Source organism: Papaver somniferum, chromosome 9 (assembly GCF_003573695.1).
Source record: "Papaver somniferum cultivar HN1 chromosome 9, ASM357369v1, whole genome shotgun sequence".
Classification (NCBI taxonomy): Eukaryota; Viridiplantae; Streptophyta; class Magnoliopsida; order Ranunculales; family Papaveraceae; genus Papaver; species Papaver somniferum.
In genome coordinates this window covers 124192096-124264184 of record NC_039366.1, presented here as the reverse complement: position 1 = coordinate 124264184, position 72089 = coordinate 124192096, and the positions used below count along the sequence as shown (strand labels likewise).

At 38.0% G+C, this 72089-nt stretch overlaps 3 protein-coding genes across 4 annotated transcripts; all 3 read left to right on the top strand.

Moving 5' to 3' along the window:
* The first annotated feature begins 45895 nt into the window (after positions 1-45895).
* Positions 45896-50509, top strand: LOC113307699 (sorting nexin 1-like). 2 transcript variants are annotated; one of them, XM_026556149.1, is made up of 11 exons: positions 45896-46061; positions 46149-46280; positions 47123-47258; positions 47739-47872; positions 48415-48489; positions 48959-49118; positions 49240-49373; positions 49455-49523; positions 49667-49746; positions 49910-49970; positions 50067-50509. In XM_026556149.1, exons 1-11 carry the CDS (start codon positions 46050-46052, stop codon positions 50280-50282), a joined length of 1209 nt encoding a protein of 402 aa, XP_026411934.1. In that variant the 5' UTR covers positions 45896-46049; the 3' UTR covers positions 50283-50509. The 2 variants fall into 2 exon arrangements, with proteins under 2 accessions (XP_026411934.1, XP_026411933.1); XM_026556148.1 differs by having other exon boundaries at positions 46146-46280.
* Positions 50510-50997: 488 nt separating this feature from the next.
* Positions 50998-52672, top strand: LOC113312533 (cholesterol oxidase-like). Its single transcript, XM_026561281.1, has 5 exons — positions 50998-51261; positions 51400-51810; positions 51888-52041; positions 52119-52360; positions 52481-52672. The coding sequence occupies exons 1-5, from the start codon at positions 50998-51000 to the stop codon at positions 52670-52672; spliced, it is 1263 nt and encodes a 420-aa protein (XP_026417066.1).
* Positions 52673-60133: 7461 nt separating this feature from the next.
* On the top strand, positions 60134-63878 carry LOC113308681 (snurportin-1-like). The gene is made up of 7 exons (XM_026557150.1): positions 60134-60507; positions 61848-62034; positions 62128-62378; positions 62468-62582; positions 62880-62972; positions 63147-63290; positions 63531-63878. The coding sequence occupies exons 1-7, from the start codon at positions 60149-60151 to the stop codon at positions 63645-63647; spliced, it is 1266 nt and encodes a 421-aa protein (XP_026412935.1). The 5' UTR covers positions 60134-60148; the 3' UTR covers positions 63648-63878.
* The last annotated feature ends 8211 nt before the right edge of the window (positions 63879-72089 follow it).

Below are 72089 nucleotides of genomic sequence, written 5' to 3'. Positions count from 1 at the left end.
AAATTAGAGAGTTGCGAGATTAACATTTGTAAGGTTGCGAGAATGTCGCAAGCCATATCCGAAAATAAAGGACAGATTAGCTGTCATCCACTATGTATTTCCCTATAAATAGTCGTTCAATGTAGAAAGAGAGAATCTTTTTGAGTAAGAAACAAGTAAATAGAAGAGAGAAAGTCTAGAGTAGAGGTCATTCTTGATTCCTTTATCTTTTCTTGTAAGAATATTCAAAGATTGATCAATAAAATTAAGAGTGTAAATCTAAAAATGAGTTGAGTAATAATGAAATCATATGAGGGGTGTAGTGTAGGATTTCCTGCAACTACATCTAGTTACACATCCATATAACCTGAACTACGTATATTTCAGCATATTATGAAGCCATACCTGTAATATCTTGACTCTTAACTACCACACTGTAAAACAAGTTTCATATCCTATAATATCTTGACTCTTAACTACCACACTGTAAGTTCAGTATACCACACTTTAAAACAAGCTCTTAGGATGAATAATTACCTTCAAAACTATAAGAGGATAAGTCATCACAGAAGCTCCTAATTTTTCTACAGCTCCAAGAAGAAAAGTCCACTGTATCACATAATAACAACATTAGGCTCTGAAGTCAAGTTGAACTAGCCCAACCACAAAGATGATTTATTATCCAATTGCCATAACACAAAAATATTTAGGAAGTTGTACACTTACCTTTATCTCCGTAGTAGAGTTAAAATCATTGAAATTCAATTGTTTCTCCAAATCAGAGTTGTTCTCACTTGCAAATGTGAAACCTAGCTTCAACAACATCTGCTCCTCTTTCACCCTATTAAGCAAAGACTTAATAAGTTTCATTCTGAAATGAGCATTATGTATCAGTTTCTATAACAGATATTAGCTGATGACAAATAAAAAATTCGATTAAATATATAATCTAAGTCTTGAAATCGTATTTCATCTTGTTGTTTAACTTTGAAGAACTAAAACAAATCTGGATCGAACTTAAAACAATCAATCAATAACAGATAACGTTAAACATGAACTCAAATTAGTTCTAAAATCAAAGTAAATAAAATTCATATCAAATAGATGGGTAGAAGAGATAACGATTAACTGATTTCGAATCTAAAACCAAAAATTCGATCGAGATAAGAGATTAATCTATAGATCGAACTTTGTTCAAGAACCCTAAAAAATTTCTTATAATTTTTCTTGTTTTTTTTAGTGATTTTCTCTGAAAAGTATGATTAAGGTGAGATTATAACTAAATTACTCTGAAAATCAAACTTTCAAGAACAAATACAGATAGATATTTGCTTGAATCACTTCGAAAATCAAAATATAAAATTGGTAACAATAAATGAAACTTATCTGCAGGTCGATTTGATTCTGTAGATGAATCTTCAGGTGCAGCTGATCTTCTTCATCTTCCATATGATCTCTCTTTATCAGATGCGATTGATCTTCGTAACAACTGAGACTACAGAGGAATCGATGGAGAAGATGAAAAACGGTGAGATAAAACCCTAAAACTTCTTCATCTTTGTTGTAGTAGAAGATCTAAAATGAGAAGATGAAAATGAATCTCATAAGAACCCTAGAATTTTTTTCTCTGCAACCGAGAGAGATAAGATGAGAGAGAAAGAAAATTTGAAAAATGAAAAAAATCTATTGATATTCCTCTTGTATTTATTGAAAAGGGTAGTTTTGTCAATATCAAAATACATTATATAAAATTATGGGACAGATCTGAAGAGAATTTGATATATCGGGCCTAGCAATATCATTTTCCTAAAGTATGGAGTTGACCATGAAAGATCCATTTTATGGGGCTTCTATATATTGAACCCATATAGTAGGGGGTTCTAGTATTTTTTACATATATAATTACATATGAGTTATACCATCACAACTTTCTTATGATTTTGATTTACCAATCATAAGGATATGATCCTAAGATCGGTTATACTCAATAGTCACTAACCATAAGAAAATTAGTCAATATATGAGACTGAAACATAACGGTTTATCTCATGAAATCAAGTACAATACATCATAAATATTCAGCAGAAAATCAAATATTCAAATTACCTCAATTTTGTAGGAAATGAAAATACGAAACCAATGTAAAAAGAATGAGGTCATTCCGAGTTGGGATGAAGAAGTTATGGGCAAAACAGTTTTACACTCCTTCGTAGGGATTAGGGACCTATCCCCAAACCGATACTTATGCTAGGGACCGTTCCTAGTAGAGATCCCCAACACGGATCCACACACAAAAAACTGTTTTAGGCATAACTTTTGTTTATAATGTCCGAATTGAGTGATTTTTTGCTGGTTTCAACCGTATAAACAAGGGATACACATATATGACCTTCCATAAGATTGAGTGAGCATGCACATTCAAACCCAACTAGGTTGTGTTAAGGTAAGATTTCTCTTGTTCGTCACAGGTAACTAAGACAAAATTATCATTCTTGACCTCTTGTTTAGTTTGCTTTCTATTATTCAGTCTCTTGTTTTTGTTCCTTGACTTGTGATAAAAAGTGTCATTATCACAACGTTCATCCGTACAAGAGGCATTAGACAACCAGAGGTCTTTCTTGAGTCTATCAACTAGATATCCAAAATTATTGTCATCAACAATTTCACATTTGAGTGTCATTCTTGTGACGGACTACTGGTTTTCCTTTGGTTATTTGTATGGCAGACTTCGGGGCCCACTTATAGTCGGGTTTCGCAACAGCTGCTTTCTCACTCATACCATAGAACGATCCCCCTTTTCCAAGTTGTAATATCAAATCTTGTCTTTGCATTTAAAAAGTCATCTATCTTTATATTATCAGGTCTTTTATGAGATGACCTCGTCGACCGACAGACAAAACATGAACTATCATTATCATAATTTTTTTTCCTAAACTTTGGACAATAGAATTTTGAGTTCTTTAGGGGAGCAAACTTAGCCAACTCGTTTGATACAAAATAAAGTGCATCTTGCATCTTACGAACTTTGCACCTCCTTTGGAAGTGTCTTTCATTACCATAATAATAAAATTGCATAGTAACATAACAAATGCGATTTTTAATGTTATTTTTTTGTGGATCCACTTACATTGGAGATCGATGATATTTGTTCCTCTCGTTTTTGTATAAAGGCATTGACTTATTGACATTAGCAGAGGTGCTTTTTTTTATTAGCCGCACTTGAAGAGTTTGGTTGAACACGATTCTTAGTCTTGACAAACTTTATTTCTTTACAAGAAATATGAGCATCTTTGTCATCGGTGGAAGCCTCTAGTTGAGATAATTTCTATCTTTAACGAATTTTATCCTCTTTTCTAATATTTGAAGCATTCATTCCCTTATCACCTAATCCTCGTGTATCACGATAACTTTTACTTGCTTCTAACATTGAGGTTAAATTGTTTGAGCTATTATTGAAAATTTTCAAGTCCAAATTTTATTCTTCCAACCTTTTAATATTTTCAAGATCACTAGCTAGATCAGCTGCCTCAACGCATTTTTTTTCCGAGAGATATCCACCTTCTTTTTCTTCAAAACTCACTTGTTGAGAGTCAACCCTTCTTCAGATTCAACAAGTTTCTTTTCCAACAAACGGAGAGTAGTATTACGATCTTTCTCTAATAGTTCTGCTTGATACTAGCACTTGCTTTGTCTTCAAGATTCTGTATTTGTTGAGAATCATTTTTCCTTAACTTTTTGAGATATTGACGAAGTTTTTCACATTCAACGATCTTTGATTGTAAATCAACTTTAAGTATCTTTTCCCTTTCAAGATACATACTTAGGTGATTTCCGCTCACAAACCTGTTTCAGCTTAGAGGTTAATACATCCACACGACTTGCATCATCCCTGAACTGGCATCTGTTCGAGTCACGGGACACGCCTACAGGACTTAGTTTTAACTCATCACGAGATCTTTTGGACTCATTCAAGATAATATCAAAAGAACATTTCGAACTTGATTCAGATGAGGAAGAACCATTACCACTGTTTATAACCTCTGATTCCGAGAGTGGTTTAACAACCTCTTATGATACAGATTGAATCTTTTCTTGGCTTTCACTCTGAATCTTACTTTGACATATGTCTTTATAGGTTGGATCGCACCAAACATAGATTTTTAGATCTTTTCGTGTTTGCTAGCTTTTACACCAATTGAAATGATGAGGGTACCAAGTACACCACAATCTTTTCGATATAAACCTATATGACAGATACCTTGCATGATCTAATATAGACAGATACTGTCAAGAACATATCAACCATAAGGTGTACACTTGGTATACTGAACCTAACTATATGGATCAAACCAAGTGTTTTGATTAACGTACAAGTGCAATTATTTTAGTATAACTAAAACAATAATTATAATGCGGAAAGTAAAATAAAAGTACACAACAATATTTTGTTAACGAGGAAACCGCAAATGCAAAAAAAAACCTGGGACCTATCCCAGTTTTGAATACTCTCAGAATTAAGCCGCTATACAAAGACCACTACCAACTTCGTATTGTCGAGACCAAATAATCTATCCCTAGTTACCTAGTTTTGTAATACCCTGTAATTTTTAGCTACTGTTTCGGGTCGGGTTATACCCGGATTAGTTAACCTTGTGGCTTAGGTTGTTGTTCCTTAGCCTTAGCCTATTTGGGTTGATTAAAACTAAGAAAGTTAGGTGGAAATAGAGTCACCTTATTAGTTTTAATAATTAAATAAAAATGAGAGAAAAATGAAAAGACAAATATATAAATGGAGAAAATATTATTAAGGATTTTTATACCAAAAAGTTTAGAACAAAAAGAATTTTAGAAGTTAGAAACCAAAATGCTAGGAGAAAGAAAAAGAGATGGAGATATAGGTTTTTGTTTAGAGAATAAAGCTAAGGAGAGGAAGGATATAAATTTGAGTTAGGGTTCTTGAGGAGATTCAATTAATAAAATCAGTAGAGCCTTAATGGATTTGAGGTAGAATGTGAAATCCTTTCTCTTTTGGTGTATTCTTTGGGTGTTTATTTTGTATTGATTGAAATGTAATTTGAAATAATAAGTGTGCTGGAAATGTTGTTACAAATGATTAACAAATTCATATGTTAAATTCATATTAGAAAGGCTAAATTATATTTGTTGTAATAAAAGAAATTAACTAAGAGAAATATATATTCCAACCCGTTACGCTTCGAGTTCGGATCTCCATATGGGTTTGACCCTGGTCCGGAAATCGGGGTGTTACAAGTTTCCTCAATATCCCTGCACTTACAACCAGTCTAGACAATGAATCCTAAGATATAGTCCACTATCTTAAGTTTCTTCACCACCCGCGAAGAATTCTTTCACTCAAATCCTTTGGATCGTATTCTGAAACAGTAAATGACTAAATTGTATTCGATAACCGTTCTTTCAATCTCAAGATGTAAATAAGAGTTTTTTATTGAGTCAAACAAAGGCTCTTCCATCTAATCTAATAAACTCATTTGTTTAGTTTGATCTACCAAGATCTAGATTATCAAGATAACCAGATTTAGGTCTATAAGCTATCGGATTCAGATACTGAAGAATACCACCAAATAATAGTTTGTCGATCTCATTCGACTAATAAATAAGATGTCTATCAAAATATAAACAAAGCTAAGTCGGATCCCAACCGATCAAGTATGTGCACGAAGTAAATCACAATACCAATAAGAAATCTTTTTGTCTTCAAATTTACAATGTCTTCAATCTACCTACACAAATAAACTTGATTCCACTTATGATCGACCATACACATGAAAAAGTATGTTAACAATGGATGATCACAAGTCTACGATATCTAAATACATATCTGAACCATCATTAGTCCCTTGATCTAGTTTGAGTGACCTTATGTCATAACAAAATGATCTCAAGAATAATCAAACTAGGTGCAATCAAGATGCAACAAATCAATAATCGAAAACTAAAATAACAATAAAAATTCTAGTTTCCCACCAGCGATACTATCTAAATGCTTCTCGATCCCACAAAAGTCTTTAAACTAACTGACTTATGAGATTTATCCTAATTAGGTTACTCTCCTCTCCAATATAGTATTACAAGTAATACTATTAGCCGTCTATAGTAGTGACTACAAAATGAAGTTCCCTTTCCTCGGGATAAGTTTGTAAGATGAACAAACTTCATTGTTTATAGACCAAGGTAGTTTGGACACCAATGAATTTCCATAACCGAAAATATTGTCAAGATATGCAATAAGCACCAATATTCGGTTTTGTCTAATTCCAACCAGTTTCCAACTGTAATACCGAGATCCCTCATGGATGACAACTCAATATTAGTTGGTATATGAGTAGAATTTACTAATATATCTTCCAGAGATATGTTTTACTTGCTGGAAAAATAAAACATATACATTCAAAAATCTTAATAGAAGATTCTCAAACATTTCGTTTTGGGGTCTCACCTTGAGTATTAAGGAATATCTTTGAAAAATAAGATATATGATCTTACACATGTTCAAATTATTCACTTTGTCAACATCTTGAACTTTCTTATTTAGCAAAACCCACATTCCGAAAATCACACAAACCCTAAAGAATAGGTGAAATCGGAAATGGGATATTGTTATGGGGATCAGTCCTGCTAGAGATCCCCGATAAGGTCAATCCGTCTATAGATCCTTAATAGGTAGGGATCAGTCCTTCTATAGATCTCCAATAGGGATCAGTCCTTCTATACATCCCCAATAGGAATTGGACCACCAATGCTAGTGATTCTTTTCAACTACGGAACAAGTTCTGCAAGTCTACTTCTTTAAATTCATGTAATGAAATATAATTTTCTAGGTATAAAATCAATCCTAAGTTCAATACACAATCTAGTAACAAGTAATAAATATAGTGTCTATGTCACAATTACGAAGTTCAAAAACATAAGCGTTGCACTTCGTAATTCGATATACCATAGTTGTGATATAACTTGTGTATTCTTCCTTGAATCTTTGTTCACAATAAAATGATCAAGTATATAATACTAGAGTTTTATATATATAACTCCGCATGTTATGTGTTCAATCTAAACGAGTTGAAAGTAACGTAAATACAAAGGGAAACAAGTCAAGTCTTGTTGTTTGAATGGTAAAATATTTCTACCTCAAACAATGATTGAATTGATGATTGAAACACTGCCTTTCTCTTCACGTGAACAATATTTTTTTTTTTTTGGGGGGTGGGGGGGGGGGGGGGGGGGGGGGGGGGTTACCTGCAAAAAACTCTCCGATGCTTAAGTTAGCTAGAGTTTTCACAGGTTTTTTGTCTAGAGAAGATTGCTTACATTTTTGGGTTGTGAAACCATGTATTTATATGATGCAAATTAGGGTCTTACCCTAATTTCGAGGTGAGATGAATCCTCTTAATTTGCCTTGCATGCCTCATGGCATAAATTGCACTAATTGGCCCTGCATGCCTCCTAGCATAAATTGCACTAATTGGCCCTACATGCCTCATAGAATATTCTAGAACATTCCTTGCATGACCTGACTAGCAACCCTTCTAGATGTTTCCAGAAACTTCCTCTAAGGTTATGGAATTAACCAAGCAAAATGGTGTAAATGGTTGGCCAAACAAATGAGTACAAATTCCAAGCCCAAGAAGAATAGTTTGCCTAAGCCCACAGTGGGGCGTAAAAATCCGCAAGCCAAATGAACGTGCGCTGAAATAACCAGCGAGTCAATGGCTCGACTCAACTGGCAACTCGGCTTCACTGAGCCGGCTCAGTTCGACTAGCTGGGGGTAAATATCCGTCAGTGCAGCGTAGTGGGGCGTAAACATCCAGGGACCACCGAAGCGTTTTTACTTCGCAATGCACAGGATCACCAATGCCGGACGGAGATGGCCGGATGCCGGGAAAAGTCGCTGGGTTGAGCCGCCAAAGTTGGTCGTCGGGTGGAGCCGCCGGGGTTGGCCGCCGGGTGGAGCCGCCTGCCAGCTGCTGCTACCGACGCCGGAGAAGATTGTCGTCGCCGGCAACTGCTTCTGCTACCGTCGCTGGATAAGACCGTCGTCGACGGAAACTGCTGCTACTACCGTCGCCGGAGAAGACGATGCTGACGTGTGCTAACGGCGTTATTGAAGTTGACGGAATATTCCTTTCTTGACAGAATACACTAACGACGTTATAACAGTAACAAAATATTCTGACGCTGTCATAACTGTAACGGAATATTCTAAGAATATTCCGACTGAGTCACCGTTAGCTGACGCCATGCTGACGTCACTGTGTGCTGATTTGAAACTTTCTTACCCTAGTTTGGGGGTTCTTGCACATGGGTTTGTACAGAGAGTGCTTGCAAGGCCCAAATTTTGCCATACTTAGCTAATATGAGGATTATATTAGGCCTAAGTGAGCCCATTTTTGGTGTGAAATATTAGGGTACAAATATCGCCCCCTCTTAATCCATAATATGTTACGGGTTAAGAAGTCCGGGTTCCCCAATTCTACTGGCGACTGAATTCGTATCGTTCCGGAGTGTTGCACAACTCGCCCCCAAGCGCAGTGTTTGGAGTGTTATGCAACTCCCCCTGGTATTGTAATGCTTGCGCTGAGGTGTTATATATCTCTCCCCCAAGTGACTGAGGTGATATATAACTCTCCCCCAGTATGTAGCGGTGTCATGTTGCTTAATGCTCGCGCAAGGGTGCACCTCCCTGCTGCATTTTGCTCGCGCATGAAATTAGTTTTTCTGTTATCTTGAATTCGCGTAGGTGGCCAATCCTACTATTCAAGATGTGCGCAAAGTTGAGATGTGTACACTTTCCCATGTCTGGACAGGAGAAAATGTTCGCCACAGTTGGAGATGTTGTTGATAGTAAGTTCGAACTGTACTGCTTAGCCGTTTTGGACTGACTGCGGATTCAAACATCCGCAGTATAATTAAACACGGACAATGTTGATGAAGTGTGGAGTACCAAAATAATGTTGATTTAAATTTATGAATAGAAATAACAAGATAAGTACCTACTGCCGACAACAGCTGCCTCGTTAAAACCTTTGCGTGGAAAACCTAGTGGGATAAAACCAACATAAAAGAAAAAGAGTGCAGCACAGTAGGATTTTTTGGAAACTACTCTTATGCGAATTTAGCTAATGATAAACCTTCTTCAAGTGGAAAGAATTCCACGGCTTCCATGGATTTGAATCTTGAGTACCGTCGAGATTCTTCAGGTAGTAAGATCCTCGAGATGCTGGCATGTCCATTATGTACGGACCTTCCCAGTTTGCTCCGAGTTTTCCACAGTTTGATTCCATTGTGGCTGCTCGGGTTTTCTTCAAGACATATTCCCCTGGTTTAAATGCTCGTTCTTTGAACTTTCGGTCGTAACTCAGCTTGATTGCCTGCTGATATCGAACCAATTGCTGCAAGGCTGTTTCTCTTTGTTCTTCCTGTAGATACCATCGAAATCGGTTAAGATCTCTAAATATCTAAAATGGAAATATACACTTGAATATTATTAATAAGAAGTCGTCACCCAACTTAGGGAGTTGGGACCCAAAATAAACACTGGTCAAGTTACAAAAATGAGTTCGGGAATCAAAATACGGGATAAGAAGGTGTGAGGCACCTAACCCGTCCAATCCAAAGATCGGCCTCTATTTTATAATTGGGATTTAAGGTATCGGCAAAAATATATATATCTCAAATCTAATCATATAAAATCAAATAATCAATTGTGCCAACCTTTGGAAACTGCAATCAAAAGAGAAATTGTTAATATTATCACCAAAGAAATTATTATTATTAAAACCGTGATCAATTTAAGCAAACAAATGCAAAATTATTATTATTATGAAAATTATCCCTAATTATTATTATTAGATTAATGGAAGCTAAGTCTAATTAGAAAGCATTAATAATTCGTTATCACCTTAGTTTGCATGTCGTGCTAGCGCTTTCAAAACAAAAAGAACCACTTTAATGTGCGTTAGCCAACAATTGCAAGACATATATATATATATATGTATTCAATTAACTCATGAATGATAAATCCCCATATGAACTTATATACAATACTATTATTAGAGGGTCGAAGTTAACGCACTGCTCCCAAATAATATGATTAGCCTTGAATCAATCAGCGAGACACTTGCTACAAAACTCGATAAGACATCATATCAAGAAAGCAAAAATAGCAAAAGAAATAGAGTAATAATTGACCTGTTTCCGCCAAGAGGGTTGTGATAATGTTACTTAGAGCAACTTCAGTGGTGCGATCATAACCAAAAACCAAATACAAAAAAAAAACTAAAATTTGGGTTTAGTCCGTGTTGCAACGCTACGATGGAAGACTAAATTTAGTGGAGCGTACGTTATAAGTCCGCCCGCTGGTGGAGCGTTAATTATAAGTTCGCCCGATAGGGAACACGAATTAAAAAAAAAGTGGGGAGTAGGTATAGTTAACGCCCACTAAAGAAAAAAATGGACAAAAAAAAGGGGGCGGTGGTATAAACCACACCCCACACTAAAGAAAAGAAAAATAGGGCGGAGGTATAAAGCACGCCTGGTGTGGAGCGTGGACTTTATGCACGCCTGGTGAGGGGCGTAGATTATATACCCGCTTGGTGGTGGGACGAACACTATACGTTCGCTCGACTGTATTTGGTTTTGGTCTTGGTCCCAAACCAAATATAGTATGGGATTTGGTCTTTGGTCCTGATTTTAATCGATAGTCTGTCCGCTGTGTCTCGTTTTTTGACCAAATATTTGGTTATACTCACCCACTGTGGTTGCTCTTAGATTATTAACCAACATAACAACACTTCCGCAAATCGTATCCAAACGTACTCGATCAAAATATTCTCTCAAAATTATTCTACCAAACCTCTCCTAATTTCTTCTCCTTTCCCTAGAATATTATTTTCTTTATTTCTCTCCGATTCTCCTAAAGTTTTTCCTAGATTTTTCCCAAAAATTTCCCTCTAGATTTCTACCGAAAGTTATCCTCCTCCTAGACATCAAAACTAGCTCCCTATTTGTATTGTTTCTCAATTAACCATAATCATAGGATTAATTAATTTTGATCGGACCGCTCACATTAAGAACCTAAATATGATTTTCCATTTTAAAAATACTATACTCATATTATTAATATTATTACCGAAATCAAAAAAAAAAATCATTTAATTCTATGGATTTTGTTAAATGGAAAGACTTGAGAACAAAGCTAATGGTGTCGACATTTAGATACGGAGGAAGGCTAACTTACCTTTAACGTTTGGTAGTGGTCTTTGGGTAATGCTAATGGGCGAGTCTTAGTAAATGAATCCAATGTTCAAATTCCAAACCATGACCGGCATTAGTGGTCGTCTACTCACTGGTTGGTGGGACACCAGTTTATCTCTAGAACATTTGGACACATATTGGGTCCTTGTGAAAACGTTTTATGCACGGACCTGTTTCCACCTGCGGACAAGGCACTATGATTGGGTGCTTTCCTAACGGATGAAAATGAACGATTTTTTTTGGAACCATGTTTTTTTTTTTTTGGATAAAGACATTAGAAATAAATCTAGGTCACCCCTTATTTAGATATTTATATTAATATCTAAATTATCCTCCTGATTAATTTTGGGTGATGATTAGTTAGTATTAATAATAGTCAGCGTAATGATTAGTGAGATGATTAAGTTAAAGATAATTAGTGAAATTAAAATCAGATGGTTTTTTTTTTTAAAGAAGTGGAATTATTGAGAGAGTAAAGTTAGAGAAGATGAAGAAGGAAAATATGAAAAACGATGGATTTTACCAACCACAACCGGAGGAAGGGTATTTGGGTACCCAGGTATGCTTCAAACTTAGATAATGTTAGTTGAATTGCTCCAAACTTTCAAAAAAAAAAATGAATTTTTTTATGTAGATTTGGGCCAGTTCGGTTACCATATATCAAGAACATGTAACCGAACACACCTGAAAGTGTAGTTCGGTTACGTTTTCCAAACACGCAGGTTACCGAACTCGCTCGTTAATGGAGGTTTTGGTCGTACATCGTAATGTTCGGTTACCTAGGATAAAATGGTAGGTAACCGAACTTTGAACTTAACAATTTATTTGGGTACATCTTGTATGTTCGGTTAGTTTGCAAACTTCAACGCAACCAAGTTCCCAACCAGACTGCAGGTTAAAAGTAACCTAGTGTTAGAAGTTCGGTTGGTTCGCAAACTTCAACATATTTTGCGAATCAACCGATGAAATTAGGCAAACATTCGGTTACTACGAAATTTATTTCTTGGCGAATTAGGTAGAGTTCGGTTACGAAGTTCCAAAGGTAGAATTCGGTTACAAAGAAAACTTAACATTTTTACGAACGAACCGAACTTGTGGACTTCTCATTATTTTCGTAAACTAAAGTTCGGTGATATCCTTATTTTGCGAAGGAACCGAACTTATGGACTTGTGTTGTTCTAATACAAGGAGTTCGGTTAAAAGTATTTTTTTGCGAATCAACCGAACTCTCAGTTCGGTTAAGAAAACATTAATTCGTGATAACCGAACTTTTCTCTGAAAAAAAACCCTCCATTAAACCTCTCTGCAACTTCCATTTTCAACTCATTTTAATGATTACTTCTCATTTATTCAACCAAAAACGAATGACAAGTAATGAATTTGTGAGAATATCTTTGTTACTGTTTTAAATTAAACTATATATATATATAGTGGTGGTGGTGGTTGGTGGTGGTTGGTGGTGGTGGTGGTTGGTGGTGGTGGTAATCGGAGGTGGTGGTAGTAATCGGTGGTTGGTGGTGGTGATAATCGGAGGCGGCGGTGGTGGTAATCGGCGGTGGTGGGCGGCGGCGGTGGTGGTAATCGGTGGTTGGTGGTGGTGATAATCGGAGGTGGTGGTGGTAATCGGCGATGGTGAGAGGTGGTGGTGGGAGGAGGTGGTGGTTATATATATATATATATATAAGTGGTTATTGGGTTGGTTTTAAATTAAATTAGGTTAAGGGTAGGTTAGTCATTTCAATGCTTTAGGACATCCCTTATAACTATAGTGAAGGTGGCCTAATAAAACCATGGTCCCCTCAAAAAAACCATGGTCCTTAAAAAAATCGTTCATGAAAATGATAGGTAAGCTTATTTGCGGTAACACAAGGTGGGCCTAATTTAGGCTTCTTTTATGATTAAGATTTCGAATACGATTACGCGGCATAGTTTTTCGGCCCATGCAAAATTGGGTTGTCTACAGTTGCCCCTCTTTGGCAGAGGTCTGCGTGCAACTGAATGTCGAAAGACATACACACCAATTTTGCACATCAACACGAGTTTCAAACACTTTGTTGGATTAATCACTTATGAATTATCGGGGATGACACTGTAAGTTCACCCGAATTATTTTAAGTATTTTAATTTTGCACCAGTAACATCCTCGTGATAAAAATCACGACGAAGCGGTACTCGTGCATACCAACTATTACGAAAACAGGTTGCACTTTATTACGTTAATTCTTCTAACCACATGCTACGTCATCACATCGATTGCATCATCTGAATAGAGGCACTTCAATCTTTACGACTTTGCTCAAATATTTTCATCATCTCTGGTCCTTGCTACGATCCATTAAAAGCTTGGGATATACGAATTTCCCATGCATTCTTGATTGCCATAATCCTTACGAAGAAAGTACACCTTCACTTTCACTTCCTCTTTGAGCATTGCGTCCAAAATCTGGAGAAACCCTGTAATTGATGACCTTGCAAAAGAGCTATTAGTAGCACATGTTCTTAATAAATACTATTTTTTTAATCAATTTTTTAAATAATTTTTTTTATTTAATAATGCTGAGTAATCCTTTTTTTTATTATTATTTTTTTATTTTTTATTATTATTAAGAAACAAATCCTAGAAAATAATTTTCAAAAACAAAAGGTGAAAAACAAAATACTCAATATATACAAAGATTTAGGAATCTTGACCTGCCACGTGTCTGATAGATGTCACCAAAAATATTACCGTCCCCATCCAAATTTCAAATCTCTCAATCCTCCCGGCCATAATCTTGACTTTGTTGCCTTCCAAGGATGACGTTCAATGCCTCAAATCTTCAATTTCTCCTCTCGGCTCTTCCTTTCCTCTATTTCTTTTAAGTGCTACTCAATTTTCCCAAGTGGCTGTTTCATAACCATTTTTTTCATTTCTTTTTTTTAATATTTTTTTTATTATTATTTTTTTCATCCTTTTTTTTCCATTTTTTTTTCAATTTTTTTTCCTTCAATTTTTTTTCCTTCTATTCTATCCATTTGGACGTCCATTGCTCATAGAACTTTAGGAGATGACTTACAGGACTAATGATGACATACAAATGGACTAACATATCTCTCTCTAAATTACTTAAAAAAAAAAGCCGAAATGGTCTAATGACATGGGCCAGTATGATGATGGTGGTGCCCGTAGATATTTTTTTTTATGAGGGCTTAACATAATGATGACTCTGCCCCTAAATTTTTTCTTTTTTACTGACTGACTGAAGGGGAAAACATAATGACGACTCTGCCCCTAGTAAATTTTTTTGACACTATAAAACTAAAAAAATAATATTTCCCTTTTTTTTACAAGGGCTTAACATAATGATGACTTTGCCCCTAGACTATGACACTATGAGAGAGATATTGGACTTCTAAAAAAGATCTCTTTAAGTTTTATGAGCGTTCGCCACCCTTAGATAGATTTGAGCACTTACCTAGGTATGGTATTTCTTGGGTCGAGTAACGTTTGTTGGGCCTGGATCATGTTGGATGCCCCGATCAAATGGTTGAACAATTCTTCTAATTCTGTATGGTTCTCTGATCTTCTCGAAATTCTGCCTGCTTCATCTTCTTGAACCCTGTCTTTGAACAATCATTAATTACCTTCTGATTAACTGCATTCTTGAACCTTTTGCTGGGAAAATCATCCATTGCCTTCTGATTAGTTGTTTTGTTAAACCTTGTGCTGGGAAAATCACTCATTGCCTTCTTGAACCTTTTGCTGGGGAAATCATTCGTTGTCTTCTGATTAATATCTTTCTTGAACTTTGTGCTGGGAAAATTATTCATTACCTTCTGATTAATTATTTCCTTGAACCATATGCTCCGATTATTATTCATTGTCTTCTCGAATCTTCTGATGGGAAAATCATTCACTTCCTTTTGATTAACTACTTTCTTAAACCTTCTGCTCGGAATATTATTTATTGTCTTCTGATTAGTTTCTTGAATCTTCTGCTAGGAAAATCATTCACTTCCTTCTTATCATTGGTCTTCCACATTCATTCTGGTCTTAACTGCAATGGTTTCTGTTCAATTAAATTCACTACTTCTGTCTTCTGTATTGGCACATTCTTGCACTGTATCCACATTTTGGTCACATTCATCTTCTTTCTCTGAGTTTCCCTTAAACATTGATTTTCCTTGTTTTGATTGACAAACTTTACTTCTTTAGCCGGTTCAGGTTTTTCTTTTTGGTGGTTCTACAGTCCCCACGGCTTGTCAGTGTTCTAAAACACTTTATTTATGCCAAGTATATTGTTCTTCAAAATATTTTTCCTACAAATAAAATCTTTTTGGTTTTTTAGTTTTTCAATTTTTTTGGATTTTTTGAAATATTTTGAAAATTGAAAATAAAAGACGACTTATTTACAAATTCAGGTGATGTACCTTTAACCGGTCTGATTGATTTAACAAAATGAGTTAGAGACTTACCTGACTCAGCCTCTATTGTTCTTACCACTTTTTGTTCATCCTCTTGTCTCGTAGACTTCAACCTGGGTGATGGTTGTGTAGGAGGCATTGTAGTTTTATCCCTGAGATGAGGTGTCTTGTAAATGGTTTTGCTTCTTGATACATTTTGAATTCCATCACCACCCTCACTTTTGAACGGATCCACCCACCTAGACGAAAATTTATTCGTTGGATGTACCAGATCAGACAAGATATCTGAGAGGTAGACTGGACTCGCGGGTGGTTGAACGGGATAAGACAAGATCTCTGAAATATGAACAGGCCTAACGGGTGCAACCCGCTTCGGTAGAAGGTCAGAGATATGCACAGGCTCTGTTGGGAATCGGTTGGCATTTCGCACGTTCCTCGGTTGCTCAACTCCATAATAATCTGCCATTAATTCAGACAAAAAAACAGGACGATTAGTTAAATTAGATGAATTCACAGTTTGTACCTGATCCATGAAGAGCTCACTAATGTGAACAGGTCGATTGACAGTAGATTTTTGCTTGTAAATTGACTCGGCTGAATTTGTATGGTTTTATGCCAAGAAAAATTGACCCTGGGTTCCGTTTTATGATACGGTAGTGGGTGCTTTTCCTATGCAAAATTTCTTTGTGGATGTCCATATCTTCCCTGATTCCAGATCTGGCTATGCCCCTGGTATGGTCATGTGGGTGATGCAATTACTAATGCAACTGGCACAATATTCATTTGATTTTCATCTGTAAATGTGGCCCTTCCGAAATTATTCCCATTAAAGTCATCTGGGTTGGTCAACCTTGACATTCTGCCCGTGTCCAATGCATTTTCAATATGTGAACCCGCCTTCCATAAAGAGTGTAATGTTGGATGGTAAGATAATATCAGTCGGTTCCAATATTCATGGTTCAAACAATTCATTATAATATCTACCATCTCTTCTTCGTTTAATATCTCGTCGATCTCTAATGCCTTGGTCCTCCATCGTGGAAAGAACTCCGTAAATGACTAAGTGGGTCCTTGTTTGACCGCCTCTAAGTGTTTCCGAATAAACTGAATTTCAGGGACCAACATAAACCGTCTCACAAACATATCGACCATATCTTGCCAAGTCGAAACTAGCCTTGGGTTTGTCTTCATCAGCCACTTTAAGGATGTACCGGTCAAACTTCTCTGAAACAACTGTACTAACAACCCATCACTAATACCCAATGGTTTCAAGTACCCAACATACATACGAATATGGGTTTTCGGGCACCCAGTTCCATTGTATCTATCCATATCCGGGAATTTGAAGCCAGGAGGTAAACGAATATCGGGATAAGGATATAGCCCATGTGTATCTACTGTATCCTCACCCATTTTCTGCAAGGTCCTTTCGATCCTTTTGAGCCGATGGGCTAATTGTGTTTCTCGTACCATAGTCTTTCCTACTTCTTCAAAACTATCCTCTTTAACCTTTTCATGATTATGGTTATTCTTGTCATTTTTCCTCATTTCTGACCCTTCATATTTTCCAGTAATGGTTTCGAGAGTCAACTTCTTGGTCTCGGATTCCAATTCATTGAACTTGGTATCCAACATCTTCCAGAGTTGTTCGCCCAACCAGGTCATTGCCCCAGTGTCGCCAGTCATTTCGGATTCTATGGACATGTTCCTGTTTTTCAAGGAAACAAAAGAATATATGGTAACACAAGGGTGCGTATGCCTCGGATTTTGTGCAACAATGAATGCAATTTACAATTAATGCACGTGCATGCGGGTTTTACTAACTTTTGGGTAGGATTGGGCTACCTTAGCATAATATACCTCAGACGTAGTCGAAACTAGTCTTCTTTGGTACTAGGCTAAGGCTTGTGGTGGTTCGGTTGATAACGCCCAGTGGGTTCAGCTTACTAGCCACGGATTGTCCTATAAATCGGACTTCGGACGATGCGAAATGGAATCCAAATATGCAAATGTGTGCATGCACGTGTGTGCGCGCAAATACCGAGTAGTGTAAAATCAAAACCCTAAAAATCCCAATTATTTTTCAAGTTAGATTCTCAATTTTCCCAGTGAAGTCGCCACTGTAGATACCGTCGAAATCGGTTAAGATCTCTAAATATCTAAAATGGAAATATACACTTGGAAATATTATTAATAAGAAGTCGCCACCCAACTTAGGGAGTTTGGACCCAAAATAAACACTGGTCTAGTTACAGAGATGAGTCCGGAAATCAAAATACGGGATAGGAAGGTGTGAGGCACCTAACCCGTCCAATCCGAAGATCGGCTTCTACTTTATAATTGGGATTTTAAGGTATTGACAAAAATATATATCTCAAATCTAATCATATAAAATCAAATAATCAATTGTGCCAACCTTTGGAAACTGAAATCAAAAGAGAAATTGTTATCATTATCACCAAAGAAATTATTATTATTAAAACCGTGATCAATTTAAGTAAACAAATGCAAAATTATTATTGTTCTAAAAATTATCACTAATTATTATTATTAGATTAATGGAAGCTAAGTCTAATTAGAAAGCATTAATAGTTCGTTATCACCTTAGTTTGCATGTCGTGCTAGCGCTTTCAAAACAAAAAGAACCACTTTAATGTGCGTTAGCCAACAATTGCAAGACATATATATATATGTATTCAATTAACTCATGAATGATAAATCCCCATATGAACTCATATACAATACTATTATTAGAGGGTCGAAGTTAACGCACTGCTCCCAAATAATATGATTAGCCTTGAATCAATCAGCCAGACACTTGCTACAAAACTCGATAAGACAATCATATCAAGAAAGCAAAAATAGCAAAAGAAATAGATTAATAATTGACCTGTTTCCGTCAAGAGGGTTGTGATAATGTTACTTAGACCAATTTCAGTGGTGCGATCATAACCAAAGATCAAATACCAAAAAAAAAAGATTAAAATTTGGGTTTAGTCCGTGTTGCAACGCTACGATGGAAGACTAAATTTGGTGGAGCGTACGTTATAAGTCCGCCCGCTGGTGGAGCGTTAATTATAAGTTCGCCAGATGGGGAACACGAATTAAAAAAAAAATGGAGCGTAGGTATAGTTAACGCTCCACTAAAGAAAAAAATGGACAGAAAAAAAGGGGCGGTGGTATAAACCACACCCCACACTAAAGAAAAGAAAAATGGGGCGGAGGTATAAAGCACGCCTGGTGTGGAGCGTGGACTTTATGCACGCCTGGTGAGGGGCGTAGATTATATACCCGCCTGGTGGTGGGACGAACACTATACGTTCGCTCGACTGTATTTGGTTTTGGTCTTGGTCCCAAACCAAATATAGTCTGGGATTTGGTCTTTGATCCTGATTTTAATCGATAGTCTATCCGTTGTGTCTCGTTTTTTGACCAAATATTTGGTTATACTCGCCCATTGTGGTTGCTCTTAGATTATTAACCAACAGAACAACACTTCCGCAAATCGTATCCAAACGTACTCGATCAAAATATTCTCTCAAAATTATTCTACCAAACCTCTCCTAATTTCTTCTCCTTCAAGGCTGATTTTCCCTAGAATATTATTTTCTTAATTTCTCTCCGATTCTCCTAAAGTTTTTCCTAGATTTTTCCCAAAAATTTCCCTCTAGATTTCTACCGAAAGTTATCCTCCTCCTAGACATCAAAACTAGCTCCCTATTTGTATTGTTTCTCAATTAACCATAATCATAGGATTAATTAATTTTGATCGGACCGTTCACATTAAAAACCTAAATATCATTTCCCATTTTAAAAATACTATACTCATATTATTAATATTATTACCGAAATCAAAAAAAAAATCATTTAATTCTATGGATTTTGTTAAATGGAAAGACTTGAGAACAAAGCTAATGGTGTCGACATTTAGATACGGAGGAAGGCTAACTTACCTTTAACGTTTGGTAGTGGACTTTGGTCTTTGGGTAATGCTAATGGGCGAGTCTTAGTAAATGAATCCAATGTTCAAATTCCAAACCATGACCGGCATTAGTGGTCGTCTACTCACTGGTTGGTGGGACACCAATTTATCTCTAGAACATTTGGACACATATTGGGTCCTTGTGAAAATGTTTTATGCACGGACCTGTTTCCACCTGCGGACAAGGCACTATGATTGGGTGCATTCCTAACGGATGAAAATGATGGGCAAGCCTATTTGCAGTAACACAAGGTGGACCTAGTTTTGGGCTTCTTTTATGATTAAGGTTTCGGATACAATTACGCGTCATAGTTTTTGGGCCCATGCAAAATTGGGGTGTCTACACTTCCAACAACTCTTTATCTATAGCTAGTACGCTTTCATTGTTTCCGGATTCAACAACACGGGTCTTGGTAGTTTTCAGGTGTACCTCAGTGGGTATGACTGCCTCTGTTCCATAAGCCAATGTGAATGGGAAGAATCCAGTGGATCTTTTTGGGGTTGTCCGGTAAGACCATAAGACTCTAGGGAACTTCTCTGTCCACTTTCCCTTCGCCTTTTCTAGCCTTTTCTTGAGATTGTCCATAATAACGCGATTTGTTGCTTCCGCCTGGCCATTGCTTTGAGCATAATATGGAGCAGAAAAGTTATGGCGAATGTTCAAGTTCTCGCAGAATTCTTTGATCACTCCGGAATTGAACTGCTTTCCATTGTCTGAGACCAGCTCGCGTGGGATTCCAAATCTGCAGATGATGTTCTCCCATATGAACCTTTTTACGTCGTATCTGTTAACATGTACCAATGCCACTGCCTCAACCCATTTTGTAAAATAATTAGTTGCAGCCAGTACATATTTCACTCCTCTAGGAGCTCGGGGGAGTGGTCCGACGATGTCTAGTCCCCACTTATCGAACGGCCAAGGACTAAAAACTAGATGCAATTCGTTGGCGGGCCTTTTAGGAATTGGAGCGTGCTCTTGGCATGGCACACATTTCTGCGCGTATTCTTTAGCATCTTTCTGCATGTATGGACAAAATTACCCCTGGGTAAGTATCATGTGCGCGAGACTGCGTCCTCCAGAATGGTTGCCACATATTCCTTCATGAGCCTATGCCAATATCTGTTGTCCTTCCTCGGCTGATATGCATCGTAAGAATGGATCCAAAGCTACAGGTTTGCGGTATAACTGTCCCTCGATCATTGAATATCTCCATGCATTATTTTTCACTTTTGAAGCGAGTTGCTCATCTTCTGGGAGTTCACTGGTTGTCAAATACCGAATATAAGGTTAACGCCAGTCTGAAGCGTTTTCAGCAGGATTTCCTGAAGCGTCTATAACTGGACTGTCAACATCCATATTGCTGTCAACGTTTTCAACATGTTCCTATCCTGATGTAGTTACCCTCTCGCCCCCACCAGCGTGTTCGAGAGCCAGAACAAAGTGGTTGTCAAAGATGCTAGGTAAATCTTGGAAATCCACTACAACGAAATAGGTGGTATCAGTTTCGACTGCGGAAGACAGATATGCTAAAGCGTCTGCGTGCCTGTTTTCCAACCGTAGTCGCTGCCCAATAGAGAATTGGTGGAATTCATTTTCCAGCTCTCTCATACGATCTAAATATAGGCCATCCTCTCTTCCTTGGCTCTGTAGGTCCCCAAAAACTGGTTAACTACTAGCATAGAATCATTTACCAGCTTCACGTTTTTCGCATCTAACTGTTTGACATCTTTTAAACCGATAATTGCTGCTTCATATTCAGCTTCATTATTTGATGCTCGAAAGCCTAATCTAGTCGCTTTATCGATCCTCGAACCTTCGGGAGTAAGGATGACATATCCAACTCCAGCTCCACCAACATTTGATGACCCATCAGTAAACACAGTCCATAATGGCTCAGGTGTATCAATCTCCATTGCGGACTCTCCCCCAATCTGATTAGTGGTTGACTCTATGGGTTTGTTCAACAACTCTTCTTCTTCAGTAAATGTTTCTATGTCGTCCACAGGGAAATATGCTAACAGTGCAGCCAGAGCGTGTCCCTTCTCTGCAGTTCTGGTTTCGTACTTAATTTCATACTCCCCAGAAAATTCGACCATATGGCTAGTCGGCTGGAATCGTCAGCACGTTCCAGGAATCTCTTCAGTGGATATTCAACGTAGACTACGATCTGTCTCCCTTGGAAATATGGTTTGAGGCGACGAGATGCATGCAACAATGCAAGTGCTATCTTTTCAAATTTTTTGTACCGTGTTTCAGCCCCCGTCAAAGATTTATTGACGAAGTAAACAGGCTTTTCATGTGGATTCGTAACAAACAACACTGCACTTACATCATTCTGCGTTGCAGCCAGATAAACTCCGACAGGTTTCCCAGTCTTTGGACTCACCAATATCGGGGGAGTTGAAAAATATTGTTTGATTTCATTGAAAGCTCTTTCGCATTCATCCGTCCAACCAAAATTCACTGTTTTCTTCAAAACGTCAAAGAATGGTTTGAATCGATCCGACGAGCGTGAAATGAAACGATTTAAAGCTGTTAATCGTCTCGATAGTTTCTGGACCTCCTTTTTTGTTCTTGGGGATGGCATCTCTCTGATGGCTCTGATTCGATCCGGATTCTCCTCGATACCCATGTGCGTCATCAAGTACCTAAGGAACTTTCCTCGAGGATAGTCCGAATGAACATTTTGCTGTATTGAGCTTCATACGATATCGCCTCAAGATATCGAACGTCTTCTGTAGATCGAGAAAATGAGACTCTTTTTGCTCATATTTCACTATCATATCGTCGATACATACTTCCATCGTCTTCCCAATCAAATCTTTGAACATATGATCTGCCAAATGTTGGTAGGTCGCCCCTGCGTTCTTTAGTCCGAACGACATTACAGTATAACAGTAAACTCCTCTGTTAGTCACAAAGGCATTATGCTCTTGATCTCCCTCGAATAAAGGTATTTGGTTATACCCTGAAAAACCGTCCAAGAATGACAGTCTTCCATACCCTGAGGTTGCATCCACTAAATCTCTGATCCGCGGAAGTGGGTATGGATCACTTGGACATGCTTTATTCAAATCAGTAAAATTGATACAGACACGAATTTACCATTCTTCTTTGGAACCGGGACGACATTGGACAACCATCGTGGATACTGTATCGGTCGTATAAAGCCTGCTTCAAACAGTTTCTCGACTTCTGCAACAACTCCGTCTTTTTTGCTTTGTGCCATATTCCTAATTTTCTGACGAACTGGATGGAACTTCTCATCGATATTTAGCATGTGACAGGCTACGTTCGGATCAATCCCAGGCATTTCATCAAAACTCCAGGCGAAAACGTCAATGTTTGCTCTTAACAATGTAATCAAACCATCACGTTCGTGTGTGGGTAGATCTGCCCTACGAACGTGGTTTTGTGCTTCTCATCCCCAATCTGGACCTCGATCAGTTTCTCTACTGTTGGGGGTTCAGCCGCGTCCTCTCCCATGATGATTCTGGAAGGAGAGGATTCTGTAATTGTTATTTTTGTTCGATTCACATGATATGGTGCCCGCTAACTTCTGATTTCCTGTGTTCATCCATAGCATTCTCGTGACACTTGTGGGCGGCCATCTGGTCACTTCTAACCTTCATGACTCCTTCAGGGGTAGTAAACTTCAGGCATTGATGATACGAGGATGTGACTGCACCAATCGCATGCAGCCAGTCTCGTCTTACGATCGCATTATAAGGATCTCGACAATCCAGCAACAAGAAACTGCCTAGAATGGACTTGTCAGCCAATGTTATAGGCATCTTTACTATCCCAATCGCCTTTGTAGCTTCGCCATTGAATCCGATAGTTGGATTTTCGTCCTCCTCGATCAAGTCCTGCGAGAGATTCATACATGAATAGGCTCCTGAAAACAACATGCTCACTGAGCTTCCCGTATCCACTAGAATACAGTGTACACGGAACATGCTAATCCAAGTTGTTATAACAATAGCATCATTGTGGGGAGAATATACATCTATCACGTCTGCTTCAGAAAACTCGATCTTTGTGCATCCAAGCTCCAGAATTTCTGTTCCATTTCCACTGACAAAATCGATGTGATTTGTCACGTACCATTCCTTTAATTGCCTGAGCTTTATCCTGATCTCATCTTCTGATGCCCGTCTGGTCATTGAATGGATTCTGGCATGACTGACATTAATCACATGTGCATTTATCACATGTTTTGCGCCAAATTTCCCGAACCTTTCCCAAAATCCTTTTCACGTACTCTTGTAGCTTTCCAGCGTCTATCATTCGCTGGACTTCGATATGTAAAGAGCGATAATTCTCAGTCTTGTGACCATGATCTTTATGATAATTGCAGTATTTGCTCTTATCACGTTTATCACGTGTCTCCGTTGGAAAATGCCGTGGGGGGATCAAATCCTTGCTTATTTTTTCATACAACTCTATAAGTCGTATGTTCAATGGTGTCAGCTTCATATCATGATATTTCTGATATCCAGTTTCCATTCGTTCCCCTTGATTTTTCTCTCGAACTTCACCTCGATCGTTATGTTGTCCACTCGAACGGTTCTTTGACATGTCTTTCTTCCCATCATTTGGATGATTGGATGATCTGTTAACTTCTCTTGTCTCTCAAGCTTTAGAATCATCCTCCACTCGAGCATATTCTTCTGCTCGATCATACAGTTCTTCCAGAGTCTTTGGTGGTCTCTTGACCAAGGAACCGTACACACCTCTTTGACCATACTGGTATGCCTGTTTGTAAGTTGCGATGACGACTTGATCGTTGGAAACATCCACATCGTCCAACTCTTACTTGAAGCGTCAAGTAAACTGTCTGATGCTTTCCTCCTTCCGAATTCCTAGAAGGAATAGTGCGTGACATCCCTTCCGATCACGTCTGTTGTATTTATAGTGAGAGCAGAATTTGTCAACCAGCCTATGGAAAGTCCTGATCGATTGTGTCGGGATCTAATTGAACAACGTTATTGCTCCACCAGTCAATGACTGTGGAAACATTTTGCACATCAACTCATCGTTGTACTGCCACAGAGTCATGGCAGTTTCATAGTGTAAAACATGTTGATCTGGATCATTTTTTTTCTCATCGAATTCTGGCACCTTGGGAACTTGAAAATTCATTGGCGACCGGAATTCTATGATATTCAGTTTGAAAGGAGATCCTGCGGCTCGATGCAACATGTCTATCCTTTCCTCTATGGAGCGCTTTTTCGACATTACTTTCTCGATCATCTTGCAGAGGAGAGCATCCTTTATTGCGCTTACGTCACCATCAAAGGAACTGTCTTCCTGCTCATAGTATCGATCCTCTGGAATATCAACCTTGGATCTTATTCTTTTTCCAGCTCTGCCTTGCTCCTAACGAGCATAGTGATCGTGCGAAAATTCTCTCACATCGTGCCGATCTCGAACCTCATCTTCGTCATTCCTAAGACGCTTTGAGAGGCTGGTAGTTCTGTACGTACTCTACTGAGTTGTAGTTGGTCGTGCTCGGGTCCCTGCTCGTCGTTCTCGTACACGCCTTCGTCTAGGTAGATCTCCAGTGACCAACATATTTTTCTATGGTCTATTAAGATCGATCATTTCTCTGTTTTAGTCTACATCCCGCGGGCTAACTCGACTTCCAAGACGCTCCCATACAGACCGACCCTTCTGGTTGTTCAGATTACCAGTCCTCGGTCGAGACTGGTTCTCACGTTCTAATCTCGGGATAACGTTCTCTTTCTCCACCTCGTCCAGCTGATGACGCAACAGTTCTTCCTCCGTACTAGGAGTCGCGGCTCGTCCATTGATGAGTGCTAAAAAGTGCATATTTCTATATATTTTTCTTGGCATTTAACTCATCTTTTTTGCATTAATTCTACATTTTATCCCATATTCTGTATTTTCATTGTTCTCAAGAATAAATATTTTTATTAATTAATTTTGTATTTTTAGGTACCAAATAAAGACTAGATGAGTTGCGGAGCCAAAAGAGCAAAGACACGGGAGAAAGCCGGTGGAATCTCTAGCGGAAAAGAAGTGAAGAATGTGTTATGGAAGACTCAAGGATAAAAATGGGCTTAAAAAGGAAGAAATTGTTCTTAAAGAAGAAGTGGGCTCAAGATTACCTAAGCCCAAATCCAATTCCTAAGCCCAAATCCATATCCTAAACCCAAAATTCAATACCCAAACCCGTTTTCCTTCTTAACCGTAAGATTGGATCCATTCCATCATCCAACGGTCGCTGCGTCATCATGCATCAGATTTCGATGCACCTTACCAACACTACAGCACCTAACTCCATCTTGAGCCGTTAGTTTCGTTGTATTTTTGCATCCAACGGTCGCTCATAATCTGTCTCCATCTCGCCGTTAGATCCGTTTCAGAAGTTATCATCCCACGGATTCCCTTCACAAAACATCAAATTTGATGATCCTGTTTAACACCTAAGCAACCTAACCCTATTACCCGCACCAAACGCACCCTTCTGCCAAAACCCATCGAGCCATCTCCTTCTTCCCCTCTTCTGAAACAGCGACGCTGTCTCCATCACCACCATCTTCTCCCCCAAATCACTCCACCATATTCTCCCCCCAAATCATTCAACCATCACCACTCGAGCCATCATCACTTAGACCTACTTTTCTAGCCACTTATTACATCACCTCCTAATCGTTTCATCTCACAGGAACCCTAGGTTAGGAGTTGATGAAATAGGTGAGGTTAGAGAATAAATCGAAGGCATGGGTAGTATCAGCAGACGACAAGGAAGCATGGGTGAGAGCTATCAATCGTTTTCAGAGATTAGGTAAGGATTTTTTGTAAAACCCTAATTTCACTGATTTGGGGATTTTAGTTTTTTTTTGGCTGTAACTATAAAAGGGTGTTAGGGTTGTAAAATTCGGCATCTCTGGACTAGCCAGTAGACATTTGAAGAAATTTTAATTACAATTTCAAATTCAGTCCCTTTATCACAGTTGATTATTTTGAATGTTATGTGTGTGTTGTTTGAATTATCCTGTATGATGTTTATTGTTGTTCACAAGTTTAGCATGAGCTAAACTGCATTAGGCTGAGGCTCAGATGAATCCTAGTGCATTGTCAAATGGTGAATTGCTAGGATAGTTATCCTGATGTATGTTTTGATTGAGCAATGGGAAGAGATTAATGCTCATAGTGCATGTGATTGATTGTTCTGTCAAAAGACAGTCAATGCTAGGGGCAAACTAGTGAGCAAATTAGTTCTCCTCCCATTCTAGATGTATGCATAGGATTTTCAACTCAACCTAGGATCACACTGCTTGGCTAGGACACAAAGGTGGATTCTAAGCCTTAGCTTAGCCACAATCCCTTTTACAGTCACTTAAATTCAGTTCTGTTTTGCTTCCTGTTCAGTTTATCTCCTTACCTGTTTTGCTTGTTTAATTTCTTGCAATTTGTAGCTGTTGTGCACTGAAATCAGTGCACAAACTCCCCCCTGCCCTTGGCTTACAGCCTTGGTTCCCTGCTATTTTTATTTTATATCCTCTGCCATTTAATCTTTGCTGTTTTTCCATCTTGTGTTAACTGCTTTGGTTTGTTAACTGTTTTGGTTCTTTGCATCTGCCATATTACCTTGCCTTGCTCACTGCCATAGTGCTTTGCACCCATTGATAGCTTAGGATAATTTCTTGTATGCTCCCACTCCCTGTGGACTGATCCCATTCTTACTTTCTATACTAAAACTTGGCCTTGTATACTTGCAAGAGTTTTTGTGTGTCGTTCCCAAGCACACCAAGTTTTTGGCGCCGCTGCCGGGGAGTGGTGCTGCCATCTGCTGATTTCCTTTGCTGTCTTTCATCTACCATTGCATCTCTGTCAAGATCACTGCATGCCATTCATTCCTGCCCTGCAATCATTGCACTTGTAGCCTGCTATCATTGCACACAATCATTGCACACAATCTTTGCAGCCAATTTCTGGACTGTTGCTGTTGCTGCAGCTGGGACTGGTGAGTTTCTGCTGCTGTTGAACCTGGCCAAGGAAGCTGTTGCTGCTGCCAGACCAAGCCCAAAGCTAGTGCATCTCTGCCGCTGGGCTGTGCTGCTGTTGCTCCTGGGCTGTTGCATCTCAACATGTTGCTGGGCTCGTACAACTGAGCTGGGTTGCTGCTAATCTGCGAACTGGGCTCCTAGTCTGCTGCTCCTGAGATGGGCTCTGTTGCTGCTGGGTTTGTGCACCTTCTGCTGCTGGGCTCTGTTCCACCTGTTGTTGCTGGGCTTGAGCGCGAAGCTGCTAAGGATGATCCTAAAGCCCAACTGGGTTGTGCAACTAAAAGGGGACCAAAAGCCTATTTTTGGGCTTCCCTCCAAAAATCAAGTAAGCCTAACCCATGAGTTAACCCACTTGGGCCTCATTTAAATTCAAATTCGGGCTTGTAATAATTAATTTAATTATTTAGTTGGGATTGTAATAATTTTTATTTTCCTTTATTTTCTTTTTCTTTTTTTTTTTGGGACTGTAATTATTTTTTGTCTTTATTTTTCTTTATTTTTTCTTTTTCTTTTTCATTTTCTTTTATGGGCTTGTCTTAATTATTATTATTGTTTTTATTTTCTTTTATGGGTTGTGCTAATTTATGCTAGGTTTAGTTCAAAATTTTTTCCAAAGCCCAATTTTAAACCAAAAACAAAATCCCTTATTCCAAACACCCATTCAAAACCAAATCTTCGTAACCCTTGTGGGCCAAATTGTTTCCGATTGCTCTGTCTGACCAACATGTTAGTTGAGGTACCTACAAGGACATGACTGTGACCTATAGAGACCAAACAAACAGACTTGTTAGAATTAATCAAGAAGAACCTATCGAAATTCTGAGTTCTGAGGTAGACAGCCCAGATCAAACCGAAACAATGGGAGAACCCCGTACCCTCAAGGATTATATGTACCCAACTAGAGCCAGTCAACCTTCTTGTATTGTGCTACCCGAGGATAATGGCCATTATGAGCTGAAATCGAGCACAATACAGATGCTTCCTATTTTTAGAGGTGTTGAGAATGAAAACCCGTACCACCACGTGAGAGAATTCGAGGAAATTTGTGGAACTCTGCGTTTCACTCAAATGTCCGACGAAACCCTAAAGTTAAGGCTCTTTCCTTTCTCCCTGAAAGATAAGGCAAAGGCCTGGCTTTATGCTTTACAGCCTCAATCCATCATGACATGGGATGACCTCATAAAGGAGTTTTTCAAAAAGTTTTTCCCGAATCACAAGACTGCGACAATTCGTCAAAGTCTGAATAGCTTTGTGCAATTAGAGGGTGAGACCTTAGCTAGATACTTGGAGAGATTCAATGAATTATTGCTCCAATGTCCCCATCATGGTTTTGAAAAATGGAGACTTGTGCAAATTTTGTATGAAGGTCTAGATGTGTCCACCCGAACAACGGTTGAGTCGATGTGTAATGGTCTATTCGTAGACAAAACTGCTGATGCGTCTTGGGACTTCTTGATTGAAGTAGCTGAAAAGACGCAACAGTGGGAATCCATCCGTGAACCCAGAAAGACTACATCCGAAGCGAAGGCTTTTAGGATTGAAGCAGATTTCGAGGGAAGAGCAAACATGGCATCAATAGTTAGGAGATTAGAAGAGTTAGAACTACATAAAAATTCAAAACCTTCCACCACTACTCTCCGAGAACATGTCGCTTCGTCTGTATGTGCCGCTTGTAACGATCCCAACCATCAATTCCAAAATTGTCCCGATTTGCTTGCAGTCCAGGAATCTAGGCTTGAACAGGCACATGCCATGTTTCAAAAACAAGAACATAACCCCTATTCACAGACCTACAATCCAGGATGGAGAAACCACCCTAACTTTTCATGGTCAAAAGGACCCACTCAGGGAGGACCATCTCAACCCAATCAGAGCTATCAAAACAATCAGGGATATCAGAACAATCAAGGTTATCAACACCCGAGAAACCCTCAACAACAATCAAACTCTCAACAACAATCATATCCTCAACACAATACCGACAAGAGATTATCCCCCTAGAGGAAATGTTCCAGAGTCTGGTGCAAAGTCAGAAAAGTCTTGATCAAAAGATGGGTCAAATCTGTGATTCCATAGTGAGAGAGAAAAGGGTAAACTTCCGAGCCAACCCCAACAAAATCCAAAGAGTATATTTCAAACAGGCTCATCATCCTGCAAGAAACCTCTCCATCAAGTCCATGCCATTACCACCCTCCGAAGTGGTAAAGTCATCGAGAACAAAGTGGGCGAACCTAATGAATCTGATACAAATTCCACGCTGTCTCCACAACCCCAGAAAACCAAAGAATCTGAGCAAGTTGGAAAGCCTGACAATTCTACTGCTGTGAATGTCCCTTTGCCAACTCATTCTCCTGTTGCCCCATTTCCTCAAAGATTGATCTATCAACAGAAAAGTACCCATTACAATGAGATGTTAGATCTGTTCAAGAGAGTCAACATCAACATTCCTTTTCTTGAAGCAATCAAGCAAATCCCTGCTTATGCCAAATTCCTCAAAGACTTGTGTACTCAAAAGCGCAAGCTCAATGTGCACAAACGTGCTTTCTTAGCTGAGCAGGTGAGTTCCATCATTCTGAACAAAACTCCACCCAAGTTTAGGGATCCAGGATGTCCAACAATTTCTTGCACTATAGGAGAACACACGGTCAATAAAGCGTTATTAGACCTAGGTGCAAGTGTTAACCTACTGCCATATTCTGTTTATGAGCAGTTAGGTCTTGGGGAGTTGAAGCCAACATCTATCACTCTACAACTGGCAGACCGATCTGTCAAGATTCCTCGTGGAGTGGTCGAAGACGTTTTGATCAAGGTTGACAAATTCTATTTTCCCGTAGACTTCATTGTCTTAGACACTCAACCTGTACAAAACCCAGACTGTCACATTCCTGTCATCTTAGGACGTCCTTTCTTGGCTACGTCCAACGCAATCATTAATTGTCGTAATGGAGTGTTGAAACTGTCTTTTGGCAACATGACGGTAGAATTGAATGTGTTCGATATTAGTCAACAACCTGTGAATCTTGATGATGATGATGTGCATGAAGTTAATATGATTGAAGGATTAATACAAGATTCGTTGACTAACATTCTATCCGTCGACCCCTTTCAAGCATGTATGGAGAACTTTAACTCAGATTCCTATGATGATGCATACTGTAGTGACGTCCTATCTCTGCTCGAATCTGTACCTCAAATGGACGTCACTGAAAGGAAATATGAAGTGGAACCACCCTTACTCTCTGATTCCAAGCTCATTCCATCCATTGTTGAGCCACCCAAGCTTGAATTGAAAACATTGCCTAGTACGTTGAAGTACGCATTCCTAGGTTCTCTGATACTTTACCTGTCATTATTTCATCATGTTTAGACACGGAACAGGAAAGTAAGCTTTTAGAAGTACTTAAGGAACACAAAGAGGCCTTAGGATGGACCATCTCAGATCTCAAAGGAATTAGTCCCACCATTTGCATGCACCACATTAACCTTGAAGAGAATGCCAAACCATCGAGGAAATGCAAAGGAGACTTAATCCTAACATGAGAGATGTAGTCAAAGGAGATCCTGAAACTACTTGATGCGGGTATCATATACCCAATTCCGATAGCAAATGGGTTAGTCCCATTCAAGTTGTGCCTAAGAAGTCAGGCATTACTGTAGTTCAGAACGACAAGAATGAATTAGTCCCTACTCGTACAACCACAGGATGGCGAGTATGCATCGACTACAGGAAGTTGAACACAGTAACAAGGAAGGATCACTTCCCGCTCCCTTTCATTGACCAAATGCTAGAACGTGTGTCTGGACACAGTCACTACTGTTTTCTAGATGGCTTTTCCGGTTATAACCAAATTCACATTGCTCCGGAAGATCAGGAAAAAACTACATTCACGTGTCCATTTGGGACGTTTGCTTATAGACGTATGCCCTTCGGGTTGTGTAATGCACCTGCTACTTTTCAGCGTTGCATGATGAGCATTTTTTCTGACATGATAGATAGTTTTCTCGAGATCTTTATGGATGATTTCTCTGTTTTTGGTTCCTCGTTTGACGAATGTTTGAAGCATCTTGCCCTCGTGATATCCAGATGTAAAGAAAAGAACCTTGTTCTAAATTGGGAAAAATGCCATTTTATGGTGAATTCAGGAATAGTTCTAGGACACATCATCTCAGAAAAAGGAATTGAAGTGGATAAAGCTAAAGTTGACCTCATTCAACATCTACCACAACCTCGCTCTGTGAAGGAGATCAGATCATTTCTAGGTCATGCTGGTTTTTACCGGCGATTCATCAAAGATTTCAGCAAAATCTCCAGACCTCTGTGCAGTCTTCTCTCCAAAGATGTTGCCTTCAATTTCGATGCTGCTTGTGTGAAGGCATGGGAGGAATTAAAAACCCTTCTCACCACCGCTCCTATAGTCCGACCACCCGATTGGAAGCTTCCGTTCGAACTTATGTGTGATGCCTCTGATTATGCTGTTGGTGCTGTTTTAGGACAGCGAGTTGATAGACTACCATATGTGATATACTATGCTAGCAAAACCCTTAATGATGCCCAACTCAATTATTCAACTACCGAGAAGGAATTGCTTGCCGTCGTTTTCGCATTAGACAAGTTTAGATCTTATCTGATAGGGTCTAAGATCATCATATACACAGACCATGCGGCTTTGAAGTATCTTCTTTCCAAGAAGGATGCTAAAGCTCGCCTTATTCGATGGATACTATTATTACAGGAATTCGATCTCGAAATCCGTGATAAGAAAGGTTGTGAGAATGTGGTTGCTGATCATTTGTCTAGATTAACTTTAGAGTCTATTGATGAATTTGAGCTGATTAGAGAATCATTCCCAGATGAACAGCTGATGTCTATCTCAGACCTTCCTTGGTTTGCTGATATTGTTAACTACCTCGCTACAGGTAGGATGCCCTCACGTTGGTCGAGACAAGACCGCTAAATTCCTGGCTGAAGTTAAACATTTCCTTTGGGATGACCCATATTTGTTTAAGTACTGCCCAGACCAAATCATTAGGATGTGTCCCCAACACTGAACAGAAAGATGTGATATCTTTCTGTCATGACCAAGCATGTGGAGGCCATTTCAGTGCCAAGAAAACCGCTGCAAAGATCTTGCAGTGTGGATTCTATTGGCCATCATTGTTCAAGGATTGCCATGATTATTGTGTTGCTTGTGAACGCTGTCAAAAGCTAGGAAGCATTTCGAGGAGAAACATGATGCCATTGAACCCCATTTGATTGTGGAGATTTTTGATGTTTGGGGGATCGACTTCATGGGTCCATTTCCCATTCTGACAGCAAGTTGTACATCCTAGTCGCAGTTGATTACGTTTCTAAGTGGGTAGAAGCCATAAACCAGAACAAATGACCACAAGGTGGTACTTTCCTTTTAAAGGAAAACATATTTTCACGTTTTGGTACCCCTAGAGCTATATCAGTGACGGTGGTTCACATTTCTGCAACAAGTACTTTGAGTCTTTAGTACGCAAGTATGGCATAACTCACAAGGTTGCTACTCCGTACCACCCTCAGACCAGTGGACAAGTGGAAGTGTCTAATAGGGAAATCAAGCACATTCTAGAAACGGTTAACCCGTCTAGGAAAGATTGGTCATAAGATTGAATGATGCTTTGTGGGCCTATAGAACAGCTATAAGACACCAATTGGCATGTCCCCCTATCGTCTAGTGTATGGAAAGCCGTGCCATCTTCCTGTGGAATTAGAACATCGAGCTTATGGGCAATCAAGCAACTGAACTTTTCTCTGGACGAAGCTGGAATTCAACGGAAACTTCAACTCAACGAGTTGGAAGAATTGAGAAATGAGGCTTATGACAGTGCCAGGTTATAAGCAGAAGATGAAGATATTTCATGACAAGCGTATTCTACGCAAATCCTTCACTCCTGGTCAGAAAGTCTTGCTGTATGACTCCCGATTACATCTTTTTCCAGGAAAACTGCGTTCCAGATGGAAGGGTCCGTACCTAGTACGCACAGTTTTTCCTCATGGAGCTGTAGAGCTGGAGGATGTTTCCAACAAGAACGTTTTCAAAGTCAACGGGCAGAGATTAAAGCCATTCCTTGAGCCATTTCCACCCGACATTGAAACAACCAACCTGGAGGACCCGGTCTATGTGGACTAAACTGGTCCACTCTTTCCCTAAATAACCAAAAAGTTTTCACTCCCGACAAAACCAAATTTTTCCCAAAAAGTCCAATCCCATTAAAAACCAAATTTTCTTGTAGATAATGTGTTAGTTAAATTTCCTTTTGTATATATTTTGTGCTCATCCATTGTGACTCCGAATATGTTGGAGTTTTGCCTTGGATAACGGAGTTTTAATTCTGCTTTCGCCGAAATCGGGTATTCTCTCTCCTTTTACTCTACTCAGCATGTCCCTTTCCATATGTTGTATTTTAATTCTTTCCATATTTTAAACATTGAGGACAATGTTTAGTTTAGGTTTGGGGGTATAGAGTAGATACCACGATAATATGCCATAATTGAAAACAAAACTCCATCTTTTTGAAAAAATTGAAAAATTCCAAAAAAATTGAAAAATCAAAATAAAAATTAAAAATTGAAAAAAAAAAACATAAAAATGGAGCTCATTTACCTTGAAATGTTGACTCTTGTGCAAATATGTAATTATTAGGAGTCTTAGTCTAGATATTTAGGCACCCTGATTCTAGCACAATTCACATAGTGATAAGAAATTGCACGCGCACGATCTACCAATACATGTATAGCCTCGATCTTCAAGGTGTTTTAGGAAGTTACGATTGCCAATCACTTTAGAATACTGAACGAAACTTGACTAGCTTGTTCTTTGGTTGGTTGGGATAGAAGGTGGAGGTTACATTAAGAAAGACAACCATCGAATTTAACTGGGTGCATCAAAAAGGGCTACCTCTTGCAAAGTGTCATGTAATTTTTGTTTCCTTTTATATATCAAAAGTGTTTCCTTTCAAAAAAAAAAAAAAAGATGTATATATTCAAAAAAAAAAAAAAAAAAAAAAAAATCAATCAAGTATTTATCATCATCTCTCTTGTTCCAAAAAAAAAGAGAGTAGTCAATGTAAATAAGAGTCATGTAAATAGTCATTTTGTTGTTTCATTGTAATAAGCAAGGAGGGTGTATGCCATTGATGTACAACGCAAGTAATTGTGAAATACCTCCAACTCATTCACAATTCTCGTAAAGTCCGGACAGCTAGCTAGATTTCGACCTTGGTTCTTAGCCTGAGAAACTATCTCTTGGTGATTAGTAGTCATAACATCCGATCTTTATTTACACATGTGTAGATACACTTTACACTCTTATCACATGTCTTTATTTGTTATCAGTGCTAGGATTGTGCCTTTGATAGCTAGATTGACATCTCCATTTTGCTGTGAGCTTAAACTGACTTGCACATGTTACATTTGATGGAATCTGAGCTTATATTTTGACCTAGAACTTTGTAGGTACGTTCTAAGCAAACCTTCACGAGACTTAACTCGTCCACTAGGGACACTTAGTGGTTTAAAAGGCTTAGTGCATATGCTAAATGCATTCGAGAGACCAGCGACAGTGGTATATGTAGGATTTCCTTAGTTTTGTTTTACTTGAGGACAAGTAAAATTCAGGTTTGGGGGTATTTGATGAGTGCTAAAAAGTGCATATTTCTATATATTTTTCTTGGCATTTAACTCATCTTTTGTGCATTAATTCTACATTTTATCCCATATTCTGTATTTTCATTGTTCTCAAGAATAAATATTTTTATTAATTAATTTTGTATTTTTAGGTACCAAATAAAGACTAGATGAGTTGCGGAGCCAAAAGAGTAAAGACACGGGAGAAAGCCGGTGGAATCTCTAGCGGAAAAGAAGTGAAGAATGTGTTATGGAAGACTCAAGGATAAAAATGGGCTTAAAAAGGAAGAAATTGTTCTTAAAGAAGAAGTGGGCTCAAGATTACCTAAGCCCAAATCCAATTCCTAAGCCCAAATCCATATCCTAAACCCAAAATTCAATACCCAAACCCGTTTTCCTTCTTAACCGTAAGATTGGATCCATTCCATCATCCAACGGCCGCTGCGTCATCATGCATCAGATTTCGATGCACCTTACCAACACTACAGCACCTAACTCCATCTTGAGCCGTTAGTTTCGTTGTATTTTTGCATCCAACGGTCGCTCATAATCTGTCTCCATCTCGCCGTTAGATCCGTTTCAGAAGTTATCATCCCACGGATTCCCTTCACAAAACATCAAATTTGATGATCCCGTTTAACACCTAAGCAACCTAACCCTATTACCCGCACCAAACGCACCCTTCTGCCAAAACCCATCGAGCCATCTCCTTCTTCCCCTCTTCTGAAACAGCGACGCTGTCTCCATCACCACCATCTTCTCCCCCAAATCACTCCACCATATTCTCCCCCCAAATCATTCAACCATCACCACTCGAGCCATCATCACTTAGACCTACTTTTCTAGCCACTTATTACATCACCTCCTAATCGTTTCATCTCACAGGAACCCTAGGTTAGGAGTTGATGAAATAGGTGAGGTTAGAGAATAAATCGAAGGCATGGGTAGTATCAGCAGACGACAAGGAAGCATGGGTGAGAGCTATCAATCGTTTTCAGAGATTAGGTAAGGATTTTTTGTAAAACCCTAATTTCACTGATTTGGGGATTTTAGTTTTTTTTTGGCTGTAACTATAAAAGGGTGTTAGGGTTGTAAAATTCGGCATCTCTGGACTAGCCAGTAGACATTTGAAGAAATTTTAATTACAATTTCAAATTCAGTCCCTTTATCACAGTTGATTATTTTGAATGTTATGTGTGTGTTGTTTGAATTATCCTGTATGATGTTTATTGTTGTTCACAAGTTTAGCATGAGCTAAACTGCATTAGGATGAGGCTCAGATGAAGCCTAGTGCATTGTCAAATGGTGAATTGCTAGGATAGTTATCCTGATGTATGTTTTGATTGAGCAATGGGAAGAGATTAATGCTCATAGTGCCTGTGATTGATTGTTCTGTCAAAAGACAGTCAATGATAGGGGCAAACTAGTGAGCAAATTAGTTTTCCTCCCATTCTAGATGTATGCATAGGATTTTCAACTCAACCTAGGATCACACTGCTTGGCTAGGACACAAAGGTGGATTCTAAGCCTTAGCTTAGCCACAATCCCTTTTACAGTCACTTAAATTCAGTTCTGTTTTGCTTCCTGTTCAGTTTATCTCCTTACCTGTTTTGCTTGTTTAATTTCTTGCAATTTGTAGCTGTTGTGCACTGAAATCAGTGCACAAACTCCCCCTGCCCTTGGCTTACATCCTTGGTTCCCTGCTATTTTTATTTTATATCCTCTGCCATTTAATCTTTGCTGTTTTGCCATCTTGTGTTAACTGCTTTGGTTTGTTAACTGTTTTGGTTCTTTGCATCTGCCATATTACCTTGCCTTGCTCACTGCCATAGTGCTTTGCACCCATTGATAGCTTAGGATAATTTCTTGTATGCTCCCACTCCCTGTGGACTGATCCCATTCTTACTTTCTATACTAAAAATTGGCCTTGTATACTTGCAAGAGTTTTTGTGTGTTTTCCATTTTCACACCATCCATCTCGCAGGTCATGTCAATCGTTATTCCTCCTTGACGGGATGCCGAATACAAGCCCTCTATCTGCTCGAACTCGTGAGTTTTCTCCACCAGGTATGGATTCAACATCCATCCATTCGTCTTCGATCATCGGTCTTTTTTCGCTTCTCTGATTATTCAGATCTAGGGTTCTGTCACGAACACGATCTCGATCCTGACCACGATCTGTGGTTCTGTCACGAACACGATCTCGACCCTGTATGTTTCCAGTAGGTATTGCTGGTGCTAACTTAACCTCAATCTCGTGCCTTTCAGCTTCGCGTCTCGTGTGCTGTCGAGGATTGCTAACAGAATCGACCCTTCGCGCAGTTTATTTGACTACTACCATAGTGAAAAAGTAGGGGTACAACAACCACACCCAATATTTCACTTAGCAATCTGTATGGACAAACTCAAATATACTTTCGAGAGAATCAACTAGACAGTCAGACTCAATCTAGATAAAAAGTATATCAAAGAGTTTATATCTCAATCTCTCGATTTGATATATACTCAAGCAAATAGAAATCTGCGAGTCTTTATCAAATACTAGAGAGATAACTTGGATGGTACCAAAGACCAATATCCAAGTGTCAATCAATTTAAATCAACAACCAAAAGGTCGGATATTCTAATTGATTGAACAACGCACAACCTGTGATATTTCAATTATATAACAAAATATAATGCGGAAAAGAAATAACACAGACACCAGAATTTTTTTAACGAGGAAACCGCAAATGCAGAAATACCCCGGGACCTAGTCCAGATTGAACACACACTGTATTAAGCCGCTACAGACACTAGCCTACTCCAAACTAACTTCGGTCTGGACTGTAGTTGAACCCCAATCAATCTCACACTGATCCAAGGTACAGTTATGCTCCTACGTCTCTGATCCCATCAGGATGCTACGTACTTGATTCCCTTAGATGATCTCACCCACAACTAAGAGTTTCTACGACCCAAAGTCGAAGACTTTAATAAATAAATCTGTATCACACAGAAAAGTCTACGGTAATAGATAAATCCATCTCCCACGAATATACCTACGAGTTTTGTTCCGTCTTTTGATAAATCAAGGTGAACAAGAACCAATTGATAAACCGGACTTATATTCCTGAAGAACAACCTAGTATTATCAATCACCTCACAATAATCATAATCGACGCAGCGAAAAAAGATATTGTGGAATCACAAACGATGAGACGAAGTTTTTGGTGATTACTTTTCTATCTTGCCTATCGGAGATATAAATATCGAGCTAATTATTACAATCGTACTCGTAAAGATAGAAGATGCAAGATCAGATCACACAACTACAAGAAAAGTAGTATCGGTCTGGCTTCACAATCCCAATGAAGTCTTTAAGCCGTTAACCTGGTTTTAGAAGAAGAAACCAAAGGTTAAAGGAGAATCGAATCTATCTATGCAACTAGTATCACACGTGAGGTGTGGGGATTAGGTTTCCCAGTTGCTAGATTTCTCCTTTATATAGTCTTTCAAATCAGGGTTTGCAATCAATGTTAGCTTGGTAACAAAGCATTCAATATTCATCGTTAGATGAAAACCTGATTAGATTCAAGTTAATATTTCTCAACCGTTGGATCGAAAACTTAGCTTGTTACACACAAATGAAATGTCCAATTTTGGGTTTATGTAACCGTTCCCAAACATTGACATGTGTTGGTCCAACAATAGTTAACCAAATGGTTAGCCATATGATTGCTTTCATATCCACCATATTCTTCTTCACCATAACTAGTTCAAATGACTCAAATGAACTAGTTAGAGAGTTTTTCAATTTCTTAGATCTTATGTAACTACACAAGACACAATCGAAGAAAAAACGTTTTGATTCACTCGAATAGGTTCATGAACTTTATAGCCACGGTTTGCAAAAGCATTTCTTAGTTTATATAAACATGAGTTAAAGAACAACCGATTTTAGATATAACCTGCTCAAGTTCGCGGACTTAAGCTCACGAAAGGAGTTCACAAACTCCAGCAAAATTTCTCGGGTCGAGAACTTCCGCCAGTTCGCGGACTGAGTTCGCGGACTTGGCTCATGCCACATTCCGTTTCTCTTGATCAACAAAGTTCGCAAACTTTGATTCAAGGAATAAAGACTTATACATATATGTGTTTCCACAACAATGCTTATATCCTACCAATGGTTATGTAATCTAAACTCTCATTTCAATCATTAAAACATTCTCAGAGGACGTTATATAGCCGTTATTCATAGACCCAGAGAAATTTCCAAAGTGATTGAAACATAATATGACATTCGTCACTAGGTAAAGATGAATTTGGCTAAAGCGAAAGCTTACCAACACATATTTCGAGAAATAGATAGGCGAGTTACACTCGACTCGAAATAGCAAATGTGTATAATGAAAGTCTATATGTCAAAACGACTTTTGTCTCAAAAATAAGAGATAGAGTAGATAGACTTTTGAGTGACAGATAAGTTCAAGTCTCCATATACCTTTTAGTCGATGAAGATCCACCAGTTCCTTGAGTAGTCCTTCGTCTTGTATGATGATTGCCACGGAGTCTTGAGCTCAACTAAACTTTTTATCCTAGTCCGAGACCTTTAGCTATATAGGCTAGAAATCAAGACTTACAGTTTTGATCACTAACATTGACAAACATGCTTGAGATAGAAACACATGCGAGTTCGACTGAGCAATGCTCTAACACATAGCTCGATTTGGAAAAGCACGATTATCTTTTCTCGATTCCCCTTGGTCGGCACCAATGTTTGAATGGTAAAATATTTCTACCTCAAACAGTGATTGAATTGATGATATAAACACTGCCTTTCTCTTCACGTGAACTGTTTTTCTGTTTTTTGTTTTGTTTTTTTTGTTTTGTTTTTTTTGGGTACCTGCAAAAAACTCTCTGATGCTTAAGTTAGCTAGAGTTTTCACAGGTGTTTTGTCTAGAGAAGATTGCTTACCTTTTTAGGTTGTGAAACCCTGTATTTATATGATGCGAATTAGGGTCTTACCCTAATTTCGAGGTGAGTTGAATCCTCTTAATTTGACTCCTGGCATAAATTGCACTAATTGGCCCTGCATGCCTCCTGACATACTCAACAACATTCCCTGCATGACCTGGCTAGCAACCCTTCTAGATGTTTCCAGAAACTTCCTGTAAGGTTATGGAATTAACCAAGCAAAATGGTGCAAAGGGTTGGCCCAAACAAATGAGTACAAATTCCAAGCCCAAGAAGAATAGTTTGCCTAAGCCCACAGGGGGGCGTAACAATCCGCAAGCCAAATGAACGTGCGCTGAAATAACCAGCGAGTCAATGGCTCGACTCAACTAGCAACTCGGTTTCACTGAGCCGACTCAGTTCGGCTAGCTGGGGGTAAATATCCGTTAGTGCAACGTAGTGGGGCGTAAACATCCAGGGACCACTGAAGCGTTTTTACTTAGCAATGCACGGGATCACCAATGTCGGACGGAGATGGCCGGACGCCGGGAAAAGCCTCCAGGATGAGCCGTCGGGGATGGCCGCCGGCAAACTGTTGCTGCTACCGACGCCGGAGAAGACCGTCGTCTCCGGAAACTGCTGCTGCTACCATCACCGGATAAGACTGCCGTCGACGGCAACTGCTTGTACTACCGTTTCCAGAGAAGACGATGATGCGTATGTTTGACGTGTGCTAACGGTGTTATTGAAGTTGACGGAATATTCCCTTCTTGACAGAATATGCTAACATCGTTAAAACAGTAACTGAATATTCTTGAATATTCTGACGCCGTCATAACTGTAACGGAATATTCCTACTTAGTCACTTCCATGATGACGTCACTGTCGCTGACATCATGCTGACGTTATTGTGTGCTGATTTGAAACTTTCTTGCACATGGCCTTGTACATAGAGTGCTTGCAAGGCCTAAATTTGGCCATACTTGGCTAATATGAGGATTATATTAGGTCTAAGTGAGCCCATTTTTGGTGTGAAGTATTAGGGTACAAACACTTGTATTACTAACCTCGAGCAGAAGGATGATGTGTTTGTTGATGTCGATACGTCTTCGGATTCTCCAGGTCTTCAGAGTAATACTTGTATGTATCAACATTTCATGACTTCCTAGTCCAGCCTAAAGAAGTTGACTTTAGTAATCTAGTCAAGCGACCTTGAGTTTGATACTAAAATATGGCAACCAATCTTGACATACGAACGCTTGGCGGGTTCAACCGATCAGTTCACTAACAATGTGGAAAAAAGCTCAGGTGCGCATTTGCGCTAGTCATAAGATTTTGGATTTTGTAAAAATATTAAATTGCGTAGTTGAGAAGTTTCCCGTGAAATACTTGGGTATGCCTCTTGTTCAACATTGAGGCAATTTTTAATCTGGGATGTGATACTTGAAAAGTTCCAGAAGAAGCTTGTCATTTGGAAGAAAAAATTTCTCATAAAAGCATGGAGGATCTCACTAATCAATAGTATTTTAGTTAGCTTGCTGGTGTATTTTATGTTTTTATTCCAAATGTCACTGGGGTTTGAAAAGAAAATGATCAAGATAATGAAGGATTTTTTTTTTGGGCTCTAGGTAACAATAAAAAAAAATGTTGAGTAGCATGAGACAAGTTGTATAGATCCAAGAAGATGGTTGATCTTTCTCATAAGATTACGACACACATATAAAGTTATGCTTGCAAGATAAAATTGAAGGTATACAATGAATAACTATATGGATAACTATTGTGCAACAAAACATAATGTCAGGAGTGAATGACTTATAGTCTAAGGAGACAATGAAACCTCAAAGAAATAGATATGTGAACGGTATTTCAAAAAATAACGGGTTTGTAGTTAAGTTTTTCTATGACAAATGGAAATCAGATATATATCATCATGTTTCTCTTTTCGTAGAACATTTAAACTTGTTAAAAACAAATTTGACAAGGTGGGAAGTCCCATTGTTTAGAAGAAAACTCATGTTAAAAAAAAATCCAGATAAAGAAGAAAAAGGAAAATTCAATGTTCTTTTGACAGCATTAACAGGCAGAAGACCATGTAATACACAATTTTCCCTATGAATTTACTATAAAATATTTCTATCAATAGATGTGCAAGAATCGATCAACTCCAATATCTATTTTTCTGAAATTCGTATGGGTTCGTCATATGTTCCTACTACAATACAAATTCTTACTTGGTTTACTATTCAAAATGCATTACCAACTGTTGATAATATGATAAAAAGAGGTGTGACATAAGCCCTACCTATTGCTACCTATGCAACCCGGTGAAAAAAGAGAGTAACCCACCTCTTTATAGGGTTCCATATTACCACATATCTTTAGGATTATGTTGTTACAGAACATGATTCACAGTGGTCCCACATATCTGTGATAGATTGTATGACCACTTTTGCATCAGCTTCAACATGAATCCTTGAAAGTTGTTTTTCCTTTGTCCACGATAAGGCTTCACACACAACCATGTGTATTCCCCTGCTTTTAGATCCATACTCTATTTGCAAAACATCCTTTGATCCCATGACATGCACCTGTATCATCACGCAAAACAATTCCTTATCAAGTTGATTAGTTGCATGGTCAAAATATGCATCAACATTAAGCTTAAGAATTCCCTCTAAAGGTGGTTTCCATTATGAGTTTATGTTACTGCTACACATAAGCAAATTTTGATCACCATCATGCATATGAGAATATAAGTGATAATGAATTTTATGTACTAATTGTATGTGTTAAGAGATACTCTCTACAATAACTTATTTATGACAACATCAATGTTGATGTTGATGCTTCTCCAAACTTCTATTGCATGTCTACATTCAAACATCAAATGCTACTCCCTCCGTTTCTGGAAAAGAGTTACTTTTCCAATTTGCACAATTTTTAAGGCAAGTATGCGAAAGAGTAATTTTTTTAAGTTTATTTCCAAAACCACCTTCAATAAAAACCCACAAAAAACCATTTAATTACCACAATTGCCATTATTATCATTAGTATGGGGAAGGATAATCTTGGATGTTCAACCTAATATAAATGAAAGTATCTCTTTTGTAGATATAATGATGAAGAAAAGTGGTTGCATACTTTGATGATTGAAGCATGGGTATTTTTTGATGTTGGTACTTCAGCAAGAATACAGAATTTGTATGTTGCCTATACCAATGAGGATCTCATGATATGGATGCCTTCAAAAGATGAGAAATTCCCAGTCAAAAATACATACAAGATGTTAACTTTGTGCAACATAGAGGTTCAAGTCAATGAGATAACTGTCAACTCATCAATATGAAAAACTTTATGGATTAACACTGCCCATAGAATAAAACACTTTGCTTGGAACTGAAAGTATAAGTAGTTGTGCAACTTCTTCATAGAACTGAAAGTACCACTGTTTGGAGTAGGCCGATGATCCATGTCAGACATCCGTCTATCCAACCAAATTCTATTTTTCTTGCCATTATTGATCTCCATGAAGTAATGTTATTGAACAATACGAAGACCTTTTGTAATACCATTAAAAGTATAAGAACAGTTCTTTGTTTTAATATTTTAATGAATTATATCTCCATTTTTGAAGTATCTACTGCTACGAACTTGAACCATGGGATAACTTGATTTAATACATATTCTCCAAGCTAACTTAGTGAGTAAGGGTAAGTTAAGCTTTTCCAGATCTTTGAATGCCAAACCTTCTATATCTTTTGGTTTCCACACTTTATGCCAAGCAAAATGATTAGTACCTTTGTTAGAGTTATGATCTCATAAGAATTTCCTCTCAATAAATGTAAGTTTATAGATGAGATTATTAGGTAATTTAAAAGCGCCCATTTGATAAACTAGCACTGAATTAAGAACATGCTTGATCATAGTTCCTCTCCCTGCTTGAGTAAGTGAAGTGGAAGACCAAGTAGATAATCTGTTTTCAAAAAAAACTCCTGATGGTTTTGAAAGATTTTTGCTTTGAGTGACCAAGAATAAGTGGAGAGCCAAGATAATTCTCTCTATAACTCATACTTTTAACTTCAAGGATGTGAGTCAGTGTTTCAACTATCTCAGGTTTAGTGTATTGCTGAAATGGACTGCAGACATTTCAAACATTTATTACTTAGCCTGATTGATTGTTGAAGTTGTAAAGTAACTCCAGTAGATTGTTGATTGAAGTAAGGTTTTCCTGAGTGAAAATCAAGCAGTCATCTGCAAAAAAAGAAAAAAAAAAGATCAATAGCTGGAATTGTGCAACCACTTTAATATTTTTTATGGAGCTGTTCTGTTGAGCAACAATTTGATGCCTTGAAAGAAATTTAATGGCAAGAATAAATAAATAAGGTGAAAGCGAATCACCTTGTCTGATGCCTCTTGTAAGAGAAAATTCTTCACATGATGAACCATTGGGCATGACTAATAATGAAGTAGTGCTAATGCATTGGTATATTAGAGCCCCCAAACCAAAATATTTAAGAACTTTTATTAAGAATTTTCACCATTAATGGCTTCATTCTGTTGAGAATTGTTTTTGATATGATCTTATCTAAAGTATTACACAAACTAATTGGTTTGTAATCAGCTGCACAAATGGACTTTTTCTTCTTAGGAATGAGAGATATGTAGGTCTTGTTTATCTGCTATAGAATGCTTTTAGTTTCAAATAATTTTGTCACCATCATGCAGACATCATCACCAATTATGTCCCATTGACTCTTGTAAAAACTTGCTTGGAATCCCTCGGGTCCAAGGGCACTCTAGTTTTCAATGCTTTTAAGAGTCTCACGTATTTATGGATTAGATGGTAGTCTCATGAGAAATCTGTTATCTAATAAGTAAGATTAACCCAATTCAGTGAGTCTATCGAAAAAAGAATAATCGACATTGACGGTCCAACCAATGATGAAGTAATCCACATTAGATAAGAAAATTTAGTTTAGAGTGCATTTTTAAGATTTTGAAGCTTACTATCAATGAATCCTAAGTTCTTACATGTTTCATTTGATTGATTTAATTCCGAATTTGATTTATTAATAATAATTTGTACTGATTATTAGTTTAGTAAACTTGTTATTTTAGTGAGAAACCCTAAATTCAATTATTTGAATTTGAGCAAGTTATTTTCACAACTTTTATATTTGATGTTATAAGTAAAAAACGAGCGAGTTCCTATGCAAGTTTAATGATAATCTCGGAAATTGAGTGTCCAACTCAGTCAAGGTCAAATCCTAACCGGTCGAATACTCAATTTCTATCAAATATTTTTAAACGAAAACCGAGCGTCCGGGTAAATAGAACCAAACTTCATAGCTGTTATTTTCTCCCATAACCAAGGCTTAAGTAGAAACCCTAATGGTAGCCAAACCAGGGCCATGCATGCTTGCTCTTGCCACAGATATGCTGCAATCTAGGAAAAGTTGCCCCAACTCACACCAGGCCACCATGGTCAAATCCTGGCTAGTATCCTATTTTGTTGTAACGACGCCTTGCCACATCAGAAAACCGGATCACCTCGTGCGTACAAATACACAAGAGCGTATTTTAGCTCCAACTAGACCAAAATCCTAAAGCACCAACCTTTCTCGTTTATTCGTCTTCTTCTCCAGTGTTAATCAGTTGGAGAGGTTCATCTCTTTTTCCACGTCTCCACAGACAACGAAGTCGCTTAATTTTCCACTCGATCAAAATAAAACCGGTGCCCTAATTCTTCATCAGGACCATGAATACCACGGTAAATTTCATCAAATTTGATAATACTTTTGATTACATGCACCTTTGTTTTCTGATTTGAGATTGATTTTCTTGAAATTTACAGCAGAGAAGTCATTCGGGGAGTATTCAAAGCCCTCGATCTCCATCTTCACATCCATTTTTATCAGTCTTTGTTACTGATCCTGTTAAATTAGGAAATGGAGTTCAAGCTTACATCTCTTACAGAGTCATTACTAAGGTACTCACTTAATCTTTTTCTTTCTCGGGATTTCAAATTAGGGTTTTAAGTTAGAACCTAGTATTGAGTTGATTTTATTATCATCAGATCCTGTTTATACTAGTGTTAGGTTAATCAATTTGAATTCTTGCTTACCAAGAATTCAAAAACCCTTGATTCTTTGTAGTTTTGGGGATCTTGTGTAGGAACAGAAATGTCAGAACTATACAGGTCTTTGAACTATAGTTTCCCTTGTTTGTCGAAAGAAGGCACCGGAAGAGAGCAAGAACATGTTTTAGTAGATGATACAGATCAAGATCAGATGTAGTACATTGTTCACCATACATACTAGTTGAAAAGTTGTATAGTCTAGGACAGCATGATAACTTCTTTAAAGATTTGATGCCAAAAAAAAAAGAACTTCTTTAAAGATTCCTGCCACTGAATGATGGAAAATATATTTGCTGTTGTAATGGTGACTATAAATACATTTCCCCTGCGTTCTTTTTTACTTTTAGGTTCGTGCTTATATAGACTTCATTACTTGTTGGTATTTTTTCGATAATCAAAATGTTAAAGATACAAAGAGTTCATTGAGTCCCTCCTATGGTTCGAAACAACCATATGGGAAGAACTCCCCGAAACATAGGAGTAGTATTATTCCTTCCCCAGGTGGCTATGCTCTAGTTGCCATATTAAAAATTCATGTTAGTAATAGAACTTGTGGAGATCTTAAAGGTTCAACCATTCTCCACATCTTCCAAATAAGGATCTGTAAAACAGTTCCCATCAAAGTTTACGCTGTTCACATTAATTTCCCTGATTGACTGACTATATTGGAAATACATTTTGACTTTGTGCAGACTAATTTCCCTGACTATCAAGGGCCAGAGAAGATTGTTATCCGCCGTTATAGTGATTTTGTGTGGTTGCATGATAGACTTTTTGAAAGATACAAGGGAATTTTCATTCCTCCAGTCCCTGAGAAGAGTGCTGTAGGTAACATGCTTGAAGCTTCTTAAATGCTCCTGTTCCCCGATAAGTTAAATTTAAGCCGGCACGAGTAATTTACAATACGTTCCTTGGTTATAAAACAATCTGTTTCAGTATATAATATGCTTGCATAATGATGGTGAAGTCAGGAAAGGATCCCCGTCCATTCCCCACCCAGTGTGCTGATGCTATACAGTTGTTGTTGACTATATAGACTCAATTTCTGTTTTTTGGTTATTGCCCAATATAGTGATCTGTTGCTTTTGATAACCATATAGTCTGCTGGATGCACCTGAATGAGCAGATATAGCTTCTTGGTTTCTTCCTCCGGCGTCTTGTGCACGCCTAGTCTCAGTATTTCTCTTAGGCACCCAGCATTTTTTTTTCTTGTTAGACAACATACTGGAAACATGGGTTGACTGGAGTTTGAAGTGAGCATGCCGTTCTTCAATGTCACTGACTGAATGTGCTCTTCTTCATTTTCAGAGAAGTTTCGGTTCAGTGCGGAGTTCATTGAGATGCGACGTCAAGCTCTAGATATATTTGTGAATCGTATAGCTTCCCATCCTGATCTTCAGCAAAGTGAAGATTTGAGGACATTCTTGCAGGTGGATGAAGAGGTAAAATGCTAAAACTGGAAAGCTGAATTAGAGCAAGTTATTTTCACATCGTCTTCCCTAGTTCAAAAGTGTTGGCCATGTCTAGTTAACCTTTAATCATGAGTCTGCTTGTTGGAAATGAAGGAACTAGTTTCTATTCGCTGACCTTAGAATGTACTTATATTCCATGGAAGAGATAAACAGATGATTGAAAGAAAATGTGTCATTGTTCAATTTTCCTCTCGTGTTTATTCGTTATTAACTTTCTTAAGCCGATCCCAGAAGAGCTAGATAAGAACTTAGGAGTCAGTAAGATGCAAATTGAACAAAAATTACAATTGTTATGTATCTTATGCGTACGGTTAAAAATACAAAAAATTATATCTCAATCGTGGTGATTTTCATTTTTTGAAATTATAAATCATTCAGTACGTGCAAGTTACCAGGGGACTTGTTTGCTTGATGTCTGTAGGATGCTCTATGGTTATCTTTAGTGTTTTACGATGTTTTTTTTTTGTACTTATTTGATGTTATCTTGTATTTCGTTTCCCATTTTTGTACAGAGAATGGAGAGAGCTAGGTCTCAAGAGATTGGAATTTTCAAAAAGAAGCCGGCTGACTTGATGCAAATTTTCAAGGTAACTTGTCGCAGTAATTTGTAATTATAAACAGAGTGAACAAATATGTTATTATTTTTTCCTTTATTGAGAAGGTAACTTAGAAGTTAAAATGACAGAGTTACCGACTTTGAATACAACTAAAATAGGTGTTCCTGAAATCGTATGTCTTGGACCAGTGTATTTATAGGGTGGGGAACATTCTCATATCCTTGATTTCCCAAGGTTTTTGCTAAATATGACAATACGAATTGCCAAATTATCTCAGATCTGTTCAGAATCCTTTTTCTTTTCCTCCTTCTATTTCTGATATTTCTTCTGCTCTTGGTGCATAAATTACGTACATAAAAATCATTTTCTGCTTGATTAGAATATCTCTTCGTGCGACATCTCTTACTGCACATCCTATAGAGAAACCGCTGTAACAAGAACTGCAGTCCTTTACTCGATTCTGCATTTAGCTGATGAGTTTTAATATTTGGTAATACAGGATGTGCAATCTAAAGTCAGTGATGTTATCATGGGAAAGGAAAAACCAGTGGAAGAGTCAAACCCTGAATATGAGAAACTTAAGCGATACATCTTTGAGCTTGAAGATCACTTAGCGGAAGCACAAAAACATGCTTACCGTCTAGTAAAGAGGCACAGAGGTTCGTACACATCAAAAATATTAACTTCTCTTTTCTTTTCCTATTCGGATGCTATGCAATCTATTTTATGGTTCCGGTTGGTTTGTGTGTTCACATGATTTATTTGTCTTTATTGTTCCAGAGTTAGGTTTGACACTGTCAGACTTTGGCAAGGCGGTCAAGCTTTTGGGTGCTTGTGAAGGAAAAGCACTTGGTAAGGCATTTACAGACCTTGGAACGAAATCCGAAGCACTGTCAGTTAGGTTGGAGAAAGAGGTATGAACACTCTCAAACATGATGTCCTTACCTTAATTTTGTGCATCTAGTTTTTAGTTTTCTGATTCTGTTTTGCTGCAGGCATACAATCTCTTGATGAATTTTGAAGAACCTCTGAAAGAATATGTTCGATCAGTCCAATCTATTAAGGTGAATTGGTTCTTTCAGTTTCTTTAAACCGGACCATCTGAACAATCGATACGTCAGTTGATTGGTCGGAGCTGATTGAAATCTTTTAGCTGTTTCATTTCTTGGGTTTCCTTTTAATAATACATATGCTGCTTCCTAAACAGGCCACAATGGGAGAGAGAGCCAGTGCTTTCAAGCACCAATGCGAACTGGCTGAAACAATAAAACTGAAGGAGATAAACCTGTATGGTTACCAATTCTGCTTCAACTTTTATTTCTTTTCATTTTTGTAAAGAAATGTCATCTTTGCAAAGGGAAATAGTAATCCCCAAGTCAAATAGTACCTTGACTCTTTAAAAGTAATTCTGGAATTCCTATATGATAATTTTCACTATTGTGCTTTGCAGTGACAAACTGATGCTAACTCGATCAGACAAGGTAGGAGAAGCAGAAATTGAATATCACCAAGTAAGTTTCTAGACTGAGTTTTATGTTATCACGGGTTTTCCACAGTGATACCTGTTCCATCCTAACAATGTGGTTAATGTGGATTATCTATTTCAGTTGAAGGCAGAGGGTGAAGAAGCAACAAGAAAATTTGAGACGATAGTGCGGCTAATGAGTGAAGAGATTGTTCGTTTTCAAGAGCAAAAGACATTAGATTTGGGCCTTGCTTTCCATGAACTTGCTAAAGGCCAGGCGCATCTTGCAAATGAGATTGCTAATGGCTGGCGTAGTCTCCTACCTAAGCTGGAAGCTTGTTCTCCCACACAGACATGATTTTCAGTGATAAAAGTAGTTATGAATTGTAATGAAAACAAATGAAACACAAATCTGGAGTTAATAGTCTTAGAAACTTCAGTTCTCATTGTAATTTTGAATTCAGTACAGGTTTAATAAAACTCACAGTTTCAAATCTGTTAAACTGTCAGTCAGGGGTTCCTTGGGGTGTATTCTTTCAGCCAGTTTAATGATGGTTTTACTGTTGTTTATGTACACAGTTCTAAGATGGACTTGGTTGCTTTGAATTTTCTTGATCTCAAAAGGATGGTATGGACACAGGGCTTTCTTGTTATTCTTAGGCTAAGAATTGAATTGACCTGGTCTAGTTTGAGAAACATTCTACTGCGTTTTTCTCAGCGTGGATTTGTCGTGTTTGACTTTCTTTTCTTTTCTCCAGCCCTTTCATTGAGTTCTCGAAGTCAGGGTATACCTGAGGACAGATTCAATGGAGTTCGTACGTCTCTATCGCAGTGTTTATTATGTAGACTTGACAGCCAAAATAGGGGCAGTCTTGAGAATGAACGCTATAGCCTACGAGCATAACTTTTATCTTTCTGATGTAAGCAAAATATTCGAACGCCAATATATATAGTCAAGTTTGTAGTCTCGTAGAACCAAGTCCATAAGTTTTGGAACTTCTTAACCAACAGCAGAACATTGAATATCATTGTTTGAATTTGATCAAATTCTTCGAGTTTCACAGTTGTAGAAAATGGGGTGTGGAAATGGTGAAGTAACGATGTGTGGGGATGGAGATGAAGTTGGTTATGATGCTGTTGTTATTGGGTCAGGGTATGGTGGTGCTGTTGCCGCTTGTCGGTTATCCAGGGCTGGAGTTGAAGTCTGTTTAATTGAAAAAGGACGAAAATGGGAAGCTCAGGACTTTCCAACTAACACTTTGAAGCTCATTTCTGAACTAAGAATGGAAAATAGGAATTTGGGTGTCAATGTTGGCCCAAAAGATGCTTTGTTTCAGGTGCACTCTAGTTCTAGTACTTCTCTTTTTCATTTCCTTCAATTCTAGCTTCCATTCTTTGATTTTGTTGTTATTTCAGTTGGTATCATCTTTCATTACCAATTTGAAAAAAGATTATTATCTTATGCAAACATGTAGTTACACGTACAAGATGATTCGGTAGCGGCTGTTTCCTGTGGTCTAGGTGGAGGCTCATTTATAAATGCTGGAGTGATGATCCCAACTCCAGTTCGTGTAAGACGGAGCCCAAAATGGCCAGAGGAATGGGAGCAGGATTGGGATATCTCTGAAGCAGCTGCTTCATCTATGTTGAGAGCCCAAAGTATTCCAAATGAATTTGCAAATGCCAAAGTCATGAAGGAAATAGTAGAAGAAGAAATTGAAGAATGTTACCCGAGTTTTTTCAAGCTAAGCATAAACTTCAATGCTGAAGAATCACAATCTTCGACGAAGATGGGTAGCTGTTTAGCTTGTGGAAATTGTCTGACGGGATGTCCTTATAATGCCAAGAATTCAACAGACAAGAATTATTTGGCTTTAGCAGTTCAGGTACTTCATCTTTAGATCACTCTAGTTTTAGTTTACACTTAATGTTTTTGTTTCTTCTTATGACATTGTTTATGCAGGCTGGTTGTATAATGAACACCGAATGTGAGGCTCAATTTTTAGTAAGATATTGGGAAGAAAGTAGCAATGAGATTAGCAGAAAACAAAAGCGTAGATGGCGAGTTTACACTAATGACATCGATTATGTTACTGCTGATTTCGTAATTATATCAGGTACGTATTATTGCAGTATTTCTTTTGAGTTACTGTGAGATACATATGGCAAAATAACAAGATTATGTTTTGTTCAGCTGGAGTCTTCGGTACAGAAAAGCTTCTTTTTCAGTCAGAAAGAAGAGGACTGACAGTCTCGGATCGTCTTGGTTACGGGTTCAGCTGTAATGGGAATAATGTAGCTTATCTTGCTGCTAGTGCAGCTCCACTGAATGGTCAGGGAGTCAATAAAGAGCAATTCTCAAAAATACCTTTTCAAGATCGACCAGGACCATCAATTTCTTCATCATACACCTCTTCATTGGGGTTCACCTTCCAGGTATAATCTTTCTGTACATTTATTGAAAATTCTTAAATTTTTTGGTTCCTGCACAAATAAAACCGAAAGCGTTTTAATGATTTTACTACCTGAATCCCCCCCCCCTCTCTTTATCTTTAGAGTGCAGTACTTCCTGCAGCTTTCCCATCTCTGCTATTCAAGGGAATAACAACTTATGGATGGCCAACTGGTTACTGGTTCTTACAAGGTTTATTAGACAAAACGAAGCACATGATGTGTGCAAAAGATAGTCAAGAAATGGTGCTTAATGTTATGGGACATGACGAATGTGATGGGAGAATTACACTTTGAAGAAAATACAAATAATATTTCCTTTTATCCGCCACATGATCCACTACTGAATCAAAAGATCCAAGCTCTTCAAAAACTTACTAAGAGATTAGGAGGAATTCTCTTCATGTCAAGGTATCGAAGCACATCTGTTCATCTCTTAGGTGGGTGCAATGCGTCAACAAATCCTTCCCAAGGCGTTTGCAACTCCAACGGTCAAGTTTTTAACCCCGCTTGTCCTTCAGCAGTGCATCCAGGCCTCTACGTATGTGACGCATCATTGATTCCATGTTCTATTGGCATTAATCCGTGTCTTACTATTGCTACGGCTGCAGAGCATATAAGCCAAAGCCTAGTTCAGGATGTTCTTAGGCACAAGAATTCTACTCACCCTCCTCAACTTCCCAGCACTGAAACTGCAAATCAGATACTGAGGACGCGGCAGAAGTTGGAAACTGTGGCAGTCATCATAAAGGAGACAATGACTGGTTATTTGGGTGGTATGCTATGCAAGGCTTATCTGACAATGAAAATGAGTTCTAGAAATAACATGGAATCACATGAAGCAAATTCAGCTTTAGAAGAACCTCATTTACTTCTTAGAGGAAGGGTCGGTGGATATGTTGTATTCAAAGCTGTGGAGAAGGATAACTTTATATTATCGATGGAGAAGTTGATATGTGTAGAGTTGACAACAAGACTCCTTACACACAATACATGCACTACCATCTCATTCTCGCATCATCATCTGGCTCAAGGTATGACAAAAACAAGGGCAGCATATATTCTCCTTTCACTCTCTAAATTTTCTTATAAAAGTTGGCTTGATGAATGCATTTATGTTGGGAAGAAGATAATGAATCCATATCTTCTAGCGTTGTACGGGTGGAAAGAAACGACAACACTGCATGTGACACTCACGGAAACTAATCGAAACAATTCAAAAGTGGAGATGGTAGATTTAAAAGGCGAGCTACGTCTCACTTTCGCCAACCTCATAAAGAGCTTGATAAGCTTGGAAGGTAACAAGAAAGGAAGATTTGTGTGTCTACTATTACAATCCTTCTGGACAACTTATATCTTACAGACACCTCGAGGGAATCCTATATGCATATTACCTTCATCGGAATTAGAGCAGAAACCTTATCCTCCCAGTGATCTTCATGAGATACAAACAGGTAATTCACACACTCATTTCCAAATGTTTTGTACTCTAGATGAGAGTCTCGCGAACTTCAAAATCTTTCCTGTAATGTTAAGTAGTTTTTTATTGGGTACTTTCTGTCAATTATCCAGCCGATGGGTGTACTATAAGTTGTAGACAGTGGAAATGCGAACAAAATCAAGGGAAGCAGAGAAATCCTGTTCTACTGATTAATGGGTACATTACTGATAGTTTTTATTTACCGACTGAACCGAATGATCTGGTCAGAACTTTAGTTGAAGAGGGATATGAAACATGGTTCCTTCAAGCAAGATTACATCCACTTCATCCGTCAAACAATTTCACAATTGAAGATATTGGCAAGTAAAAGAGATTATTTCCTTTATTGGCCTGATTTCCGGTCAAGATATTATTCTCTGTAGTTAATGACTTTCATATGATAATAATATATATTGAGAATCCGATTAAGGGATTACTCAAGGAAGTTTATCCTTCCATCATGGTATCATCCTAAAAGAGATCCTCCTTCTTCTTCAAACCCTATTTTCTTCTTCTAAAAAAAAAAAAAAAAAAAAATCCATGGCAGGTGATAAAAAATCCCTGCATCCAGCTTTTACTGTCAATAACATAAAAACCCTAATCCCCATTCTTCTTGATAATCAAACAAGATGAATACTCATCGTGGGTTTTTCTCTTCGAACTCCATCTCCAGGCTCACGGACTCCTTTTCCTCATCGACGGATCAACAACACCAACAGAAATTGACGCCAATACCTCGAAACAACTAGACGCTCTCTGCCGTCAATGGATGTTCTCCACCATGGCCAAGGATCTAATGCTCACGGTTCTAAAATCGGGAAAAACTGCTAAAGAACTTTGGGATCACCTTCAAAAGCTTTTTCAAGATAACAAAGGTAATCGTGCTGCGACCCTTGAAAGTAAATTTGTCAATCTAAAGTTTGTTGATTGTGCTAGCGTCGATGACTATTGCGATAAACTAAAATCGTTGTCGGATCGACTGACCGATCTTGATTTCCCCATGAACGACAAACGATTGGTTATCCAACTTGTCAATGGACTCCCGGAGGAATACAACACTGTTGCATCCTTTATACAACAGTCCATGCCTACTTTTGACGCTGCTCGTTCTCAATTGCGCACTGAGGAGATTCGTCGTGCACAACAAACTAGTCTGTCGTCATCAGCTGCTCTTGCTGCCACAGCCTCATCGACTGATCGTGGGACTCACCGTAGTCACCGTTCAGGATCAGGCAAACGCGGACCTCGACAACCACAGCCTGTTCATACAGTAGCCTCTCCGTCGATGGATCCACCCCTACTGCCAACACCGCAGCAATTCCGCCAAGCATACAGACCTCCAGCAGCGTATTACCCTCAATGGAACTCTTACTGGGAAGCTCCTCTGTGTCCTTACCCAACAGCTCCTCATTGGCAGTCATCTTTCTCCCCACGTGGATCAACACATGGCCGCTCTTCTGCTGCTCAGAGTCGTCCTAGGCCCCCTGTTTACGACCAGCCTCAAGCCTACCTTGCTCCATCCAACGAGCTGCTACAGCCAACTGACTTTGCTCAAGCATACAACTCGATGACCTTACAGCCACCTGATGATACATTCTATATGGATACTGGTGCGACTTCTCATATCACTGCGGATTCAGGTACGCTACACACTGTTTTTAACACTAGTAATGTATAATCCATCTTAGTTGGCAATGGAAACTCCATCCCAGTTACAGCCAGAGGCACTAAATCTATAAATCTCCCTTCCCGAACTCTCCACCTAAAAAATACCCTTGTTGTCCCTGATATAATCAAAAATCTTGTTTCCGTCGTAAATTCACCACTGATAATCATGTGTCCGTTGAATTTGATCCATCTGGTTTTTCTGTGAAGGATTTGAGTTCGAGGGCGATCCTTCTTCGATGTAATAGCTCTGGGGATCTTTATCCTCTCAACATCTCTGTCGTGTCACCTTCAAAATCATCCGCATCTCCTCCCCTGTCTCTTGCTGTGTGCTCGTCTGATATCTGACATGCACGCCTCGGCCATCCCGGCCATGCTATTCTAGATAATTTACGTTCCAATTCTTATATTCAGTGTAATAAGAAACAGTCTACCAAACTTTGTCATTCTTGTCAAGTTAGTAAACATGTTCGTCTCCCATTTTTTGAATCACATTCCATGACTTTTTCTCATTTTTCTCTTATTCATAGTGATTTATGGACTTTTCCCGTACATGTTGAGACTGGTTTTCGCTATTACCTTATCTTGTTGGATGACTATACAAATTATCTATGGGTATATCCTTTAAAACTAAAATCTCAAGTCTATACCAAGTTCTTAGAATTTCGCTCTTTTGTCAAAACTCAATTTGAGCGGGATATAAAATGTTTTCAATCCGACAAGGGTCGTGAATTTGATAATTCCTCTTTTCTTAATTTTTCTCAAACAAATGGCTTGGTTTTTCGATTCTCTTGTCCTCACACTTCATCTAAAAATGGGAAGGCGGAACGAATGATTCGTCGTATTAATGACATCACTCGCACCCTCATGTCGCATGCTTCCGTACCCTCTAAATATTGGGCCGATTCTCTTCATATGGCTTTCTATCTCCACAACATTCTCCCCTCTAAAGTGCTCAACTTCACTTCCCCCGTTTCTATTCTTTACCAACGCCAACCAACCTATGACCATCTTCGTACGTTTGGTTGTCTCTGCTATCCCAATCTTTCCGCTACTATCCCACACAAACTGGCTCCTCGTTCATCTAGATGTGTCTTCCTTGGCTTTCCTCTTCACCATCGTGGTTATCGTTGCCTCGACCTATCCACCAACAAAATTATTTTATCTCGCCATGTAACGTTTGACGAAAACGTTTTTCCGTTTAGTGAATCTTCTCTTAGTAATCCTTCCACTGCCGAGAATTCTCTGTCACCTACTTCGCCCTTAATTCCGGCATCTCTGGCCTACCCATCCTCCACCTCTTCTGGAACTCATTCTCCCACTACTCAACAGTTGTATACTCCCCCACATCGTCGTTTTCCAACTACTTCCGCTGCATCATCTCCTAACGACAGCACCCTCCAATCTCCTGATGTCACTCCGTCTCTGCTCCCTACAGCAAATTCAGCACCTACCACTACAACTTCTCCTGCATCACCTACATCATCTTCTCATGTCCTACCTACAACACCTACCTCTCCTCCTTCTCGTCCAGTGACACGCTCTACCACTACTCCTATCTTACCTACAGCACCTAACTCTACTCCTTCTCGTCCAGTAACACGAGCTTCTCGTGGTATCTTCCGACCAACTCAAAAACTAAATCTTCACATTCAAACGAACATATCCAGTCTACCTAGGTTTCATCTCTATGCCCTTAGGGATCCTAACTGGAGTCAAGCCATGCAAGATGAGTACAGTGCTATGTTAAAAACAAACACTTGGGATCTAGTACCGAGACCTCTTGGTGCTCACATTATTCGCTCCATGTGGCTTTTTCGCCACAAATTTCATGCTGATGGTTCCCTGCAACGATATAAGGCTATACTTGTTGCTAATGGTAAATCTCAACAGGTTGGGGTTGATTGTTTTGAGACTTTTAGTCCGGTGGTTAAACCTGCAACTATTCGCACTATTCTCACCATAGCTACTTCGTGATCTAGGCCCATACACCAATTGGATGTCAAGAATGCTTTTCTCCATGGGGATTTGACCGAGACAGTGTATATGCATCAGCCTCCAGGTTTTGTTGACCCAACTCGCCCTGACCATGTTTGTCGTCTTCGCAGATCCCTTTATGGTCTCAAACAGGCGCCTCGGGCGTGGTTCCAGAGATTTGCGAGCTTCATCACTCGCTGTGGTTTTCGTGGTAGTATATGCGATCCCTCACTTTTTATTTCTCAGTAAGGATGGACATCGCGTACTTACTGTTATACGTTGATGATATTGTCCTCACTGCTTCCACTGATGCTGTTCTGTGCCGTTTTATTGACATGATGAAACGAGAATTTTCTATGACTGATCTTGGTCCGTTACGTCATTTTCTGGGTATCTCTGCTACCCTCTCATCCTCAGGAATATTTTTATCTCAGTCATTATATACGAAGGACATCATTGCTCGTGCATCCATGACGAATTGCAATTCGGTATCTACTCCGGTCGACACTCAATCCAAGCTCAGTGCTGCATCTGGTCCTTCAGTTGCGGATCCTACGTTATACAGAAGCTTAGCCGGGGCATTACAATATCTCACTTTTACTCGACCAGATATATCTTATGCAGTTCAGCAGGTTTGTCTATTCATGCACGATCCTAGAGAGCCTCACATGCACGCTCTCAAGCGCATACTTCGTTATCTTCAGGGTACTATTGATCACGGTTTGTTTCTTTCCGTTTCCAATATTTCCGGCTTAACTGCATACTCTGATGCTGATTGGGCGGGCTGTCCAGATTCATGTCGGTCTACCTCTGGTTATTGTATCTTTCTTGGAGACAACCTAGTCTCTTGGTCCTCCAAGCGTCAGGCAACAGTTTCCCGCTCTAGTGCTGAAGCAGAATATCGAGGGGTTGCCAATGCTGTTGCTGAAACAACCTGGCTTCGGAATCTTCTTCTTGAGTTACAAATACCACTACGACGTGCCACCTTGGTTTATTGTGAAAATGTGAGTGCTATATACATGTCTGGTGATCCGGTTCAGCATCAACGTACTAAACATGTGGAAATTGACATACATTTTGTTCGTGAGCGCGTTCGTATTGGTGATATTCGTGTCTTGCACATTCCCTCTGAGAATCAATATGCCGATATCTTCACCAAGGGTCTCCCTAGACAACTCTTTATTCGCTTTCGTTCTAGTCTAAGCGTTTGCTCCTCTCACGCTAAGACTAAGGGGGTGTAAAAGAGATTATTTCCCTTATTGGCCTGATTTCCGGTCAAGATATTATTCTCTGTAGTTAATGACTTTCATATGATAATAATATATATTGAGAATCCGATTAAGGGATTACTCAAGGAAGTTTATCCTTCCATCAGCAAGTTTGACATTCCTGCTGGTAAGTCCTAGATTTTCCGGAATGAATTTGCTGTCCTACTAATTGTGATGACAGAATCTAACATTATTATTTGGTGTTTACATTGCAGCCGTCTCGAAGATACTTGAGGTTCATGGAAATTCAGTAAAAGTTCATGTAGTTGCTCATTGTGCTGGAGGCTTAGCAATTCATATTGCTCTCATGGGAGGTTATGTCTCAGCATCTCATATTGCATCCCTTTGTTGCACGAACTCATCGATGTTTTTCACGCTCACCATCTCTTCATTAGTCAAGATGAGACTTCCCCTTATCCCAGTAATTCTCTCACTCTGACACTCTCTCCAACATGTTTTCAAAAACTAATCTTTTTGTCAACCTGCAGATCTCAATGAGAATACTAGGCAAGAACACAATCCTACCATTTGAAACTTCAAAGTCAATCAGTCTCCGCCATCTACTCCTGAAACGAATTGCCCGAATCATTCCTCGGTGCGAAAGATGTACACTGGACGAATGTGAAGTAATCTCAGGCATTTTTGGTAATGCATTCTGGCACAGCAACATAAGTCCAACAATGCATCAATGGGTAAATAAACAAAGTTTACTGAAACTTCCAATGTCCGGGTTCACACACCTGAGGAAAATCTGTTTATCTGGTTTTATCGTGGATTCGAGTGGTAACAACACATATTTGATACATCCAGAGAGAATGAAGCTTCATACAACATACATTTCTGGTGGCAAAAGCTTACTAGTAACCCCAGAAACTTCATTTCTAGCTAATCAGTATATGAAATTACACCAACCTGGTTATAAACATACAAGAGTGGTTGTTGAAAATTTTGGACATTCAGATCTTTAATTGGTGAAAATTCTTGGAAACTTATTTTCCCACATATTTTATCTCATATTAAATCCTCTGAAAATGAAGAAGTTAGAGTTGAAGAAAGCAAGTGCAGAAAGGAAGCCTTGTCATGGAGTAAGGATCCCTACGAAGAAAGGGACTGCGCATTTGGAGTTACAGTTTCTCCTCTGATACTGTTTTGGTTTTTGATTTTGTGTTTGTTGATTGTAATTCAATTGTTCATTTAAGAAATGTTACCTGAATTTGTTCAAGCTGATACCGATACGTGTCGGCAAATGTCCGATAAACCATGATATAACGTCATTCCAAGGATGTATCTATCGGCCGATATACCCCGTTTCATAGTGTCCGTTATAATTGATTATTACCCGAAATCCTCTTCACTTTGATAAAATTTCAAGTAGAGAGAGGGATGGAAGGAAGAAGACAAGGGTTTAAGAGATTGGCGATATCAGACCAACAAAGGAGAAGAGAAATAGCATTACTTCGTCAATCTCAACAAAGAAGAGATTCTCAAAATCATGCTCGTTCTTTAGCTTCTTCTCTTCTTTCTCTTCCAAACCCATCTCATCATAATCATCAACAACAAGAAGAGCAACCCTTTCATGAAGAATTAGAAGAACCACAAGAAGAATCGTCGTCATCAACTAGGGATTTTGATGTCCTTGGAGCTTCTAAACTTAAAGGAGCTGAAGCTCGTAAATGGTTTTCTCGTCAACTTATGCTTCCTGAATGGATGATTGATATCCCTCCTCGTTTGAATCATGATTGGTAATGTACTTTCTGATTTAATTTAAGCTTGATTGATTCTACTAAACATACCCAAATTGGTTTAGGGCAAAAAAGAACAAATTTTGAATTTTGGAGAAAATTAGGGTTTATGAAAGCTAAAGAATTGAACTTTATTGGTGGAATTGGATATTTAGATTAGTAGTGTGATAAGGATGCCAGACGCCAGATTTCCTAAAATATTGAATAAACTTCAGTAGGTTGTATCAGAATGCTGGTGTATGCTAGATGTTTACATTTTACGGGATCATTAAAAGTGGATATTGCTGTGGACATCATTTAGACTATTGATCTGGGTGGAAACCAGATCCTCAGTGGTCATTAACACTCTGATATTAAAGAATTAGGGTGCCAGATAGCCCTAATATCTGAAAATATACTAGTACAACTTTGAAGCAATAAAACTTAAGTTCAAGGTCCAACTTAGAAAGGAGAACCGTTGGTGTATGTGCAGTGCAAGTATTGTGATTAGCATTAATCTATTTATATTGTTAGATAACTTGTGGCGCGTCTATAACGCTTATTTTAAACATTGTCTGTGTGGTCAAGTCCTTTTTTTTTTCCTTTCTTATTTTTACTCCTACATATTCTAGTTGGTCATTATTCAGTTATTTTGACGACTCTCATAACTTGATGCAAATGCAATGTACAGTAGTTGTCAAACCTCAAATAGATAAAAGGCAGTTGGCACCATATTTGCCGAAGTTTTTTTTTTTTTTTTTTTGTAAGTCACAAATTTTATTAATGATAAAACTGAAGTTTATACAAAAAGGAACTAAAAGGAAAGCAAAAAAATAGAGCTAAAATAACAATGACTCTCTAAACAAATCTATAATATTTTCTATCAGGCATCTCATTCTGGATTAAGAATGCTGGCCTTCCTTCATGAATCATGATGCACTACTTCTCCAAGATTCAGTCTGGCTCCTTTTTTAGCAAGTATATCAGCTGAGAAATTGATTTCTCTGTAACAGTGTACTTAGTGTATTTCTGACAGAGCATTACAAGCTTTTAACCATCTGGATTTGACAAACCAAGGTATATTGCCTCTTCTAAAATCTTATACAACTGCTTTAGAATCAGAATTTAAGATAATTCTGTTACATTGTAGGACTGCTGCCCATTCAATTGCCCATAAAACAGCCCATAACCTTAGCAATGTAATTTGTTGCTACTCCAAGGCCTCCAGAGATGGTACCAAGCACCTGACAATCATGAGTTCTTAGACATTGCTGAGGTTTATGATATGATATGATATGTTTTTAGACATTAAAAAGTTCTGAAGCTTATGTTTTTCATGTTGAAAATTGGGATTTTTGTAGGTATGTTTACACAAGACCATCTGGTAAACGATGCTTTGTGGTTTCTTCTGATGGAACAACAGTTAGTAGGCTTCGAAATGGTTCGATCTTACATCATTTCCCATCTTCCTTGCCAAATGGAGCCAGGACAAGGGATAATTCTGGTTCTGCACAGTCTTACTGTCTCCTGGACTGCATATTTCATGAGGTGCGACTGAAGTAGTTCAAATTTTCTTAATCAATATATTTTTTTCAGTCTAAATTTACCCGATTAATGTTTATAGCCGACTTTTCTTTGCAGCATGATCAAACTTACTACGTGATTGATATGATTTGTTGGAAAGGTTATTCGTTATATGACTGCACTGCTGAGTTCAGATTTTTTTGGTTAAACTCCAAGCTTGTGGAGACTGGGGCTTGTAATACACCGTCAACGTATCATAAATATAAATTTAGTGTTGTTCCCATCTATGACTGTGATCAGATGGGTTTGCAGACAGCATATCTGGGTACTGTACCATATATCAAAGATGGACTGTCGTTTTACAACAAGTAAGATTCCTGTCATTGAAACTGACATTTCAGTTTGACGGTGCTTTTGACATTCGTGGTACTTATTGATGGTTTGTTTTCTCTCTTAGGCATGCCCATTATCATACAGGAACTACACCACTAGCATTAGTCTGGAAAGATGAGAATTGTAGCCAATACGTAATCGACACAGATAGTAAAGGACAAATTCCTCCTCATCAACAGGTACGCTTATCTTACAATCGTGTATTGAAGCTTCCTTGATATCTTCCTCATGTATAACTTTTAAGAAATAGCTTCTTGTATCACCACTTCCTTCGCTTTCCGATTTCTGTTTCCTCCACCCACTTTTGTACAGGAAAATTCACAATTGAAGTTCGAGTGTCAATAGGGAATAGTGCCGTCATACGTTATTAATTCTAATTAATGAGATGGAAGTCCTGTTTATTTTATTTAATGACTTTAATCTTGAATTATTAAAGTTATAGTTTAACGTAATGACTTTCTTTCTTATATAATCAGGTGGTTTTGGTTTTGAATGAAGATGGAAGTCTTACTACATCAGATGATCCTCCCATTGTCTTTGGGTGCTTAAGTCACGAGTTTATCCTAAAGGTTTGCTCTTTAAAAGATTATTTACGTTATAGTGAGGTCACACAATTTAGTGAGAATTCTTATCTAAACATAATAAGTAGCAAATCTAGGTCGAATTGTTGTAGTTAGTCTTCTTTTACATCCCATTAGTTGCAAATCGGGCCTATGAACTAATGGTTCTCCAATTTGGTGCAGTCTGATCTTAAACCAGGAAATTTTCTGCGTTTTACAATTGGTGATGAAGGCATGTCTTTCATTGATGGGAAACTTGAAAGGGCTGATTTACACTACACCAACCAGGCTTACCGTGCACGCGCTTCTGCAGACAGTTATTCTAAGGTTGGTAGGAGCTTTCAGTTTATTTTATATTCATCCTAGTAATGGATACAAGCTTTGTAATCAAGAAATCCAAATGATTAGGTCTATATAGGGGTAGGGTAATTATTCTGAAACTTCTTTTATTGTTCTTGCTTGGGCTGCGGGAGTGGCTCAAATGTCAGAACTCAAATTTTATTTATCTTGTCAATCAGTTTGAAATTCTTATATGGATTAAACATTTTTCTTGAAATGCACTTGCAGATCCTGTTTCAGTACACTGCCCGGCATTCTCCCCTAAAAATCGAAGACCTAGTTGCATCCCTGGGTTCCTCGGAGGATGTAGCGGAGGAAGCCAAAGATGTGGAGATGATCGGATGACAAAGATGCAATGGTGGGTGTCATTTTCTTTTTTACCAGCCATGCCTCCATGTTGTATTTACATACCATCATAGATAACAGGGTGTCTTTCCAGTTACTGTCAGAAAATAAAGGACCAACTTTTGAAGAAAAAAAATCTGTAATGTAAAAAAATTGAGTGTTTTAAATATCTCCAATTGAATTCTGTGCTTCCTCATTTTAGGAAAATCATCTCCAATGGAATTCTTGTTTATCTGTACAAGTTTGGTTGGGAGACATTAATTGGTTAAAATTTATTTTATGAAACTATTATTACTAGCATGGAACCCGTGCTATGCACCGAGTATGATGAGAATTCAACCCCCATTTGGAGAGGCGGGGCTTCACTCCGCACCCGTCCCAGAAAGGGTCACTATTAACGACTACGACTGCAGTGTATAATGGAAACAACAATTATTATTTAGTAGGTTAACAATTGGAACCAAATTCACCAATCACATTTGGTAAAAGTGTTTGAGATAAATTAGATATCCTCTTATGAAAGTACTTCTGAAAAATTATACCAACCTTTAAAATTAGTAAGTAGTTCATAACACTATCAATTTCAGTACTCTAAAGATAATTGATAATGCGAGATTTGATGTCTTCTACTCAAAGTAGCATCACAACTACCCTTAGTCTTGCTAGATTTTAAAATACCTATACATTCAACATTTCTTGGCTAATAATTTTTTGCAACTTAAAAGTAAAAAAGCACAGTCATAATAATATTTCAAAACCCTAGTAATGGCTTCCAGTTCAGCCAAATCCTGTTTGTACCTCGCTAAATATTAAAGAAACTAAAAAAAATTAAAGGGATAATTGGAGTTTGGTACTCAGGTTTTGACCAACACTAGGCTTTGGTCTAACTTTTGTCCAACGTTAGGCTTTGATACCTGGACTAGACGTTGGCTTAGGTTGACCGTTTATGACCAGACTTTAATAATTTTGTAAAATAAAAATGTTGTAAAAATAGCGAGTTTACATATGTATCCTTGAGATGGGTTTCTTCCCTGAAACTAGGTCCCTTCTTAATTCTTCTTTCACAGTTCAAACATCACCAACAACTCAATCAGCGCATACTCCATTAATCCCAAGTAATCTTCTCGATCCAGTAATTCCACCACCAGCACCATCTTATACCATCAACATCAGCTCTAAGATTCAATCTCTACAGATTTGACAAAACCCCAACCCCAACCTCAATTCCATTTATGTTCTTCAATTACAGACAATCGGAACCCTAATTTCTTTCTCTCTGTGCATAATCAATACTACCAATAGCCGAATCATTGATCTTCATTAATGCATCTACTTAATTCCCTATTCCACTCTCAATTCACGGTCATCTCTCAATTTCAGATTCAATTTCATCTTCTCGACTTCAATAGCAGCAACACTGTCTTTCCCTATCTCAGATTCAATTTCAGATTGAAACTCTTGGTTACACTTCTTTGCTTCATACCTTCACACAATTCATCAAATAAGCCTAACATACATCTAATTCAGCACTTCAATTCAGCCTTCATTTATCAACACATATTCATAGCAGCAGCAACACCTCATTTCTCTTCTTGCAATCAAGAGAAGATCGGCTCCATGGTATGTAATCACCATTTGCACCCATTTTCCCATGAATAACAACTCTCAGATTCAGTATCATTTTACATAGATCGAACCCATTCTTCTCAACAATTGTACTTGTAGTTGCAGGAAATCCCATAACACACCCCTTATATTATCATGACTATAATTTCTAGATCTAAACTTATTTGATATGAAAATAAAGATAAAGATAATGAAAATAGAAAATAAGACACAAGATTTACGTGGTTCGATCAATTTGATCTACATCCACGGGGTTAGGTTTCACTATGATCATTGAATTACATATGAATTACATTGAGACTCCATTAATGAGTATTTGGAGCTCTCTCTCTGGTTTTTGGGGAAGAATAAGAAGATAATAATACAAGTTACTTTTCTCTCTCCTACCTTTCTCTTTATATAGGATGCTACCTAGTGGATGACAACTCATATTTCCTTTTATTTCATATTTCCTTTTATTTCCTATTTTCTTTTATTTCCTATTCTCCGTGCGACATTATCGCACATCCTTTTATGAATTTCGCACACTTACAAATACTTGTGCGATATTTGGATCCTACATCTTGCCTCTTTTTTCTTGAATATTGCTTGAAGAGCGATCTTCAGGAAAAAAATCCGTTGTTGTAGTTGTTGGAGCGAGATATGTGTTGTTGGAGTAGTCTCTGATCTTTCTTGATGAAGGAACGAGCGAAAGAATACTGGATTTGAAAAGTACGTACTTGCCTCTATTCTTTTGTGAAGTTCCGGAATGTTGCGAAGTAAATAAGAAGTATCATCTTTTGAAGTATGCGAAGTATGAAGTATCCTTGAAGAAGTATAAGAAGCATGAAGTATCCTTGATGAAGTATAAGAAATATTCAATTCTCGAAATGTAAGAAGTATCCGTCCGTGAATGAGAATAATAAGTATTGCCTCTATTCATGCGAAATTATTACTCCATTTTTGGTGATTCTTTCCGAGAAGATAAAGAACATAAAATGTTTTCTTGGTAATCCATAGTTGCCTCTGTTCTTTATCTATGAGGGTAGAATCTTTGAGAAAATGTTGAGTGTGAGAATTGTTTTTTCATTCTCATCTTTCCTTTGTCTCATGTTTTGTGCTCATGCAATAGTATAATCTCTTCAAGTTGCTTATAATTGTGCGAAATAATTGAGCGAAATGATCATATCGTTCAGAATAATCACATTCTGCGAAATAATCACATTCTGCAAAATAATCACATTCTGCAAAATTATGACACATTCTGCGAAATTTTGACACATTCTGAATAATCCTACGAAATTCTGACACATTCTGCGAAATTCTGCGATATTATTGCGAAGTTCTGCAATATTATTCCGTACAGTTTTGTAAAGTACTTGCGAGAATATAATGCTTATGTGATGATTATGTTATGAAATGTATATGATGTTTGTATGATGAGAATGCTTATCTATTGCAATGTATAGATAATGTTTGCGTTACTTAGCTCATTTTGCACGCTAAAATTGATGTAGCTTTAAATTGCCTCTATTTCTCTGGCTTTTCCTTTAGTGTATGCATTCCTCTTTGTGTAGTTATGTTCCTCACAAGTTCTTACTTGTGTTTCATCTTTCCTTTTTCCTGCACTATTAGTATCTCATAACAGTATGATCATAATATCAAGTCTGTGGCATTTTCACTGCCTCAGTTTCATTTCCATGTACATATTCGCAAGCTTGTTTTCTTACATATAATCATTCTCGCAAGCTTACTTGCTTATTCATTTTCTTATGTGGTCTCATTTTTCCTTCCTAGTTAAAGGTCTTATTTTGCCACCTCTTGTCATTGCGACAAAATCGCAGGACGTCTTTGCATTTTCATGCAAAAACCCATTGATCTTGCCTTAACTTTTTCTTTTGTATTATTGCCTCTTAAGGATTGTTGCAACAATATGATAGACCTAAATATTCTTGCGAAAATAAAGCCCCATGACATTGTCGTCTTGCGACGAAATCGCAGGACGTCTTCACACTTTCATGTAATGACCCATTGATCTCGTCTTATCTTTTTCTCTAGTATTATTGCCTCTTCAGGATTGTTGCACAAATATGACAAGCCTTAATACCCTTGCGAGTAAAAAGCCTCATGACATTTGCGTCTTAAGACACTTATCAGCTCCCTAATGGAGGGTGCCGCCCTTATCTCCCCCCTGGTTGCCCCTTCAAGGAGGCGTACTTCTACCATACAAGGTTAGCTCCTCCCATCCGGTCTTAACAACAACCAGTTGTTTTCACAGCCTCTTATCCCTTTTACCTATATGGCTTATGGTTACGAGACTGCACCCTAAGTGGGGTTTTCTTCGGGCCGAGTGCAGTATAAGCCAAGACTTGTCAAGAATGGCAAGGACGCTTCAAACGCCCCTGGCACTCTTGACTCAACCGTGTACTTCGGCGCCTTGATCAGATTCTGCACTCCTTGGGAGAGTCCTTATTACCTTAGTCACCCAACCTAAGCCATATGCTTAGGCTGAGAATCCAAGGTGCCTCTCACGGATGGGCTTTATTGACCCCAAATCTCCATGACTCAGGTTCCAGGGGCGGTGTAACCTTTTCCCTGAGTCATGCTACAGGTACCTCCTTATATGACGTACTTTAGGTCTTACATTTGCCTCTTGCGAAATTTTATTCGCGAACTAGGGTGTACGCCATAAAGGTTCGCCCCATTCTAATCTTAGATTTTTATGGATCTTAGATTGTCTCTTGCGAAATTTTTGCGTTTCTTTGTTCTTTTATTCTTTCATTCATTCTTTCATTCTCATAATATCATATCATTTGAAGCAAAGTAAATATTCAAGAGAAGTTCTAATAAATTATAATTCTGAAATCTTTGTAATTGTGAAATCTTTGTAATTCTGCGATTGTTTCACATTTTGTAAATCAAATCAAAAATCTTTTTATTCTCTGTAAAAGAAATATTCTAGAAAAACATATAAATTAAATTTTCTCAGTTTTCTGTAATTTTGAAATCTCGCAATCTTTGTAATTTTGAAGTCTTTGAAATCTTAGTAATCTTTATAATCTTTGAAATCTTGAAATCTTTGTAATCGTGCGATTGAATCGTTTTTTTGTAAATCAAAACAAAAATCTTTTTATTCGTTCTTAGTATAAAGTAAAATGTTCAAGGAAGTGGTACTTATCTTTCATGTGAATCGCTGTTGTTGTCAAAGAAGTGAATAAATGCCTTGAAATGTATGAATTTCGCGCAGCAAAAAGAAGTGTGAGAAGTGAGACTTGAACCCTTGATATGCTTCTTGGATTTTCTCGCACCATACCAACTGTGCTAAGCCTCTTTTGCGAAATAATCAAAGTTCTTGCGAAGTAATCAAATTCCAACTGTGTAAGAGGCTATTCTGTATAAATTTCGCATAATAAAAATAAACATGCGAGAAGCAAGAATTGATCCCGCGACCTGCTGCTTGCATTCATGCCTCCCGACCAACTGTGCTAACCCTCTCTTGCGAAATAATCAAAGACTGTGTGAAGTAATCAAATATCAACCCTGCGAAATGAATATTTGCGAAATAATCCCTGTTTCTAGCGCCAAAAATGTAGTTGCAGGAAATCCCACAACACACCCCTTGTATTATCATGACTATAATTTCTAGATCTAAACTTATTTGATATGAAAATAAAGACAAAGATAATGAAAATAGAAAATAAGACACAAGATTTACGTGGTTCGATCAATTTGATCTACATCCACGGGGTTAGGTTTCACTATGATCATTGAATTACGTATGAATTACATTGAGACTCCATTAATGAGTATTTGGAGCTCTCTCTCTCTCTGGTTTTAGGGGAAGAATAAGAAGATAATAATACAAGTTACTTTTCTCTCTGCTACTTTTCTCTTTATATAAGATGCTACCTAGTGGATGACAGCTCATATTTCCTTGTATTTCATATTTCCTTTTATTTCATGTTTCCTTTTATTTCCTATTCTCCGTGCGACATTATCGCACAGCCTTTTATGAATTTCGCACACTTACAAATACTTGTGCGATATTTGGATCCTACAGTACTTCTACAGCTTCTAACCTTCTCCATCATTTTGAACACAAATTCAGCCCCAAAACTCCTCCATTAATCGATTCGGTCCAAACCCCGTCTCTCTTTACTGATTCAACATCAAACCCTAACCAGTTCTTTCACTGTTCAACATGACCCATTTGATCACCATCACAAACCCATTTCCTCAACAACATCACTGAGATTCAATCTTCTCAATTGCAGCACCAACAGACCATCACAGACTTCTTCAATCATCTCAAATCCCATTTGAATCTTCTCGGATCGAAACCTATCTCCGAACAGCAGCATCATCTCTTCATCTGTATCGATCTGCATTTGATTTCTTCTTTTAGTAAATACTACCATCTCTCGATCAATACCGCCACTAATTGAATCTGTTGTTCTTCATTAATTGATCTCATTTCCCCTATTCTGCTCTCAATTCACGGACATCTCTCAATTTCAGATTCGATTTCTCTCTTTTCTCTATCGGTTTTTCTTTTCTCTCTCGGCAACTTATACCACCACGAACCTTTTATATTTTTGTAAATATTAGGAAAGCTAAAGGGTATTATAGTAATCTATTTAATAATTAAATTTTATATGAATTTTCTAATAATTAGTAAACAGAAGTTAAGACTTAACCTAGTCAATGCGGGTCAACGTATAGTCCAGGTACCAAAGCCTAACGTTGGACAAATGTTAGACCAAATCCTAGTGTTGGTCTAAACTTGAGTACCAAACATCAATTATCCCAAAAATAAGATGATATTAATATAAAGTAGATTGACAAATCTAAATAGTAGGAATACGTATAAAGTGCTTCCTCTCGAAGATGATGTACTGATCTAACTTTCTTCAGAAATCATACACTATCGTTAAGAATCAATCGTGCAACTCAACTGTTCTTCTAGGCTCCAATTCCCTGTACTTAAATGAAAAATCACACTCAGTATATAGTTGCATCAATATCTGATATTAAAGACACTAAAAAACACAATACATATATAAAATAGATTGCTTGCTCTAAATAGTACATATTATATGAAATGCTTCCCGTCATAGAAGATTTGATCAAGGAAATGTATATAAATAACTCATCACTTGGAAAAATTAATTAATCGATCAGGAAAAAAATAGATATACTAGGACTGGGGTTACCCTCGCTTCAACTATAAGTGCGGAACATGCTAGATCCAAGTCCATCTCAAAGACAAAGATGACGATCTTTAAGCACTCTCCCTTGAAATATAATATATTAAAAAACGCTTCGTTAAGAAACTTAACGATTCAATAATATTCATATTCCATGAAAACATAAGAAGTTTTTATCTTAACATTTAAAAACTATACCAATGCAATACAATTACACCATGATACATAACTTTTAATTTTCTAAAGTGATCCACTACCCTTTAACAACGGTAGGAAAAATCAAGAAATACATCCCAAAAACAAACTGATTGTGTTACTTGAGCATGGATAACTAAAAGCCTGAAACAACATAAATACTTATACACAGAAAGGTAGAGAACAAACATCAATAAAAACGAAGAACATAAGTGGAAAAAAAAATCATGGATCAGCAAAACTACCTAAAATTATTGGCATACGAACATCATCGATCTCCAATTACCATGCAGATACTAGTCTGATTTATAATAGACCACGTCAAATCATTTGTTAAATTAACATCAATAAAACAATAAGTTAAAATGTATGCACTATATTATACAATATTAGAGAGTCAATTTAGCGGAAGAATATGTCTTCCCCTAAAGTAAAAGACTATGTAATACAAAATTACTGACCTCATTCATTTCAGAGGCTATATTCTTAAGTGGATACGTGAATTAGGAAACTATAAATAAAAAAGATACGGGAATTAGAAAGAGTAAAGAAACCCGAAAAAATGACTTCCCCTAAAGTTAAAGAACAAAAGAGAAAGAATGTAAAAATATAATATGACTTTATATTACTCAAAAATATCATGACTGTATATTACTCAAAAATATCAAGGGCAGCAGCTGAACTCTGCAAAATCATTTCAGTGGATTGTTTGGGTCGATTTTGTATTCTATTACTTTCATAAATGTCACAAATCCTAGATTCTACTTCTACTATTAATGATCATATTCTAGGCTTAAATACACATGATGCCTTCTTGGTCATATAGTCTAACAAAATCAATCAATCGATTTTCTCCTAGTTTTACTAAGTCTTAGTTTAATATACAAAAATGATTCACAAATGAGCAATAGATTTTCTCAAGCAGGTGAATATTCCGTCCAAATCTTATTTTGTCAGGTATTTATGACTGCATTTTCATGCATCTGGTAATTTTCATCAGGAAAGATTCAACTAAATGCCAAAATAAATATAACATCAACACGCGACGCTATACAAATATTACAAAGGAGATTTAACAACTACTCCCTCCGTTTCTGGAAAAGAGATACTTCCACTTTTTCAATTTGGCCAATTTTTAGGCTAAAATGAAAAAGTGAAAGTATCTATTTTCCAAAAACAGAGGGAGTATATATATATATAATTACCTACAACTGCAAACCCATCTCCACTTTTCTCTCTAGGTGATGCCGTTTTCACATTTAGCTACTCCCAAAAATTATTAAATTCATCTAGCTGGACTAACCAGATTGTGATAGAAATTATCAAATTGAATCCAAATTGTAATTTCTCAAGGAATAACAAAAAGTAAATTAAAATGATAATCATCCAAGCGTGATGCATAAGTTCAGTGACATGATGAAAAACTACACTTTGC

Bases quoted from the DNA above. Each gene is read 5' to 3' on its own strand.
- LOC113307699 (XM_026556148.1), top strand. The intron at 49,524-49,666 runs GTGAATTGGTTC...CTTCCTAAACAG, and splicing joins GATCAGTCCAATCTATTAAG to GCCACAATGGGAGAGAGAGC. The intron at 49,747-49,909 runs GTATGGTTACCA...TGTGCTTTGCAG, and splicing joins AAACTGAAGGAGATAAACCT to TGACAAACTGATGCTAACTC.
- LOC113308681 (XM_026557150.1), top strand. From the start codon at position 60,149: ATGGAAGGAAGAAGACAAGGGTTTAAGAGATTGGCGATATCAGACCAA. The intron at 62,035-62,127 runs GTGCGACTGAAG...TTTTCTTTGCAG, and splicing joins TGGACTGCATATTTCATGAG to CATGATCAAACTTACTACGT. The intron at 62,973-63,146 runs GTTTGCTCTTTA...AATTTGGTGCAG, and splicing joins GTCACGAGTTTATCCTAAAG to TCTGATCTTAAACCAGGAAA.
- LOC113312533 (XM_026561281.1), top strand. From the start codon at position 50,998: ATGGGGTGTGGAAATGGTGAAGTAACGATGTGTGGGGATGGAGATGAA. The intron at 51,811-51,887 runs GTACTTCATCTT...TTGTTTATGCAG, and splicing joins ATTTGGCTTTAGCAGTTCAG to GCTGGTTGTATAATGAACAC. The intron at 52,042-52,118 runs GTACGTATTATT...TGTTTTGTTCAG, and splicing joins TGATTTCGTAATTATATCAG to CTGGAGTCTTCGGTACAGAA.